Below are 70,802 nucleotides of genomic sequence, written 5' to 3'. Positions count from 1 at the left end.
AGCGAAGGCTGCAGCCAAAGCTGCACTTGAAGAGATGGATGCAGACTAGTGGCACAAAGACACCTTATTCCTTATTTATCCATGAACCTACCTTTTATAACCTGAGTCAAATAGTCTTGCTCTGCCATGTTTGGAATTTGGCACCTATATGACGAATGCTTTTAGTGATGAATGAGATTTGATATTGCTTTTAACTTTTGAAACTGTAATCTGTACAAGTAATTTCCAAGATCAAGAGGATAGGTTATATTCTCCTATGTGGAATTCTCGTTTTTTTAGCACCTTTTATCTTTGACAAATGGCAGTTGGTCTCGTTTATCTCAGTTAGATTCTTATCTCTTCTTGTTATATTGCCACAGATTGCTTTGATTGAACGAAGAATTACACTTCAAAATGGCCTGTTGATGTTATGCCTTGAAGATATCTCAAATTAAACAAAATATATTTCCCTCCTCCACTATTTACAGTTGACAGCAAATGAGTTGCAGTTAACCTGTCTCCTCGTCTACTGGCGGTACCTGTGCTTCTGTCTCAGAACTGGTACTAATTGGAGTGGATTCTATATAATGTTTATTTAACAAAATAATACAAAAGCTTTATTTTGACATAATACAATTGAGTAAATAGTGTGCGCTTTTAGATAGTTTAAATATCTAGATGAGATGATTACCCAGTTTAATATGGCATCATAGCAGGTTTAGGTCATGAGTTCGAGTCTAACTGCCATCTATTATCACAAGGTGTGTTGAGATAATATAATCAAGTACAAAAGAAGTATGTTTTCTCTGACTGCTTTAAGTTTTGGGGATGTCTCACAGCTACTACACTTGCACAAAAGAAAAGGTTTCCGAAAGTTACACTTCTTTTGATTAAAAAAAAAAAAAAAAAAGACCCACTAACCAGCAACTTCGATGGGCCTAAAGGCGACGTAATTAGATGGCAGTCTGATATTGGATGGGCCCCAATAATATTGCTAATGGATTACGGAATGAAAAATTGCACTTTTGTCCCTCGAATGAGCTAGTCTTTAATTTTTTTCCATTTAGCTGTTGAACTTATGCCTAGCGGGGCTTAATTTATGGATTATTATAATGCGAAAAAAAGTTATTTGTTACGAGGAGCAAAAATTGAAAACCAGCACAAAATAGGGTATAAGTGAATGCAACAGGGGGAAGCTCTGAGTGGATTCCAATCAAGGACGCCATCAAATATTGGGACATCACTTTTGTATCCATTTCTTTTTCGGGGAAATAACTCATATATACAGCCCATGCATCTAGTTTGCAGCCGATATCGCCTACTGTATCATTAGTGTATAAATAATATATTTGCTCTGTATAGCTATACTGCCAAAACATCTAGTCTGAAGGCCATGTAGCCTACCATATCATCGGTGTATAGATAATGTATTTGTAATGTAGCTATATATACACATTGTATATAATTTGTATATATAATGTATATGCTTTGTATAGTCATGTATAAACACACGAAACTAACTCAAATTACAGTGTATAGATTATTTGTTCTGTATATCTATGGATAAACATTACTATATACTACAGTGCCAAAAAGCTTCACCAAAGATTCGCCATCTTCTTCTTCCTCTCTCTCTCTCTCTCTCTCTTTTTTAAAAAAAAATTATAAAGAAAATCACCTTTTTCACAATTACAACAAAGGAAGACGGTAAAGACATAAATAGAAAAATTGAAGGAAAGAGGAAAGATATGGGAGATGGGGTAAGGACCTCACAACTGGGCTGTTTGCAGGAGGAAAAGTGTAAAATAATTGGGAAACTTACAGAAATGACTATATAATTAGAGCTGTTAAAATACACTTTCTAGTTGTATTATTAGCTAGGTTTTAGGTACTCCCATGTATGTTTGAGTGTATTTGAATACACTGCTCAGCCGTATACATATGTATATAAATGAAACAAACAACACATAAAATAAAAAATCCAATTCATTTGGCGATCAGCAGTCATAGTACAATCAAAATATGTATTCAGCCATATACATAGGTATATAAATACTCAGTTTTTGCAGTACGTAACCCAAATACATTCAAGTACATATATGGACTATTTTTCCAACCAAACGTGGGATAAGGTGGTACTAATTTTTATCCCAGGACTATTTTTCTCTATCCATCATACCAAAGGAGCCCTTAGAGTTAGCTATGCCATATAAATTTTCCAAAATAATTTGCATTGAAAACCCAAAAGAAACTTAGAGAGAGGCAACGGAGAAAAAACTAATGGGCCGTAATTGAGAAGTGGAGCGCGGGATTAGTGGGATATGTGGGTGATAAAGCAGGAATTGGGTTATACTTTGAGATCTAGATCACCAAACGGTATCAGACTGTAATTTTCCCTTCTTTTTTCATAAACTAGACGACACACCGAAAAGGTTGCCCGTAGTGGACGGTTGCGTTACTGAATTTGACTTCAAGTTCCGAGAATAAACTATGTATTTTGGCTAAATGTAATATACTTGGATGGTTTCGCCTCTAACTTATTTAGCCTTAGAAGATAATATACGTCAGCATTTAAGTTTTGTGCATTAACTGTATAATTTGTTTTACATCATCAAGTTCAGTGGACCTACAACAATAAATAATTATTTACAACAAATTTGATATGGTAACTGGAAAATAGTGAAATAACCTGCTATAGCCGGTAAATTGCATAGACGAAAGTATACAAAAAACATCTACCCGAAAAAGCGAAGATGAGGTAACAGAATTGCATGGGAGGCATTTAATGGCGGAGCTACCATTAATAGTTATAGTTACAAGTTTGATAGAACCCAGTATCTTTGGCTCAAGCTCTATATTTCGATTAAAATTTCATACAATACATACAAATAATCTATTCAGAACTCAGTAAGCAAAATAATTATAGTTCAAAATCTATAAACTAAAAACTCTGGATCCGCCTCTCAAGGCATTATCCATATTTCATTAATATAGCAATTCCCTAAATGGGATATTAAAACACAAACTTTTTTTTTCTCCATATTTCACAATAAGTACAAACCATAATAGATCAAACAAACAAGCATTCAAACATCACAATATTTAGTACACGACTAGTACAATTACCCCCACATGACTTTTAGCTAGCATCAGAAATGCAGCTAAATTATTTAATAGTAATCTATACAACATTAGATTATAATTAATTAAAGTGGATCTAATTTTAATTTTATCACACACTTCATAATTATGCAGGATTTAACAATATAGATCTTAATTCTTAATTAATTCATCTAAAAGCTCCACACATAATCACATTGTGTAGGTACATATCCAAAATATCTGCATGTTTTACAAACCCATGCTTCACTACAATCAGCATTGGTGTTGCAGTGTTTGCCACAAGTATAAATATCACTTAGAGTTAGCCTTTGTTGGAGTTCTTTTAATTCCTCAGGCATGTCTCTCATAGCCATGATCACTTGTGACCAAGTCAATACAACTGCACAACAATATATATATCAAAGTCAAGTTCGAGCAGTGTAGGAATCAGAAATATAACTAGCTAGGGTATTTATTTTAAAAAATTGCAAACTTGCACAGTGAGTGAATATACCTCTTAATTATGTAGACATAGCAGAGGAGTTGAACCTAGTTAGGCCAGGTTCTGAGGGAGTATTTGTCACGCATCGGAGTTCACTTAAGAAGTTTGTTTATTACAAACACTACTAGAAAAATAGGAATTAGGGATCGACAAACTTTATAGCTAAACAGAAAAATTCATCACTACTCAGCTTAATTAGCAACGGGTTAACTATAAATTTTCAAGAAATTAGGTTAGCTGCGAGCTATCTAGCGACGAAGTTCGCATCTACTCCCATTTTTTCGTAGTGAATACCATGAAAAATATTGACAATTTGCAAATTGCAACCAAAAAAAAAAAAAAGAAATAAGTGGGTTGATGAGAAAATGGATGCAACATTTTTGGGAGATGCTTATAATATTTATTATCAAAGGCAGAGTGCTTGATTCTTTAAAATGGTAGGGAAAAGAAGTTAGCTATACCCAGTGTTATAAATCATACCAATGTAAATACGTGACACATTTGTAAAGATCAGATGCATGTAAGGTACCGTCTTTTACATATATTATCACTTAACTAAGGTAAGTTAATGTAGATTGACGTAATCATCTGGCGTATGTTAATTTTCTCAAACATCTATCCTCTCAAACATATCTAAGACATACTAGTTAAGCAGATCTAGACATAATATTTTAATAGAATGACTGTCACATATCCAACTATGAATTTGAGAAATGAAGAGGAACTGAATCTATTAACGTGCACGAGAGAGAAAGAAACTAACCAATTACAAGGAGAACTTTGAAAACCAGACCCAAATTAAGTGATGAAGGTGCACCAGCCATTTTAACACTAATGATGATAAAAAGTTGCAGTGTTTTTATTTTTTTTTTTATTTTTTTTGGTTGCTCTACTTCTCTTATAGAGACCTTTATTTATAGGGCTTTGGAGAATGTTTTTTGTTGCAAAAAAGGTCCTTTGCTTAATTGCCTTTACTTTCTCATTTTTAGAATATATTTTTTGTGGCCCATCATATATTGGTGGTGTCCACAAATTCCTTAATAATTTGAACAGTTAAATCTAAATAGTCATCTACCCAATCACTTAAATTAAAAATTGTCGGTGGATGTATAATTCATGTATTTTTAAATTGTATATAGAGTCAGACCTCTATAACAATCATCTTTTAAACAACATTTCACTATAATAGTCATGTTTTTTGTGGAACCAATCATTCATGTTATGTTGTATTATATGCTCTCTATAACAATATTTTGCTATGGCAACCAAAAAGTATCTCTAGTAAGTATTATTATTAACCTGAAAAAAATTAGCAATAATGCTATAAGGACAAAACGATAACATGTAACGTTAGACGTAACATTTATACATTAACAGTTGTGTTTTTCGTTATCGTATCACTTAAAAGCTAATTATAGGAACTATCTATAGCAAGTATTAACCTGAAAATAAGATAACTAATCGATGCAGCAGGTGAAATTACAGTAAAGTATAATTTTTTTTTTTAACTTTATAAATAAGTATGTAGATATGTATGTATTTTTTACCTTATATACAATCACACCACGCAAAACACAAACATTGCACGAACATACTTTTAACTTGACTTGTCAGTGGATTCTAGATAATTTAGACAACTTATCTTTATATCAAGAAAAAGAAATGAGACATATGGCTGCTCACAAAAAATATGTGGGCCGTAATGACGAATTCAGAATTTTTCATAAGAAATTCATAATATTAAGGAGCTCAACATACACTATATTATATGTAAAAAAAAAAAAATTAAACTTATATATAGAATAATTTTTCGACAAAGGGTTTCTATGAACCCCTAACTTAGCTCCGCCTATGGTGGGTTGTTATCTTTGCGGCTAAAAGTTCAGCTCTAGGTTAAGTTATAAAATCTTAAATTACAATGAAATAGAAAATGATAAGTTAATAACTCATTAAGCAATAAATCCTCTTCGTGACCCTTTGGGACAAGCTAATATTTATCTAAGAAAAATATGCATAATAAGTTTAGAAATTGACTTCTTTTTTTTCCTGAAGCGAGAACTTTCTAAATTAAAACACTATAATTCGAGCGTTCTCATTAAAATAGCAGTAGAAAAAAAAAACCTATATATAAATGCAAACACACACCCCTCCTTGGCTTCCTCCAAAATTAGTCTCTCTCAAAAAATCATATTTTTCTGACTGATCCTTTCTACCCGACAATGACTAGATCGTTACGCCTTTCGTGCAGGTTGAAATTTACCCTACAAAAAATTTTGCTATCTTAGAATCATTACAGTTACGGCACGCCGTTCACGGAGCTTCCATAAATTAGGGTAATACATAGATATAATACTAGTTATATTCATGCAGTAAATTTAAACGTGTTTTTCATTCCGTTCAAATCAAACCAAAGTACATGTCAATTTTTGGTTTTTTCTTGATCACCAACCTGTCAAGTGGTCTTTGTTGCTTATTTTCATTATTATTGATATGTATATATATGGGGTCATTTTATCACCAAAACAGATGATGGGGGTCTTTCGAGTTTGATTGGTTTAAAAAAAAAAATAGAGATAACGTGGAATATCTTTGTCGTCGTTGGTAATAATTGACAAAAGAGAATAATCATTCATAGAAGAGTGAAGAACATGTCATTTTCCTAATAACAGTAGACTTAATATCAATTATTTAGAAGAGTAAAGAACATGTCGTTTTCCTAAAATCAAAAATAAAAAAATATTATTTTATACTACGAATATTTAAATAGATCACGTGCAAACTACATAAATAAATACACAATTTTTTTTTTTTTTTGTCCTTCAAATAAATTCTTCAATCCTCATATTTGTCGATCCTTATTCAAAATTTATCAGTTTTAGCCACCAATACTAGAGATAGATCAGGCTTTTATAGTCCAACTATCGGCTGATTTACGCAAATGTTCCTTTTAAAACCACCATTCAAATTTTATCTATACTTTTAAAAGTTATGCAAATATAACCCTTCCGACTGATAAAACATTAGATTGTCATCTGATGGATACAATATTTTAGATCGTAGTCTAACGCTTTTTCATAGGATTTCAATTTGTTCAAGCAAGATCTTTAGACCGTGATCTAACAGGTCCACAAGTTGCATGAAAAAAAATAAAAAAAATAAAAGATCATTTACTTAGCAACTATCCTAAAAAGACGCAACCGGCCAGCATTTCTGCGAACTATCCTAGTGTTCCATTGCTTTTCAGCTCAAATATTGTAGCAGAAAGCAAACAGCAAGAAGACTTTCATAATGGTAATGCCAATGAACTCTGTGAAAAAAAAATGCCAATGAACAAAAGAATAATGATTCATTGACTATTTCAACTAAACCATGGAGTTTCATAAAGTGATGAATCATATTATCCCATTTACAGATGTAGAAGGATTTCTTGAACAGTGTCCTACAAGTCCATATCCGTAAGCAAAACAATTACAGTTCAGGCCAATCTCACTAATTGCTTTACAAGAAATAATCACGTTTCTAAGAAATTACATATCTGTAACCACTCAATGCTGCTAACTCCAATGTTCTTCGTTCCAACGGACTGCACAAACTGTAAGAATTCTCTTGAGCATTTCCAATGCAAATAGCCGGTGAAAAAATGAAACCAGGATCAGCTTAATAACTAAATAGAAAATGTAATCACCGAGATGTAGGAACCACAGGTTGATTTACTCCTCGAGTCGGAAAATGGAAATAAAAAGTCTCTAATCCGACCATCGAGGACCAAAAATAATTCAATTGGTTGCCTGTAGAACTACCTTCCGGTACGTCCAGATAATCTGATAGGCAGTCCCACAGCCACAAAATAATGGTCAGAGAAGTGCAGGGAGGCTTCAAGGGCTGAAGAAAAACAAAATTTTAACTTGATGTAACAATCTCCTTTCCATGATCTTCTTCACGAATATGTCTCTCTAACCTTCTAAGCCAGATATCATAATCCATACGATAGGGCGTTCCACAAAGGCTGTCAACATAATCTGCAAATGCTTTCAAGACTGTAGAAATATCTCCAAGCTTAAGGTGGATTAACCTTCTTAACCAAGAGGTTTCCCTCCATTGCAATGCCCCTTCAACTGAATCCAGATCAGGCATATCACCACCAGATGAAAAGTAGAGCATGTAAACCAGACTCTCAGCATCAGAAGCCGAGCACAATTTTCCTTCTTGAAGAGCATACGTAGAGGAGAAATGGAGATTCATTGCAGGACGATCCCTCTCTTCTAAAATAGCATGTCCCCAACCAACAAGAACAAAATATGGCTGCCTCACACCAGATGTAACAAAAATAACATTCTCAGGTCTGATGTCACCATGCCGAATGCCAGCTGAGGCAGCTGCTGAAAGGGCAGATAGGCAGTCATGGCAACACCTAATGGCCTTATCTTTACCAAATTGGCCCTCTCTCACCATATCAGCAACTGTTATGCCCACTGAGCTAGTCACTAGAATAGGGGTCCTACACCATGGGTAATCACAATTACCACCATTTAGTCTCCTGCACTGGCCAGGGTGAATAATCCGACCAGATGCACTCAATTGAGGCAGATATTTGCTAGATAAACCATTTTGTTTCATAATTTTTAATATCTTAGTTTGCCTCTGAACTTGATACCATAGCTTCATATCCTCCCATGCAGGTTCCAGCTGAGAAGGATGCGAACCTACATACAGAAATAAAGCCTTACCTGGATCTTCAACAGGAGATGCGACATAATACTGAATCTCTCCGTCAGTAAGGACTTCATTGATCTGATAACCCTTCTGCCAATTTGAATCTTCTATCAGCAAGACGGAGCCTACTTCCAGCTTCATTGACTTCACAGATACCAACCTGACGGATTCTTCATGCACTTCTATAATTTCAGGTGAAGCACTATGCTGCTCCAGGAGAAATAAACCATTTCCATTCGACCTGCTATCCCACAATTGCCTTTCAATTCTTCTTGCTTGAAGACGCGAACTGTGGTCCGCAGCCAAATCTTCAACTGAGTTCTTTGACATTCCAGCGTACTGAGTGATTGAGTGGAAAGTAGCAAAAAGTACCTGTAAAGCACCAATATCTCCCCAATTAGCATTTCCAAGCTTGGTCCAGATTCTATCAACGGGGGAGATTGTAATTAAAGCATTATTTTGTATCCATTCAGCAGCACAACCATAAACGTCATTCACATCCAATTCCAACTTGGTTATATCTCCTTCAACTTTCATAACCCCACCATATTGTGAGTCAATTAGAAGTACAAAAACAGAATTCAAACTGAGAGGAATATTGTGTCTGCTGAGGCTTCTTGCAAGCAATACACGTATCGTAAAGAATAAAGCTTCACCTAAAACTGAGAGAGAAGGCTTACAGTCATCCTCTACTGTAGCACGGTTACCAATATCAGGCCTTAGAATAGCAAGTTGCAAAACATCATCCCACTTCCCTTGTGGATGCTTTGGGTTCTTTAGCATTACAGCTGTAGCACAAAGCCCTCCAACTCTCCCTTTAGCAATAGCTTTCTCAGCCTGGTAGAATCTCAAGTTTGAACTGTAGATACTAGAAACGTAGAAAGGCAGAGGTTCATCCTGACCCCAAAATGCTTCCCATAAACCCTTCATACTTGCATGTAGAAAATCTTCAAGGGCAAGATAAGCAGTTGCTTCGACAGCACCAGAAACTGAGTCATAGATCGCTCTAGGCATTCGAATCAGCTGCTGAAATGGAACTCCTTCCAAAGCAAAATCAAACTTTTGAAGATCTATCAATTCAAATGGAACATCAAAAGGAGGTTCCCCGTGTGGTGAATTTTCGGTTACCACTTCATACCATGTCTTAAGGTTTCTAATCAGGCTTTCGCTATCTACAAACCTACGGAGAAATTCTTTTCGATCTTGGGTCCTCCCATCTGAAGAAATACTGGACTTTTTTGTCCCAGATTCCACGGATTCTCGATCTGGAGATCCACCTGTCAATTTTAGTACATAATCAGAAGCTGGTTGTTACGTGTGTTCCAGGGTTTTACTGATAAGAATCTTTCTACAATACATGAAAGAAAACATTGCAGAAAAAACATATAAATTCGCGTAGTCTGCAAAACAAAGCCCTGCAAGAAGGGATCAATGGCGTTATTGAAAGTCATCATATTGTCACTTAAAGCAACAAAGCTATGCAGCAAGCAAGACGAGTATCGCCTTGTGGGGAAGAGATGCACTTCACACAAGCACAAGTGTTAGAAAATAAGGTGCAAAGTGATCACAGCGACAAGGGAAGGATTTCGCTATTTGAGTACTAGGACTCCTCTCCAAGAACGCTTTAGTGTTTTTTTTGCCATTATGTTCTTCTTCTTTTCGAGTTTGTAATGCCAAGATTAATTTGTTGCATTCAATTTCATACTTAATTGTGCTAGCAACTGTACTAAGAGAGGGGTAAAAGAGAGCTAAAATTCAGAACTAGTAGAATAAGAATAAGATGATATGCATACTACAAAAAGAAGAATATCCATTGAATGAAGGGGGAGAGAGTAAATCAAAATCTGCAACAAAATATTAGTAGAAGAAGAGGCATTACAAATTCAAGAAGAAGATGACCACAACAAAGAGTACTAGAGAGGAGTTATGGGAGACCAGACCTCAAGTCCGAATAGAAACTGAAAACACCAGGTGATTTCTTCACATCTATCTAAACCATAGTATGAAGAATTACTCAGTATCTTCGCTAGTTGAAAGTACCAGGTAGCGGATTGAATAGTCAAGGGGCACTCAAGCTGACCTAGATACAATAGTTATCAAAAACACACACACACCAGAAAAAGAGAACCGAGAGGAGTCTAGTATTCAAATAGCAAAAGCTCTATCTTTTCCGCCCCTTTTTCTTTCAAAGTCATTCAATGGTAAAACATGTTCAGTGAGCATTCATATATCTGCCTCAACTTGTTTGGATTTGGGACTGAGACCGTGAGACCTAATTGTTCTTGTCTTTGTTGTTGTCAGAACCAATGGTGGCATTTGTAATGGAATTTTTTTGAAATCTTGCAAAAGAATGCGTCCAAAAACGTGTTTGTTTAAGTTCCTTCCAGGAACTTTTGCAGAAGTTATTCATAAAAAGTTTAGGGTATTTTCAAAGAAAAGCTCAAAAACACTCAGAAATTTTAAAAGACGAGCACAACTACCCAAAACATAATTCCTTTGCACAAACTTCTCTTTACCAAAAAGAAATTTCAAAAAAGCTTTTCCCACAAGTTGTCCACGAATCTTCAGAAAGTTCCTTTTGGATCACTTTTCTACATCTCACCGTCTGAGGTGTGAACCTCTCAGAAGCACACCGCTTCACCCAAGAGGGGATAATCACTTTAAGAAACAAGCCAATGACTTTTAGTAACAACGCTAGGGGAACTTCTAAAAGATCTGCCTAGTCCAAAGGGAATCTCATCATTGAAAGGATTCTACCTCCATAAGCGTGAGACAAACCCCACCAAAATTTGTAATCTTCATTGTTTTTAATTGATAGATCCAGTGTTTGCCAAGAGTTTGTTAAAATAATTGCATGTTAGTGAAAAATGCAAAGAACCTCTAGAGGTACAAAACCCCTACTTTGTCCTTAGAACCAAATCATTGAGTGATTGAACTGAAATGAGTCCCAGCCTAAGCATAGCGGATAGTGAGGATCCACATATCCGACCCAATTAGTTTATAATTAAAGCATACTTGTTATTATTGTTTTACTGGCAGCAGGCGAGAGCCGAGAAGGGTAGAGAGAAGGATAAAACTATGATTAAAGAAGGCAATTTTCAGACAGTGTAGTGTACTGCCTTCCTTCACTCTGATACATATATCTCTGTATTTAATTGCTCCAATTCCTCTACCATAATAAATCTAACCAAAAATTGAATCATGAGGATTGTGCTTTCATTTGATAACTTTTTCCTAATGTATGCTAGAAAGACATGTAATTTTCTGCCTCCTCCATTCCCAATACAAGTAACAGATCCACGGAGGAAAGTCAATCAAAATGCCTCTAAGCCAAATTAGTTGGTTCTGGTATAAGAATTCTCTGTAATCATTACTCTCTAATTAGGAGATAACAACAACAACATACAAGTGCGATTCTACAAGTGGGGTCTGGGGAGGGTGGGGTGTAAGCAGACCTATCCCTCTACATTTGCGGGGTAGAAATGTTGTTTCCGATAGACCCCCAGCTCAAGAATTACGCTCTACTTAGGCCTTTCCAGAAAATAATTCAAGAGAGTTTTCCTTTTTCAAGCAAAGAGCCTGAATTCAACTTAACAAAATCAAGAGCTGCATACTTCTGAGATTAAGAACAAAAACTTAATTCCGGTCAAATAAACAACAACAACAACAACATAATCAGTGTAGTCCTACAAGTGGGGCCTAGAGAGGGTAGAGTGTACGCAGACCTTAACCCTGCCTTTGTGGGGGTAATGTCAAATATCACACCATAATTTCCATTTTTCTTTTTCTTTTGATAAGTGGATCAAATCATAATTTCTATACCATACCACTCTATAAAGCTACAAACTTCATCAATTATTACCCAACAAAGAGGTTCAGAAAAGCCCCAATTCAGAAATTAGCTTTATTCCTTCTACATTCAGTAAAACCCAATCACTAAACTTACAACTCACCAACCATTAACCATCACAAAAACTCACAAATATCCCAATTCAAAGATTAGCACTTATGACTTCCTCACAAAGAACCTACATTCAGTCAAAAACTTAAAACCCATATCACTAAAAATACAAGAGATCACCAACAGTTAACCATTAAAAAAAAAAAAACACCAATAAAAAAAAATGGAAATTGACTTGTATTCCCTCCACAAGAAGTCAAATTTCAGTCAAAAAAGAAAACCCAAAGTCAAAGAGTACACAAAAAAATAAATGGTTTCATAAGTACCTTCCATTATGGAGAAAAGAATGAAACTTCAACAGAACTGAAATACTCTTTAGATTATCAGACTATCACATATTCACATGTGAAGGCAAGCCTTCAAAAATTCTTTCATTTTTTTCAGTTTTATCTCTCTCTGATGATGCTTTTTGTGAGATAGTACAATAAAATAATTTATTTGTTTGTTTATTGGTCCCTTGTTTTATTTAAGATGCTTTTCAATCATTTTCATTTTTTTTAGTTTGTAAATTTGGTTTTTTGTTGTCAGTATTTTTTGTTTGTTTCTATACCACCCTCTTGACTATATTGTCAAGGCTCAAGTGGAGAAGGAATTTATAGTCAATCCTAAGTCAGTTTGTCAGTTTGGTCACAAATTGAAGAATAATTAATTGTTTGAGAATTGGGTCTTGAGTCTGCTTAGCCAGTTGTATACCCTGTATTGATTATACTTTTTTTTTAGCCGAGGTCTATCAGAAACAGTCTTTCTACCTCACAAAGATAGTGATAAGGTCTACGTATATCCTATCCTCTCCATACATCGCGTCGTGAAATTACACTGGGTGTGTTGTTGTTATTGTCGTCGTCTGCTTAGCTAGTGTCGGATTAATATATTTCGGAATGATCCACTTGGAAGATCTAAGGTTCCCGGACGATTGTCACTGATCTAACGCCGATCAAGTTCGACATATTTTAAATTTTATTTTATCACGTTTAATGATCATGATTTTATCCCTGAAGGGGAGAGGTGTTAGGAGTTCATTAGGACTAGATTATCCTGTAATTATCGCTCTTCTCGCCATTGTAGTACACATGATATATACAAAAACCTCTGACAAATCCAATGTTAATTGAGTCCTTATTATTATTTGCTGCTAATCAGCCCGGATCCGTTAATGAGAACTACTTTCTCTTTATTATTTTTGTTTGATTATTTATTTGGTTATTGTTTTTACATTATTTTTGTTACCTTTACATTATTAAATGATTAACTAGATTTGGTTAATCATATGTCTTATGGGGTTAATCTCAAATATTTGATTGCTGGCCTAACTAATTTTTAGGTTAAACGGTAACAAAGTGAAGAATGCAGATAGAACGCCTATACTCATTTAGAAACATCAAATTAAAAAGAAATCTGTATGTTGTCCAAACGGACCAATTAGTTTTTCCTTTTTTTTTTTTTAATGATTTTGAGACTATCAAACAGTCATCTAACTATTAAGTTATTGTCTTAAAATTAAATACTAAATAATTAAGATAGTTTATTTTCTAAATGTTTGAACATATAAAATCTATCTTTATTTAAAAATTAATAAATATAAATTTCAAAGAAAATATTTAATTAATATATTACCTTATTAACAAAATATATTAAGAAAATTATATGGCAGTTGAGATGGTGACAATTACTAGTGGTAGTTGCGTTTGTTGATTGAGAACAATATTGGTTGATAGTAGTAGTCGATGGTGATGGCAAATTGGCAATTGACAGTAGTGATTAATGTTGATTATTGATGGTGATATCAACTGATAATTGTGGTGGATGGTGACTAATGATAGTAATGACGGACTGATTTGTGGTGACATTGGTAGTAGTTATGAATAGTGAATGGTGATAGTTGATAATGGTGGGTGAAATCGATTAATTGTAAAAGTTGATGGAGTAACAGTGATCTGCTATATTTATAGAAATCATTAAATAGACATCTTAATAATATTAATTTATTTATATAAATCTTAATCATTTAGATATATTCAAATATTTAACCTTTAATTAATTAAAAATATATGTTTTTAATCCCTTCATGTTAAAATTATATTATATTTGACTATTTATAAAACTATAATACCATAAAATATAAATCAGCAATATAAAATTAACCCAACACACGAGTAATTCAGTGGGAAATAATTAATAATTGTAAAAAAACTATGATATCGACAAGCAAATAATCAGAAGTGCACAACATAATTGAATGCTTAATGTGCTCAGACTCAAGTCATATGGACTAAAATCAGAATTAATCAATGATTGAGAGACCAAAAATGTCATTAATCCACAATATAAATGTCAAATTGCAATAAATGCAAAGTTAAGATCACAAATTACAACTTAAAAGAAAAACAGAACAAGTATATAGCCTTTGGGCAAAAACAAGAAAGCACTCTGATTCTCTAACACTGACAAACAAATCCCTATCAAATCAATTCAAAGGGCTCTGTATTTATTCTTTCAATCATGGGTTCAGGTCAGAATTACAATTTTTTATTTCAAAAAAATTCGTTTAATTGTTTTTTTCATGGGAGTTTATTTCAACCATATTCCCATATTTCTGCTAAACTTGATCAGAATTTGTATGAAATAATTTTTTTGTTGTATATATAAAAAAAAAGATGACAATTTGAGACATGGGGTTTGGTTTTTTATGTATATACTTCTATTAATTGTATTTGTTAGATGCTGATATGGAGGATTATGGATATTCCCAAGTTTATGCTAAATTTGATCAGGATTTGTATGAAATAGTTTTTGGTGTATATTTACATTAAAAAGATGACAATTTAAGACATGGGGTTTGGTTCTTTATGTATATACTTCTATTAATTGTATTTGTTAGATGCTGATATGGAGGATTATGGATATTCCCAAGTTTATGCTAAATTTGATCAGGATTTGTATGAAATAGTTTTTGGTGTATATTTACATTAAAAAGATGACAATTTAAGACATGGGGTTTGGTTCTTTATGTATATACTTCTATTAATTGTATTTGTTAGATGCTGATATGGAGGATTATGGATATTCCCAAGTTTATGCTAAATTTGATCAGGATTTTTATGAAATAATGTTTTTGGTGTATATATACAATAAAAAGATGAAAATTTGACACATGGGTTTTGTTTCTTTATGTATATACTTCTATTAATTGTATTTGTTAGATGCTGATATGGAGGATTATGGATATTCCCAAGTTTCTGCTAAATTTGATCAGGATTTTTATGAAATAGTAATGTTTTTGGTGTATACATACAATAAAAAGATGAAAATTTGACACATGGGTTTTGGTTCTTTATGTATATTATTTGTATTTGTTAGATGCTGATATGGAGGATTATGGATATTCCCAAGTTTATGATAAATTTGATCAGGATTTTTATGAAATAGTAATGTTTTTGGTTTATACATACAATAAAAAGATGACAATTTGAGACATGGGTTTTGGTTCTTTATGTATATACTTCTATTAATTGTATTTGTTAGATGCTGATATGGAGGATTATGGATATTCCCAAGTTTCTGCTAAATTTGATCAGGATTTTTATGAAATAGTAATGTTTTTGGTGTATACATACAATAAAAAGATGAAAATTTGACACATGGGTTTTGGTTCTTTATGTATATTATTTGTATTTGTTAGATGCTGATATGGAGGATTATGGATATTCCCAAGTTTATGATAAATTTGATCAGGATTTTTATGAAATAGTAATGTTTTTGGTTTATACATACAATAAAAAGATGACAATTTGAGACATGGGTTTTGGTTCTTTATGTATATACTTCTATTAATTGTATTTGTTAGATGCTGATATGGAGGATTATGGATATTCCCAAGTTTCTGCTAAATTTGATCAGGATTTTTATGAAATAGTAATGTTTTTGGTGTATACATACAATAAAAAGATGAAAATTTGACACATGGGTTTTGGTTCTTTATGTATATACTTCTATTAATTGTATTTGTTAGATGCTGATATGGAGGATTATGGATATTCCCAAGTTTCTGCTAAATTTGATCAGGATTTTTATGAAATAGTAATGTTTTTGGTGTATACATACAATAAAAAGATGAAAATTTGACACATGGGTTTTGGTTCTTTATGTATATTATTTGTATTTGTTAGATGCTGATATGGAGGATTATGGATACTCCCAAGTTTCAGCTAAATTTGATCAGGATTTTTATGAAATAGTAATGTTTTTGGTGTATACATACAATAAAAAGATGAAAATTTGACACATGGGTTTTGGTTCTTTATGTATATTATTTGTATTTGTTAGATGCTGATATGGAGGATTATGGATACTCCCAAGTTTCAGCTAAATTTGATCAGGATTTTTATGAAATAGTAATGTTTTTGGTTTATACATACAATAAAAAGATGAAAATTTGACACATGGGTTTTGGTTCTTTATGTATATACTTCTATTAATTGTATTTGTTAGATGCTGATATGGAGGATTATGGATTTGAGTATTCGGATGAGGAGCCGGAAGAGCAGGATGTTGACATTGAGAATCAGTATTACAATTCAAAAGGTAATTTTGAAATTTGTGTTTGTATTTATACTGATTAATCAGCTACAACATCCCAAATTAGTTTTTTCCGCCATATGAATTATCTGTCTCCACAGTATACCTGTTTGAGTTTTTAGCCACAATTGTCCCTTATCTATGGGAGTAGGTCTAATTTGGCTCTTTGAATATAACCTTGAGCATCTTTAGTCCCTTAAATTTGCTAAAGTGGAGCACTTTTGGTCCAACTAACAGAATGGGCTTAAAAACTAACGGTGACTACCAAAAAGGCACGGCAAAAACCGACCGACCGACTTTTGACGGAAAACTCGATCGATCTTTTAATTTTTTTAAATAAAACCGACTGAGCTCGATCATTATTGGTATAATTTCATGCGTGATCAGCTATTTTGTGACATTGATCAATAGTTTATATATAGTTTGCAAGCTCATAATCATGTTCTACCTTGTCAAACAGCCTAATGTTGTCGGTTGAGTCACTGGTTATCCATGGCCACTACAGATAATCTTCTGAAAATATGGTACATGTGAAACAGATTAGCTTAAAGTTGAATTAGAGTGCACACACATCTTTCCATTAACTGTTTAAACTTTGATTTTGGTTAACTCTTACATAGATTCAATTAGGTTGTCCGGGACCATGGATAGTATTTATTGTTCTGGTACTCAAAATTCTTTTTCCCCATACTTTGCCTTTTATCACGTTTCCTATAACCTGTCTTCCTCAATGCTTTATCTCCATAGTCATTTAATAATTGAAGTGTGATGAAGACCTTTCAGTTTCTCGTCTCCGTTCCTACTCTACAACAACATACCCAGTGTGATCCCGCAAGTGAGGTATGGGGAGGGTAGGGTGTACGCAGACCTTACCCCTACCTTTGGTGGGGTAGAGGCTGTTTCTGATAGACCCTCGGCTCAAGAAAAATGTTTTCCAGTCCCCGTCCCTACTCTGTTCTTACTTAACACCATTATTTCCTATCTTGCCAAATAAAATGATTTCTACTTCCTGAAATTATTTTCCCCAACTTTGCTTAAATATAGAAGCAGGAAGGTCACTTCCTATCAACTTTTTTCTTAGTTTCTCTACTTAACAGTCTTGCTGTATAGTAAAATAAGGAAAACAAGAGAGAACTTCTTATTGAATCGAGTGGTTAACATTATGTACAAGGATTCTTATGTATAAGAGTTTGAGCTACACGTAATAATGAAAGTTTTCTAATTTCTCGGGATTCCAAATCTGCAATATAATCATTAAGACTTTCCTGCACAATATTCTTAATGATTCTCCTGACTTGATCATTCTCTTAACTTTTGACAAGCCTCCTAAATCTCTGGATCGTGAAGCAACTTGAGTTTGCTTTTCGTAAAACTTCAGAGAAAGGAAAAGGAATTATTCTCTTTCCTTTATTTGGTTCAGGAATGAAGTTATGAAATTTTATCTTTAACTCTTTTTATTCAATTAAAGAAGTTGGTCCAACAAAGTTACCAGTTCCAAAAACAAAAAAGAAAAGAAGTTGGTCCAACAAAATATGGCATTCTTCTGCATTAATTCCTCTTTCTCCTTGCAAACCTAATGCTGAAAATGATAATTATGCAACTTTGCTTTCCTTTCCCTTGCTTTCTCTTGGTTCCAGCAGAGGTTTGAAACAAATTTCATCAGAAAAATGTTTTCTAAAACTCTTGGTGAAAAAATTGAGATGTACTGGTAACATCATAACAAGGATGAAAATTTCATTACTGTACCTGTGATTGGGGCAGAGTTTTCTATAGGGGGGTGGCTAACTCAGTAACTTTTGATTATTTAAATTGAAGCTTTTCTTCATGTTGTACATTATTTAGTCATTTCCAGTATGACATACATTATAGTGACTATACTCTTATTCCTGCTTTCTAAATCTAGAGCTTCTTCTCTATTGCCCTGATTTTTCAGGTTTGGTTGAGACGGATCCGGAGGGTGCGCTTGAGGGATTTGCCGAGGTGGTACGTATGGAACCTGAGAAGGCAGAATGGTAATTTACAACCTTATGCATCTAACATTCATTCCAATGGTGGTACTAATTTTCTTTTAGAAATCAGTGTTGTTGGTTGCTTTCCCATACATAAAGTATGTTTCATGCACAATCTGGTTAATAGAAGGAAAAGTTTGTAGGCCGATCTAATCTATTGGTTGCTTAACATTCTAGGCCCAAGAAAAAATCATAGCTTTTCAACTGAGCTCACTACCTGGAAAGCATAAGTTGTTGGCTGGATTGTAATAGTTTCTCTAACGCTTGCTGCCCAAGCTATTTATAGTGGGACGCGACATGCCAAAAGAACTATCAGACACAAAACGAAAAGCCTAAGAGACCACAAAGAAGCTGGCCTAGATAATCTTCCAACCGAAAGTATCCAAGCAAATAAAGGACTTGATTATCAAAAAAAAAAAAAAAACTGACTTGATTACCGACAATGAAGTGCTGAAACAACAGTCAACTTTGTAAACAAAGTACTCTATGCTAGTGCCACTTAACACATTTTCTTGGCATAGCATTTATATCAAACAGTTAGATTATCCAATACATTCCCATTAATCGCGCATATTTCTTCCATAGGGTGTATTTTGAATAAAGCCAAAATGGATTTTGCGAATTGACAATTGAGTCACCTATTACAGGTGCACCGAAAAGGATTTGGTAGTCCTTGTAACAACTTTTAATTGCTTATTAGATCTCTTCCATGCTACCCATTTGCCTATCTTCAATTTCGGATTTACTCTGGATATTCTACTATTTTATGAACTAATCAAATAGAGCACCCATTGAGTAAAAGTTTGTCTAATTTTGTTACTGATGTCTTTTTTGTCTTTTAGTAACTCGAAACTTATTAAGCAAATCAACTAGAAAAGAGAGGCTGAAAACTAGTTAAACAATTCACTATTGTTACCATGTGTATGGACATCTTTCGGATAAACCACACCGAGCCTATTGAGTTCCCACATCGGTTGTGGGATGGGTATCTGGTCTCTTTATATGGTCTTAGGCAATCCTCAACTCATGAGCTAGCTTGTGGGGTTGAGTGAGAGACCCAAGGTCTATTTTATTTTCATGGTATAAAGCCGGACCCTCCCAATTCATGGTTTACTCGTGGGCCCCCTCTTATATTGTCCACGCTCCATGTCTGGTACTGGGTGTGCGGGGGTGGTGAGTTACCACATTGGTTGAGTGGTATCTGGTCTCCTTATATGATCTTGGGCAATTCAAGTATTCAACTCATGAGCTAACTTTTGGAATTGAGTTAGACTCAAGCTCCATTTTCCTATCAAAGCCTTTGGTCTGTGACATAGGATGGGGATGTTAGTAATGATTTGTATATAAGACATGACATAGCATTTCTCCCAGGGGCGGATCTACTAAGGAGGGTGGGGATGCCCTGCCACCCTCACACCTCGATCGAAACTCTCTCTCTCTCTATATATATATATATATGCGAGTATACATAGGATATAGATAAATATATAAAGTGGCACCCTGACTAACAAATGGCTGTTTGGTGCCAGTGGTCAAGGGCTGAAAGTTCTGCCCGCAGCGCCCGAGATCGATTACTCCATTTGTTTTTCAATAAACCGTTCTGCTTTCTAAAAAGTTTACAGGAGATTCGTTCTCCTTTTTCCTTACTTTATTTTCCTTGTTTCTTCTTTTCTTTCTTTTTATTTATTTGCTGTTGTCTATTGACTTTTTAAGTTTTATTAGTCCTTGCTTCTGTTTATAGTTTATAGTGTTTATTTAAGTTTTTATTTTGAGTCTCTAATTTGCATCTAAAGTGAGTTCTAATTCTAGTTTATTATTCTTGAGTTAGACGATAGCTCCGGAATATAAAAACTCGTCGAGGATAATTATAAATGAATAATATATTTTCATTGATATTAGTAATACTATTGAATTTTTATGCTTTGTTTAAAAACGTCATAACTATTAATTATTTCATTTAAACGATTTGTCTATATAAAGCGAAAATATGAATAATTTGAACTGTCGAAGCTCGAAATAAATAAAGTTGAAACCCAAAATAGTGTGGAAATCAGTTTGTCTATATACACGGAAAGACAAATAACTCGAACCGAAACTCAAAATAAATCGATTTGAAGTCCAAAATAGCGTGGCAATCGGGTTGTCTATAAAAATCGAAAGACTGAATAACCCAAACTGAAGCTAAAAATAATTTAAGTCGAAGCCCAAAATAGTGTGGCACCCGGAACCTCAAATTCCTGGATCCGCCTCTGATTTCTCCTAACAATCTTCTAGGTCTTGGCTCCTTGTTTTAGCATTATAATCCATTTGATCTGTATCAATGTATTTCTCTTCTTTAATTTGACTTTTCTTTAGGATATTGCATCATCTTCATCAGTCCTGTTTTCAACATTGAACTGGTTTTTACACTATTGATTTCAGTTGGACCATGGTTTATGATCTTCCTTTTGTGTCTTGATCAGGGGTTTTAAAGCTCTTAAGCAGACAGTCAAAATTCATTATCGTGTAGGGAGGTATAAGGAGATGATGGACGCTTACAGGGAAATGCTTACTTATATTAAATCAGCAGTAACACGAAATTACAGCGAGAAGTGTATAAACAACATCATGGATTTTGTATCTGGCTCCGCTGGTCAGAACTTTGGGTTGTTGCGGGAGTTCTACGAAACCACACTGAAAGCCCTTGAAGAGGCTAAAAATGAAGTAAGATAATACATGATTTGATTACAACATGTATCTGCTTCCTTTCCAGGGTGAAGAATATTTGCTAAAGAAATACTTTTTATTGTGCAGAGGTTGTGGTTTAAGACAAATCTTAAGCTTTGCAATATCTGGTTTGACTTGGGAGAGTATGGTAAAATGAACAAGGTATAGTGTCGTTTGGATATACATCCTTAGTTTCTCATGGATTATAGAGACTGTCATGGTTGACTCTTTTCTATATGCCTTTTATTTTATCCACGGAAGATTTTGAAGGAGCTTCACAGGTCTTGTCAAAAACCTGATGGCACTGATGATCAAAAGAAAGGGACTCAGCTCCTGGAGGTTTATGCTATTGAAATTCAAATGTACACTGAGACAAAGAATAACAAAAAGCTGAAGGTAAGTCATTTTGAGTAATGCTACTGCCTCCTCACTTTTATTTGATGATCCTAGGGAGATACCTATGGAATAACTTATCACAAACATATCATGAAGTACCAGTTAATATGCCACTTGTATTATTAAAGATTCTAGATGAACATAACAATTATCAACTTGTTAGATGTGCGTTTCACTTTATCTGATAATGTAATTTGCAAAGTGGGTTAACCCCTTTTCATTATAACAGCTTCTTTACGCTAGCCAGCTTCATCTCTTCTCTTCAATTATCATCTGCATTATTGGATTGGTGGTTTTAGTTTCTCTTGCCAACTGCTTTTTCCAAATCAATATTTTTTGGCTATAGGCGATAAGTACGTTATGATATCATTAAAATCATAAGCAATAGGTATCTTATGGTTGTACCTATTTATTTTGTTGATCCAATTATATCTTATAATACTGAATATCAAACATGTATCATGACATCCTTGTAAACACATGATTTTTACAATTCCGAATTTTTGTGGGTCATATTAGGTGATGATTTTAATATTGTTCTTGGAGATAATTATACATTTATTTAAAAAGAGCTTTAAGTCAATTTCATCTTTTTATGCTAAATTGTTGTGTCATACTATCATAACTTGATTTTCTTGTCTTGTGAAGTTAAGTGAGGTGTCTAGATTATTTTTAATAATTATTTATATAAGCAGTGGATTATTGTTCACGGTGATGAATGGCCCAATTTTACAACTATGATAATTGGTAAGTTAGAAATATAACTTGTTTCAGCTCTTAAATTTATTTTCCTTTGACATCTCTGGTAAAATGCTTAATGATAGGAATTGTATGGGAAGGCTCTTACAATCAAATCAGCTATCCCCCATCCTAGAATAATGGGAATAATTCGTGAGTGCGGTGGGAAAATGCATATGGCACAAAGACAGTGGGCAGAGGCAGCTACTGACTTTTTTGAAGCTTTTAAGAACTATGATGAAGCTGGTAATCACCGGCGCATCCAGTGCCTGAAGTAAGTTAAAAGCTACTTTATAGTTGTTTCTCTTATTCTGTTCAGATCATTACAAGACCTGTCCATTGGTGACTAGAGCTCTTGCAATAAAATAAATTTGTTAATTGGTTGAATAACTAATAGTAATAGTTTGGTAGACCTCTCTCATACTACAGAGAATATACCTCGGAAAAGTAATTTTATGCTTGGTAATAGTTTTGTAGGCCTCTCTAGGAACTTTAATATTTATCAACTTAAAAACGTATAAAAGGAGAGCTCCTTGCACCTGAGTTTGAGGATATGAGTCTGCTCTGAGATTTCAGCATTTTCACACTCAAAAGTTTTTTTTTTTTTCTTCCACCATCTTCACTATGTTGTCTCACTTGTTAAAATTCATCTTTTTAACATTGCAGATACTTAGTACTGGCCAACATGCTTATGGAATCACAAGTGAATCCATTTGATGGGCAGGAGGCAAAACCGTATGTAAACCTCTATTCGTTATGTAGTTTATTATGCTTATTTTGTTTCACTATTCTGACTTAGCAAGATCGTATTCTAGGTACAAAAATGACCCAGAGATCTTGGCCATGACAAATTTGATTGCTGCATATCAACGAAATGAGATATTGGAATTTGAGAAAATCCTTAAGGTGAGGATTAGTAAGGCCCTTTAATTGGTTTATCATATCTAGAAAGGGTAACACATGGAAAAATGGGTTTTTGCAGAGCAATAGAAGAACTATCATGGATGATCCATTCATTAGAAATTATATAGAGGACTTGTTGAAGAATATAAGGACTCAAGTGTTGCTGAAACTCATTAAACCATATACACGGATCAGGATTCCTTTCATATCGAAGGTACGAGTAATTCTCATGCCATTTACAATATTTAAATTATAGTTCTCCGCTCTCTTCAGTGAATGAAATTAGTATTTCGTGTTCTTTTCGTTTCCCCTGTCGAACTTTTGGAGTCAAGTCTTTAGTCGGTTGTTTCCTGCTTATATGTATCTGAGAAATCCTCTGTTGAACTGAAAGTTGTCATGTTCATCTGCATTCAGGAGCTCAACGTACCAGAAGATGATGTCGAAACGTTATTGGTGTCGTTGATATTGGATAACCGGATACAAGGTCATATCGACCAAGTAAACAAATTGTTGGAGCATAGCGACAGGTTCTTCCCCTCCCCCCCTTGAGTTTAAGTTCTATGCACTGCGGTGTAAAAAGTCATATCACATATACAATAATTACATATAAATCTCTATGATAATCATTTATCTGTAACCTGATAAAACATAATTAACTTGCTGTCATATGTTAAACTACTCCGTCAGTGTATTTAACTTAAACCTCTTTACAACTTTTTCTTTCTCTCATATTTTGACTTTCAACTTTAATTTTTTGATCTACTTTATTGAATATTTGCTACTGCAGGTCAAAGGGGATGAAGAAGTATACAGCTATAGATAAATGGAACAAACAATTTCACTCTCTTTATCAAACCATTAGCGATAGAGTGGGCTAAAATCTGAGTTCCATTGAAGTAAGAGTAGTGTTTTTTTGTTGCTAGCAATGCATGATTAGCAGCAAGTTACAAATAGAAAGAAGGACAAGAAGAAAGAGTACTAATTTTCTCCTGTCTATTTATGTTTTCGACTTTACAAATTTAGCTCTTTGTATTTCCATCCTCCTATTCAATTTTTAGGTTGAACTCAGAGAAATTTTAAGAATAATGAGTACTTGCTTTGATGCCATCTTTTCCAAGTTGTGAGATGAGCTTATAGAAATTGATTTTTTTGCCAAGTTGTGTGGTATCACTATTTTTTAACTCCGCTATACAAGCGGTAAAAATTTACTCCCACCCGGTATTTAGATCAAACCAATGAATGCAAGCATGTCATCCGCAACACACATTTCTCACTTAACGGTGATTGCTGGAAGTGTATTGTCACTTTTAAGTTTTAACTGTTAAGGTTAGATTGCATAGTTTGGTGTAAACACCGGATACGGGTAAATGTTCACCAGTATATGCTTCGCCAATCATGGCTGATCAAAAAGTCAGATAAGGAAAGGTTGTGGTAGGTCGACGTGAATATAGCAATATAGACCTCATTTACCTTAAAACATGAATGTAAAGAAAATGCCCTCATTTGGATTCAATAAAATATCAAAATTAAGAATGAGAAATCAAATTTTGGGGCTATTTTTCAAAAATTAAAGGGAACTCATTTTAAAGAGCATCTTGTCTTTGAAACTAATGATAGAATACTTTAAGATGTTCGTTAAAAAACTTTTATGACTCGATTATCTAAAATTAGCTATCACATTCTTCATTTTGAGAAAATATGTAATTTGAAAAGTCAATACCTTAGTTATCATCTTCCGAGAGTCAGGAGCCTAAAGGGCATAAAAATACACGGCATAAACCAAAAGGGGGCTGCCTTTCATTTATATACCAAAACGGGTATAACGTGGACTCCTCCACGTTATACCCCAATTTTTTTTTTTGCATTGTCAGAGAATCACAACAAAAATAAAAAATAAATAAATATTTAATGGTATAACGTGGACTGATCCACGTTATACAAATAATTTTGTAACGTGGATCAGTTCACGTTTTACAAATATATGTTGTAAAACGTGGACTGATCCACATTTTACAACATATATCTGTAAAACGTGGCACTGTCCACGACTCATAAAATTGTTGCCCTAATTTTTCTCCTTTCTCCTCCGCCTCTTCCTCCATCCTTTTGAAGTTACAGAATTTCTTCTTCGTCTCCGTCTCCTTCTCCTTCTCCTCCATTTATTTTCTTTTTAAACCCTGCGTTACAGTCTAATTTTTGGAGCAACTTCTTCATCAAAATTTTTTGTAGCTATCTAAATTAAGGTATTTTTTATTTTTTCTAACTCATATAATATTGTATATTTATAGTAGATGTAGGATATCTGTTTGTCTTATATATCTTGATTGTTATTTTTTATTTGTGTTATTTTAATACCTATAAGATATCTGTTTGTCTTATTTGTGTTATTTTAATTTGAACTTAAGATATGATTGTTAGAAGCATTATTATATAAAAGGTCCGATTTGTTTAGTAGCACTTTTGAAAAAATTTGTTGTTATGTTATTATTTTTGTGGATTGTTATATAAAAGATGTGAATAACTAATTGTTTTTCATTGTACCTTTAATGTGATATTTATATAGCCAGAAAAGTGAAACTTAATTGATGTCTCACTAGCCCAAAAAAAAAGATACATAAAATGTCATGATAATGCTTTATTATATGGGACCAAAGTCTATGTGGGTGGACAATTATTTTGTCTATACCTTATAGGTATTAATGTGGTCCACTATCAGTGGTTTCTAAATAAGGCGTATGGAAGTTGGCTTTATCTAGCCAGTGCATATTTGTTCTGCTAAAATTGGAATAATATTTTTTTTAATAGTAAGTTACTCCAAATAGCTTGATCTGGACTTCAATTTTTTTTTCTAAGGTATGGAGCTTCCACGAGTATCCCTACATCCGGGGCCAGAAGTGTACGATGTGTTAACACTCCAGGAGAAGCATCAATCACAAGCTGTGTGGGATGGTGCCTTGAGAGGACCGACCGGATGCCGGTTTCCACGCCGGGCGGATACCGAATTTTGGAAGCATGTGAGGCGTCATCCTTTTCATTCTTGACTACTTTGGCCTGTGTGGATTTAGGGGAGTAGTAGAGGTAGGATGTGTATCATATGATTGGACAGTCATCACTGCACTTATAGAGAGATGGCGTCCTGAGACGCACACCTTTCATCTGCGTACGGGTGAGGCGACCATCACATTACAAGATATTGAGCTCATGTTTGGCATGGTTGTTGATGGTAATCCCTTGAATGATGTTAATTCTAGAAATATAAGTATTGTTGGGTGGCAACAATTAATCCATGAGTTTACTGGTTTTGCACCCGGTCTGGATTGTTTTAATGGTGTTAGTAGGTTAGAAGTAAATAAATTAATTGAATATATTAGAGGCTTTAATAAAAAGTTCCTCAATAGTGACCTTGAGAAGCTAATGTGGTTGGCGGCTACAGAGCACCAGAAGAAGAAGTATAAAATGAGGATGGAACAAATCAAAAGAATGTCACCTCCAGCGCATCTGTGGTTAAAAGTTCTTCCGGAGGAGAAATGGACATTACATAAGGACAACGGTTATAGGTGGGGGGCTATGACAACGAATGTCTCCGAGTATTACAACGGTTTATTGAAGAAATCTCGTGGATTGCCTGTTACTGCCATGGTCCGTTATACGTTTAAAAATCTTGTTGATCGGTTTGTTGAGAGAAGCACCCTTGCTGATTTGTTGATTGCGGATAAAAAGTTTTGGTCGTGCACTGTTGAAAAGAAGTTTAATGAATACTGGGAGAGGTCCCTAAGGCATACTGACATGCAGCAATACAATGTAGCTGAAGGGGTCTTTGAGATTCTAACATTTGCACACAAAGGTAAGGGCGAAAATATCCATAAAGTCTCTGCCGAAGGGAAAAAGTGTTCGTGTGGGAAGTGGAGAAACTACCATATGCCATGTTCACATGCAATTAAATTTTGTGATATCTGCGGAATTCAACCAAAGACCTATGTTAGCAAGTACTACAGTTGCAGGTTTTACAAGCAAACGTACAGTGGAAAATTTTCACCTTTGGGTGATAAGGCATATTGGTTACCTTCTCCCTTCAGTTTAATTGCAAACACTGAATACGAGCGAACTTCAGGAGTGCGGACTACAACTAGAAGGAGGAATGAAATGGATATAGCTCCTGCTCGCATGGCTAGAAAGTGTAGTGCGTGCAAGCAAACAGGTCATAACAAGAATCGCTGCCCCGACAGAAATCAGTAGTTGTTGTTGCTTGTTGGTTTTTATGTTTTTTCTTAAGTTGTACGATCGTTGTTTCCTTATGTAATCTTCCAAGTTGTACGATCGTTGTTTCCTTATGTAATCTTCCAAGAATATATAATACGTCTTGTGTCGTTTAATAGTTAGTATGTAATTTAACATTTACTGCTCAGTTAATGTGTGACGTTTATTTAACTTATATTTTATTTTTTATTTATGTTCGCATATATAACACATATTTAATTATTGCATGTGTTAAAATATTTATTTCAGTTAATCACTAAAATTAACTATATGCTTTAAAAATTAAAAAAATCAATAATTTTTTTTATTAAAAACACAGCCGAATATGATTTAAATAGAGGCAACGTCTTACAAACTATTTTGTAAAACGGTGGGGAGAAAAATATATATTAATGGTATAACGTGGACTGATCCACGTTATACAAAATTATTTGTATAACGTGGATCAGTCCACGTTATACCATTAAATATATATATTTTTTTTTATTTTTGCCGTGGTTTTCTGACAATGCAAAAAAAATAATTGGGGTATAACGTGGACTCCTCCACGTTATACCCGTTTTGGTATATAATTAAAAGGCAGCTCCCTTTTGGTTTATACTGTGTATTTTTATGCCCTTTAGGCTCCGGACTCCATCTTTCGACTTAGTTGACACATTGAGATGTCAATAGAGATAGTAGAAATCATTTGGGTTCAATAAAATATCAAAATTAAGAATAAGAAATCAAATTTTAGGGCTATTTTTCAAATATTGAAGGGAACTACATGTTAAAGAACATCTCGTCTTTGAAACTCATGGTAGAATACTTTAAGTTGTTCTTTAAAAACACTTTTATGACTCTATTATCTACAATTAGCTATCACATTCTTCATTTTGAGAAAATATGTATTTTGAAAAGTTAGTACTTTAGTTATCCGACTCAGTCGACACATTTAGATGCCAATAGAGATAGTAGAAAAGTGAGTCCAAAGTGTTTGAGTCTCGTAGATTATTATTTTTTAAGAGCAATTCGGCATAAGCTATGCACAAAATCTGGAAATACATCAACAAAGAAAATAGAATTAATGAAGGTTACAAGTTACAACTGACACGTATGACAAATGTGAACATATACATTGCAAAATCTGGAAATGCATTCAACAAAATAGAATAATTAATGTGACAGTGTGACCGGTGTGAACATATATATTTACAAAATCTCAAAATTCATCAAATGAACGAATTCATTCAACGGAAAATAGAATTAATAATAAAATTAATGTGACAGTGTGACTGGTATGAACATATATATTTTCAAAATCTCAAATTCATTAAATCAAACTAATCCTAAGTTCCTAACATCCCTATAAACTTGAAGTTCCTTCTCCATTTGCAGAACGTCACAAACAACCCAAAAATGGTAGGAATTTATATCATGAAAGCTAAGACCACAAAAGAAAGCAGTACTCCTAATGTTACTGCCATACCATTGGATGTTGATTGTTACAAACTCATTAATGAGTGTTGTAATCGTATGTGGCTTTGTCCCAACTCGAATGGTTTTGGTAAAGATACGCCAATAGTTGGATAAGTTATTGGAACCTAAATTGTTACTACCTTGTACTTCTTCTTGTTTAAGCTATATAAGCAACAAGAAATGTGACATTTTACTCTTGTAATGTGTACTTTTATCTTATAAAATCTTCCCTTCCATTTTATTTATCACTCTCTCTTTAAAAATCAGTAATTAGTTCCATTAAAAACTTTTATTTTTCTTGACTACTGTTAAAAGGTAAAAGCGACAAAAAAATTGGACAAAAAAGGATTATAGAAGAAATGTACTTAAAAAAGACACACAAAAAATTAGAAGAACATATGAATACTTGCTTTGATGCAAACTTTTCCTAGTTGTGAGATGAGCTTATAGAAATTGATTTTGCCAAGTTGTTTGATGTCACTAAAATTTTTTATCCTCACCCGATATTTAGATCAAACAAACGAATGCAATCATGTCTTTCACAACACATTTTTTCACTTAACCGTGATTAAGTGATATGTATTTTCCACTTTAATTTTTTAACTGCTAAGATTTGATAGTATAGTTTAGTGTAAATACCGCATACAGGTATATATTTACCTATATAAGCTTCGCAAATCATGTCTAATCTAAAAGTCAGATAACCGAAGAAGATTATGGTAGGTGGACGTGAACATGGTAATAGTCTAATTTGATTAATATGGGTACATAAATTTTGATGGTTATATTTATAAGGGGAAAAAATGATTGAATAAGTAATATTCACAAATAATTGAACATTTGAAACATGGAATCACTTTGAAGATTAATGGTCCAGTTACCAGTTAATCCACTTGCCATTATATGCTCATTATTTCCCCAATCAACCTACTTTTGGCTAAAAAAAAGAAAAGCAAACGATGCCAAAGTTAATTGTCTAATCCCACCGATAGATGAAACGAAATAAAGTTCTTGTCAAATGGTCTCTTTACCAACTTGCAAAATCCAAACACTTATTTGGAAGAGATTAGATGCTTCAAATTAGTCTTATAAATTATTCTTTTTCTTTTTTAAATTGAAAAGGTCTAAATTTGTCTTTACCGTATTTAAAAAGGCTTAATTTTACCTTTAGATATATTTTGAGTTTATTTGTGTTTTTGTGTTAGCAACGCATCTTGCCGTTATCATTGGCATTAACAGGGCTCCAACTTGAAATAAGTACTCCAAGTGTCAAAGCACTTCGAGAAAAAATGTTTAAATTTATCTCTTTACTTTTGACTATGAAATAAAATTACCTTATGTTATACTTTATATTGGAGCTCCATTAGGATCAAGCGCAAAAACAAAGCTTTTTCCTAATGGCTGATTAAGATCATACTCGAAGTATAATATGTGGCAAAATTATTCAATTTCTGACAGTATAGGTGCAATATTGATTCTTAATAGAGTTATAATCCCTTTTCTTTTTTGATTTCTCATCTAGTGTTCGACATCCACTTTGAAACCCGACTAATTCGAATTCATGTTGGGAAGTCTTACTTAAGGGATGCAATGCTCCCTACTAAATACGACTTCATTCTCAAAGCTCAAATCCAACATCACTAGTTAAGAATATAGAAGTTCTTATCGACCAACACAATACTCCTTAAATAACAACTTAACATATCCTGAAATACCTCAAACCCCAAACATAATACTAAAATTCCACCATCTACAATTACCAAAAAAAGAAGAAAAAAAATCCACCATCTACAAGGAAATTAAAATACAACATACCTCCACATTTGCACGTGGCATATTTGTCCACAAAGAGTCGAGCAACGTGCATTCGATATGGCACTACAACAAACTTTGCATAAATACAAAATCTCGTATTTTTTCCTTTTAGTATTTCAATAAGTTAGTCTAAAAAATAATGATTAGATAATTTAAAAGGAAAATTTAGACTATTCGCTTCTAGTACTCTGAACCACCGATCCAATTTGATGTTGAAAATGGGACAATTAATAGGAGGTGGACATGAATTAATTGATATTTAAAAAAAAGTAATATTCGAAGTTAAGTTTTAAAAAAAAAAAAAAAATGGTCAAGAACACACTTCAAGTATCACATTTTTTTTTAGTTTTCTACCTAAACTATTATTAGGTGAAAACTCTTGCAAAAAATTTATTTCAGGTTTAGGTGCCGTTTGGCCATAAAAATTATTCACTTTTTTCCGGAATTTTTTTTCACTTTTTTCCGGAATCAGCGTTTGGCCATGAAAATTCCGAATACAACTTGAAGTTGTATTTCGGAATACCAAAAACTCAAAAAACTTGTTTTTAAAAAAAAAAACACTTTTTTCACTTTTTTACAACTACATTTCACCAAAAACTATAATTTCAAAAACTATGGCTAAACAAAACTCCAACTCCAAAATTTCAAAAAAAAAGTGAAATTCTTTTTGGTATCTGTGGACAAACGGGGCCTTAAAGTTGAAAAAATGGGTCAGTTTGCTAGACAATCACTTATTTGAAATAATCTCAATTATTAGTTCAAATTTTTGCAACCAAGTTTTTTAAAAGAAAAGAAAAATGCAAGATAATAAAAAGCTGGCAGGGCCAACGGCTAGTTTTTGAAGAGGATGGTCCAACGGTCAATAAACGAGCCCAAAAGTGTCGGCAAATTTGAAATTCGAGAACAGTGTTTGGTATGGCCCAGAACCCGATATTCGGACCTTTGAATTAGCAATATTAAATAAAATACCTACTTTTCTTTATTAAAAAAGGAAATAATATGCTAAAATTATACTAAGAAAGAAGACAAATGCTCTTCATAATCAATCAATAATACTAATAAAAAAAAAGGATGATGTAATTATTAATACTTATTCCTAATAAAGATATAATTTGTTTTGTGGAATTAATCCAGGCAGCTTTTGTATGAGTCAACAACCAAGGACTTAATTAATATCATCCTTATCCTTATAGATTAGTTATACATTACTTTAGTATTCTTTCTTAATGATAAAATAATTTTGCCTGTCACTGTAACTAATTGGAATTATATATATTTAGGATCTTTTTCATCAAGAAAAGAAATTGAAATTTTTATGCATTCATGGACTTGTACCTCTAATTAAATATATATGGTTTATTTATTTAATTTAGAAATATCCTTTGAGCTTGGGTAGTCATGTTGAGGAATGCTCCATCTACAGAAGCTCATTCTAAACAGGTATACAATATTAACATCATTCAAGTTGAGATGCGCACAAATTAATTTGAATACTATTGATAATTCAAGGATATAATTTAAAATATTATAATTCAGCATATCCACAAGATGAGTGTTGTAGAGACATAAATACTAAGATGCATGTGTGATTATATAAAGATTAAATAAAATAAAAATGACCATATTCACCAAAAGGTGCTAAATAGCATGCGATAAAACATGTGACGGTCGTTTGAGATGGTTTGAATTAGTGTTTTGAAAGGCGTTTTCCGGGCGAGCCCTGGGGGGGGGGGGGGGGCGTACCAAAAATGCCCCAAGGCGATGGGTAGGGGCGAAAGTCCCAAAAAGCGTACGCCCAGGCGTTTGAGGCGAGTTTTTTTTCTGTTGGGGCGTAAGCCCAGAAAACTTCTTCAAACTAAAACGAAATTTGTTAAATAAGTTCTTAGTATAATGCCCAAATTCTCAAAAGTCAACATGTAATCACTCAAATGTTTTAAAAAGGAACTGAAACATTAGATTTAAAAGTCAAGACCTTTTTTTATTACTAGAATGCCTAATATATGTTCTTTTCCAATTATTTATCTTGTCTTCTACTATCTCAAAAAAGTAACGAGCAGTCACTTGTACTTGTAAGTAGCGTATAATAGATTGTTCTAATTAGTTTTTTTCATGGGGGTGGAGCATATATATATATATATATATATATATATATATATATATATATATATATATATATATATATATATATATATATATATCACTTATTTATAGTTTTCTTCAAATTTTTACGTTATTTCACCTATTTAAAAGTATTTATTATAATTATATCATTTTATAAAATACTAAAAATTAAAATCTCATGGGGCTTACGCCTCACTGAGGCAGACGTAAAACGCCCCGCTTTACGGCCTCGCCTTTTAAAACACTGGTTTGAATGTGTTCTGTGTCAACCTAATGATGCACCAGTTTTAGGTGTTTTAACTATGGTAAGTGAAGAAATTAGCATGGAACGAGGTAGCTCTAAAATCACACGAAGAGAAGCTGTCTTGAATTACCTACAAATCCTTTGTATCAATGCAGACTAGCTACAACAACAACAACAACAACATACCTAGTGAAATCTCACAATGTGAGGTCTGGAGAGGGTAAAGTGTACGCAGACCATACCCCTATCTCGGAAGACAGGGAGGCTGTTTCCGAAAGACCCTCGGCTAACGCTAGGATATCCACTAGTTGAGAATATGTATTATTTAGCACGATAATCATACATAATGAGTTCACATAAAAGCTGGAGATTCATATAGTCAATCAGTGACGGATCCAGAATTTTTATTCGGGGGTCCGAAAAAAACAATAAAAGGTAAATATAAAAAACAATATTGTTGATAAGAGTCGAAACTAGAATGTTAGAGACAATTTTGAACACCTTGGACCGCTCGAGCTAATCTTTTGCATTTGTTCGAAGTATTCAAAAGTTAATAAATGTACATAAACATAGAAAATTTACCTTATATATACACTGTAATTTTTTGCCGAGAGTGTTATGAACCCTCGACTCCCTCTAAATCCAACCCTGTAGCCAACCCCACTTGTTTGGATTGAGAAATTATTGTTGTTATGTTTAACTTAAAATATTTACAACAACTACAGGCCCAGTATATTTAACATTGAATTTTTTTCTTAATAGATAAAATTTTAAAAAGTACAAGCTACCCAATTATTTGTTCATAGGTGGACCAACAGGCACTTTTGTCAACGGGGTGTGATATAATGACCATGCCAACTACTTTAGATATCCCTATCGAATTGGCAAATAATTGGCATTGGCATAGCAATTTATCGGATAATTTTAAATTTAAAAATCTTTTTTTCTTTTTTTATGACATGGGAACCCGCGGCCGCTATTCTTCGGGTGCGCACAGGATAAACCCAGCTCCTGTGCAATAGCTCGCAAACCACACAGAATAGGTAACCCGCACTACGCAAGCCTCGTGCGACGAGCTCGACCCAGAAATCAAATTTCCTGTTGTCGTAGGCAGGGTATTCATAATCAGCAATTAAAAACCTCTTTATAATCTAGGGTATTCATAAAAGGATTATCTGTGATTACTAAGATGATTTATAGGCTTTTACATAAATTCTAGTTCATGTGATGTGTTCCTCTATACAAAGAAGGTGGGAGTATTTTATTTTATAAATCCCAATTATTAAGGGGTTAAATTTAATATTCGAATCTTTAGGAAAAACAAAATGAGACACAGCAATAAAACATGCTTACGGAAATATAAATTTATAAAATCTAATACAACCACTTTCAACAATTATATTTATACCATAAAAATATAAAAAAGAAAATGTGGATCTATTATCACTGAAACTAAAAGCACTTTTTACAAAAGTAATTTAACTAGAAATATTTTACAAAACAATTAAAGTTATTCATAAGCTCAGATTAATCTTTTAGAAATTTCGGACGATCACATACTAATGTCGTTACTACATTAATTTGAGTATTAAGGATAATAGAGTTCTCGAAAGGATCAAGTTCTACCTTCTCGTATAAAGTTTTACGCTTTTATCTCAAGCTTCATTCCCTCTTTCAAGATTTTTTTCTTCCTGGAGATTTCTTCGGCCAAGAAATGTTGAAGTTGCATAGATTATTTGTATTGTATCTACTAGGTATTCATGTATAAATTTCAGGAATGTAGACCTAGCTGACCATCAGGTGAAACACGATCTATCTAGAAATTTTGGACCAGAATCCACTTTCACCATATCAACAACAACAACAAGCCCAGTGCAATCCCACCATGTGGGGTCTGGGGAGGGTAGAGTGTACGCAGACCTAACTCCCACCTTGAAAGGTAAGACGGCTGTTTCCGAAAGACCCTCGACTCAAGAGAGGAAAACTTCATAAACCCCACTTCATAACTAAAAGAGCTAAATTAAATATCAGATTTTACCCTTTATATTTTCTTATTGAGATTAGTGGTATAGTTTATTGAAGTGGTACAAGAATCAAATTTCATCAAAGATACCTCCATTTTCTTTCTTTTTTTCTGTTTTTTTTTTTCTCTTATTCACAAGCCTACCCTCTGAAATAAAAACAAAAACAATTATTTTCTCATTTTTTCCTTATATTCTATAGTTTCCTCTCTGGACTCTGTTGGTGTAACGTACATGTATACACACATACCTATACACATCAATCAAAACCCAATTTATTAGAGAGTAGGCATCGTTTTCTGGATATTTGTGGGTGTTGTTCCAAGTTAGGGAAAAGGAAAGCCAATAGACCCCTTACTCTTCTAATCAATCCCCACGCCCATTTTACCCACTTGTTTTCCTTTCGTCTCTCTCAATCTGCACAAAGGTGAATTTTTCCCATCTGGGGTTTCTTTATCTTTCTTGAATTCTGTTTATAGCACTGTCTTGATGACTGTTTTTCTTCAATCTTGATTTTTGGTACCTGATTCTTGACTTGGGACTAATAAAGATTTGATTTTTAGAATTGGGGTTGCCATTTCTTAACTTGGGACTAATAAAGATTTGATTTTTAAGAATTGGGGTTGCCATTTCTTGACTTGGGACTAATAAAGATTTGATTTTTAGAATTGGGGTTGCCATTTCTTGACTAGGGACTAATAAAGATTTGATTTTTAAAATTGGGGTTGCCATTTCTTGAAGTTTTGAGTCAGATCGATGCTTAATCTGATGTTAATTGTTAAAGGGGACTTTTTTTGTGTGTGTAAAGTTCTTTTCTTTCATGGTTGGACTTGTGTTTGGGGTTTAAATGTTAAGGTGTAGGATCTCTTTACTTGACTGATTAGGTTTTCACTTATTTTGGTGCATTGGTGTATGTGTAAATAGCAAGATTGGGTGTTTGATTTGATTTAAAGTGGGTTACGAAAGTGTCTTATCAAGTCTTTGACTTTGGTTGTGATAAGCAATTTGTCATTTTCCCCTTTGTTGAAATCACCAAAGTGCAAGATCCTTTTGAGTCTAGTGTTTGAAATATGTAACAACTATTTTCCCCTCTTCATCTTTCTAGGGTTTTAGTTTGTCTTGTGGAGTACCATATTTGAAATTGAATTTCGAGAAAGGTTGGTTGATTATTTGCTGTATCTAGTATGCTATTTTGATTTCAATCTTGTGTCAACATGGTTAGGCAGACAACCTTGTTCATAAATGATTTTGGCACTGATTAATTTTGTTATGGTTATACTGAAAGTTGTTCATCTTGATTACTGGTTCGACGGTGTTCAACTTTTGGCTAGGATGCCAAACATATCTTTCTCTGGACGTGTTGTTAGATCTTTTAGCATCTGTTATTCTGTTGTTTGCTTATTGGAAATAATTATTCTTTAATCTTAATGCTTGTAATTATCTAGTGAAACGTGTACTAGAAATGTTTGTGAAAGTTATTTAAACTAAAGCACCTTCTTTGAGGGCAGTTATAAGAAATGACATTTTGCTGCCGTTAAGGGATGTCAATTGTCAAGGGCCAAACATTCTAAGTAGCTTGTTTTTGTTACTTTTACCTTATCAAACAAAAAAGTAGCTCGGTTTTTCGCAATGCCTATCCACTTTGGAATTTACCAGATTGGGGAATATGTGATCGACTGTGAATTCGTCCATTCTCGATATCAATGGCTTACTTGAAATCTTGTAACTAATTGATTTAGCGACAGTTCGAGCAACATTTGGGTCACGGAGTGAATATTTTTTGCCGGAATGCACTCCATTCCACCTTTCGTCTTTGGATGCTCAGATTCTTTTACTAATCTTTCTTTGTAGCACTGTAGCTTCAGTACTATCATTTTCTGGTTGGCTTTCAGGATCAAGTAGTTTTAGTCTTTTTGATCACTCTTTTATGAAGTGAGGATGAGGATACTTCAGCATCTAACATTTCTCTTTAAATTGTTGGATTTTCTAATCATAGATCTGGACAACGTCTTTATGTTCGACTTTATGCTGAAACTAGTCAAACTAAGATATCTGATGATGTTGATGTCCTGATTCTGTAAGGGAATTTTCTGACTCTATGTAGTGGAACGATATTAAAGTCAAGAATTTGATTGAGCTTCTTAACTAAAAGGGGCCCTAGAGTCAATGCTACCGGGTAGATGGTGTAAGTTGGAAAACAAGAGCTGTATGTGTGATTGCAAGTATATTGTTTCATCTTGAGTGTCCAAGACTTTATTAGACATTTGTCTAACTGTATGGACATATAAAGAGGAGGATTATGTGGACTTGTACTTCTGTTGACAATTTTGTGGTTTCTCTGATATGTTTTCTGCGTCTGGTGGATTGATTAACACAATTTTATTGAAGATAGAACAGCTCTTTACTTGCTTGTTTCTTGTGATTGTTTGGACAAATCTTGAAGAATTGTATTCTGACGATCTTTTTCTGGCCCTTTTGCAGGATTCTTTCATAAGCTTGATTATCTTCAACATCTGAACTACCAGCTAAAACTGCGTGCTGCACTGATAACTCATCAGCGAAGTTGCCAACTGCTCTTAGGTCTACTTATATTTGGATATGGTATTTTCCTCAAATTCAATGTGTTGCTATTACTCGGTTTCTTAATGTCATTTTTATTTTTCTCCTTTTCCATTCCGTGTGCTGAAGTAATTTAGTATGTTACGTCCTCTAACCTATGTAGCACCTTTTGCCATTTGTAGTCAATACTGTCCTAAATTTTGGTTTTTGGCATAGGCAACTAATGAAAATCTCCCACCAAATGTGATAAAACAATTGGCCAAGGAATTGAAAAATCTTGACGAGACTCCTCCTGAAGGCATCAAAGTAGGTGTAAACGATGATGATTTTTCAACCATATTTGCTGATATTGAGGGCCCAGGTATGTTACGTTTGTTGTCTATATTTCAGTTCTTGAGACACACACTTATTCTAATTGCTCTATCTACCATGCAGCTGGGACTCCTTATGAGAACGGGGTTTTCCGCATGAAGTTGATTTTGACACACGATTTCCCCCATTCCCCACCCAAAGGTTTGTCTTCACATTGCAACGTTTCAAGTTTTACCAGTGTGACATGCTTTGTAGCCTTATACTTATATAGTTCAACTTTGTGTTAGTTTTTGTTTCAATCAGTTGGCTCTGTATTAATCACAATTCAAGAGCCTAAGTCGTATTTTGTACCTTTTGTGGGGAAAAAAAGGAGCCTAATCTACATTTTCTCCCTTATTATTCTTTTGTTTTAGGAACTTTTTTTTCACTTTCTTTTCATTTAAATAGGTCAACTTGTTGGCTGAGTACATAATTTTTTGATTGTTATATGGCTGAGTACATTATTTATATATGTATATTTTTTTTCTAGGTTATTTTCTGACCAAGATTTTTCATCCCAACATTGCTTCGAATGGTGAGATTTGTGTCAATGCTTTGAAAAAAGATTGGAGTCCTAGTTTGGGCCTACGACATGTTCTCATGGTAAGTTTCTGCTTTTTCTAAGTGAAAATCGAGTCTGCCTGTGGAGGACTTTGGAAATATAGGTGTGAAGTGACCTTTTCCTTTCTCTGATTTGTTACTTTTGTGGTCACACTTTTGGTAACAGGTGGTAAGATGCTTACTAATCGAGCCATTCCCAGAATCTGCTTTAAATGAGCAAGCTGGCAAGATGCTGCTTGATAATTATGACGAGTATGCTAGACATGCAAGGTGAGTTAGCGTGTTCTAACTTCACTTACTCATGTCACCTTCACTTCTATGATGTTGTACATTTTTATTTGGTTACTGTCATGCTTGATTAACCTGCATCTAAGTGCCATTTTATTTATGGTGAGAACATGGATTTGTCACACTTTTAAGTTGCTAACTTCTATGAATTTCATAGAAATGCCTACAGTTAATTTTGAAATGGTTGAAACTGGAGATGAAAATAGGAGATCCAAGTGAACCAACTCATTCTCACTCTCTTTGTATATATAAAATGTGACAATGAGGATGAAGTGCCATAAAAAGTCTTGGAGGCACAAACCTAAAATTCCTGCTCATAAATCCAATGGCTAGCCTGTTTGAGCAAGCTTCTCCAAGGCCAAAGTGTTTTTTCTTTGAAAAAAAGTGTTTTTTTTTCAAATTCAAGGTGTTTGGCCAAAGCTTTTAGGAGATGAAAATGTGTTTTTGAGTAGAAGCAGAAGTTGCTTTTGAGAAGCTGAAAAGAGTAGCTTCTCCCCAAAACAGTACTTTTTTGAAGAAGACTTTTGAGAAAACACACTTAGCTTACACTTTTTTAAAATCTTGGCCAAACATTAATTGTTGCTCAAAAGTGTTTTTCAAGCTGATTATCCAAACACAAACTGTTTCTTACCAAAAAGTACTTTTTTTGAAAAGCACTTTTGAAAAAAACATTTTTCAAATAAGCTGATTTTAGAAGCTTGACCAAACAGGCTCTAAGACGAATACAGACTTAGACCACTCTGGCTGACGTCATGGGGAATATATTGTTTTTAGCTATTGCCCTGCTCTGTGTCCGCCCTCCTTTTGTAGATGAATAAAAACTAAAAAGAAGAAGAAAGCTTCCTTTGTAGTTTAAAGTAACGTTTAGCTGTTTGAATGCACTTCTTGACTGTCTAATGCTCCTCCGTGTTTAACCATGCAGGCTTTATACCAGTATTCATGCTAAACCAAAGACTAAGTTAAAAACAGGAGCTATTTCCGAATCAACCACAGCCCTAAATGTTGGCCAGACACACACTTCATTGTGTACCCTTGATCAGAAGACTGTGACATCTGGAGTTACACCTCTCCAACCGCCTTCTCCGTTAGCCCCTACAGCTAACATTGTAAAAGGAGGAAACAGTCTGGACCAGCCACTAACTGCAGACACAGCGGTTAGTGGGTCAGCAGCACCACCATCACTGACCATGAAGAAGGAAGCTGGATTGGTGGCGAAACTCCCTGCAGACAAAAAGAAGATTGATGCGAGGAAGAAAAGCTTGAAGAGATTATAACTTGTTTTTAATTGATTATGTGACTAAATCATTTACTCTGTTGCTTTTGTTTGATAGATGGGAAAAACAGTCCTGCAGAATTGAATTTGTATTATGCCCTGATAAATGAAATTGGATTATTTCAGTTGTTTCTTTCTAGTTTTATGGTTCATTATCAGTCTGTAGTGTGCAATGAACGTAGTTGCAACTCCATCAAGAAACTGTAACTTATAATAATATTCAATGTGGTAGCCTCGTGGTCGAAGTTGCGTCCTTGTTAAAATGGGCTATTTGGAATATGAAATTGGATTGATAATTTTGTTATAACTAAAAGAGAACATCAACATGTAAAAAGATTATACCGAGGTTCCCTCTGGTGTGAAGCCAAATGTGTACTGTGATTTGTTATTTCATTGGTAGAATTATTTTTGGTAGTTTACTAGTCTTAATTGTTGGCAGTCACTTGGCTCTTCTTCCCTTGAGAATTGTCAAACTCCCACAGGTTCATTCATGTATCTGATGTTTGATGATCAAAGAAAAAGGAAACTACCTGAAAAGTGAAAACATATGGAGTACTTCTTTAACACAAAGTATAAAATGTCATTGCGGCAAGATTGAGTACCTATGACCTCCGTTCCAGTTCTCTTTCATAATGGAGATGGTATTAGGGTGTGAGTTAAAGGTTTACCAAGAAGGGGAATCTTGAAGCAACGGTAAAGTCTAACAGTGAAATTAGCCCTTGAAGGGACGCGGCCCTTCTACCGATCCTGCGTGAACGTGGGATGCTTCATGAATCGGGTTACCTTTTTACTGAAGTATGACAAATAATAATTATGTCTCTGTCCCAAGCAAGTTAGGCTTGGGTGTATGTGAAGTACTTCTTTAACACAAAGTATAAAATGTCATTGCGGCAAGATTGAGTACCTATGACTTCTGTTCCAGTTCTCATTCATAATGGAGATGGTATTAGGGTGAGTTAAAGGTTTACCAAGATGGGGAATCTTGAAGCAACGGTAAAGTCTAACAGCGAAATTAGCCCTTGATGATTGTGTTAGGATAGATTGCATGCATTACAGCCCCTTGGGACGCGGCCCTTCTACCAATCCTGCGTGAACGTGGGATGCTTCATGAATCGGGTTGCCTTTTTACTGAAATATGACAAATAATAATTATGTCTCTGTCCCAAGCAAGTTAGGCTTGGCTGTATGTGAACTCCACCTGTGTGAGCTTGCTCGCAGCTACGCAACCTCACATTTGCCGACCCAAGACGAGTAAAGGAGCAGAGTAAGGCATAGGACTGGTCAATGCAGGATGATGGAGGAGAGTAAGGCATAGGACTCGTCAATGCAGGATGATTTTCACGCTCTTTAAACTACAATTAAGCCAAAGAAAGATTCATTTACCCATCATGTGTGGCAAAGATTCATTTATCCATCATGTGTGGCCTCTTTAAGGACAAAATTGAAAAAGGAAACCACACACCCCCAACCTATTGAGCGAAGTCTATATGCACAATATAGCTACCAAAAGCTGCAACTTTTAACATCAAAATTCAAAGCAACCAAGAAATTTAGCCAGTTACTAAGAACCCAAAAAAAGTTAGTCATGTAATTCATGGAAAGAAGAGCACAAGAGGGTTAATGAAACTGCATCCATCAATTAAGAGGATCACAGAAAGTACACAACAGTCAAAGAATATCGAGAAAAGGAAGAAAAAAACAAAGGAGAGATACTCCACCACCATTACAATAATAAATTACATTCATTCAAGGTCCAATACATCCAGATGGTAAGACGAAAAACATTATACTAGGCAGATCCTATCCAATGAAATATTTTTGGATTTTTTCACATTTTTAACAAGTCTAAACTTTAACAAGAGATGGTGCAATCACTTGGCCATCATGACCTTAACAAACTCCTCATAGTTAATTTGACCATCACCATCGACATCTGCTTCCCTAATCATCTCATCAACTTCTTCATCGGTAAGCTTCTCCCCAAGGTTAGTCATCACATGGCGAAGCTCAGCAGCGGAGATGAAGCCATTTTGATCCTTGTCGAAGACTCTGAATGCCTCTTTCAGCTCCTCCTCGGAATCGGTATCCTTCATCTTCCTGGCCATGAGGTTTAGAAACTCTGGGAAGTCAATGGTTCCATTACCATCTGCATCCACCTCGTTTATCATGTCCTGGAGTTCAGCTTCGGTGGGGTTCTGTCCCAGCGATCTCATCACAGTTCCAAGCTCCTTAGTTGTGATGCAACCTACACAGAACTTAGCAATTTAGCTAACTGTAGGAAAAGACCTAACCAACCACACTTTCTGACCATAACATTGGATTTGGTCAGTGAGCTACTCTCCAATCCACACAAACGGTAGAAAACAGTAAATGCACTACTTTCCAACTTATGCCCAGAAAATAACAAACTAAACAGGCCAATATTAAGCACCTTATAAGCCATATTTGTAAGAACTAAAAATCAGTCTTATTTGGCACAAAACAAAGAGATAATGTCTGCTGTCGTTTAACACCCTTGTCAACCCCCATATCATCTTCCTCAATCAAGATTTGACAGGTCACAATTGAAAAGAGTCAATGTTGCGGATGATACAAGACAAGCGGGATTAAATGCCATAACACGTTCAAAAGCTAACAATAACTAACATATACATCATTCTAGTGTGTTTGATATGAAGGAAAACATATTTTTGGAAACTAATTTTCAGGATGAAATTATTTTCTGGCGTTAGAATACTAAAAAATATCTCCAAGGAAAACATTTTCCATCAATAAAAGAAAAACGAACCCTCCCTCATGAAAGGAAAATATGTTCAATATGTCAACTCAATACTTCCCTTCCAACCAAACACACAAACTCATTCATCTAATTGTTCATCAACCAATCAGTTCAAACAAAATACTATAGATTTAGAAAAAGATTTTGGTTAGCATTTAAAACGAGCTGAATCCACTTATAAAGGCCAAATCTATCATCAAAATAAGATTATCATTTCAGCTTATATGTATAATCCAATTCCATTTACTCAGCTTCTCCAAAATAGATCTTAACTTTTTTCTTTTTTTCTCCGAATAAATTTGCGCGCACCTCAACTATTTCCATAAGGTACTACTGCCACCAGCAGAGCATCAGACCTCATGGTTCCAGAATAGCTGTTATTAATAAACTAAATAGAACAATTCATTATTCACCAAAGTAACATCAAACTACACAGAGGCGGACCTACATGGATAGGTGGGAGTGCACTTATGCAAGTGCACTCCAACCCTTCAGAAAAAATTATGTATATATATGTGTATATACCTTGAGAAATTAGTATATATTTAATTGTGCACTCTAACAAACGAAAGTGTCTTTGGGGCACGTTGATTGCAACTGCTGCTTTCCTTACATGTCACCCCGGATCGAACCCGAAAGTCACTTTTAATTATTTTTTTGAGCCTATTTTTAGGAAAACAATAAGCGTTAAATGAGCTCACCTAGACTCGAACCTGCACTGTCACCACATGTTGCATAGCCTTAGCCACTGAGCTACCTCTTTCATTTTCTTCACTATGTTAAATTTTATTTATTACACATATTTGACCTAAATATTTGTATTTTCGCCACGGCTATACTATTAGTGACCATCCGACACAGTATTATCCCTCAGTCGTCACTAAAAATTTTGTTAGCGTTTATGTCAAGATAGTAGTGCCCCCGGCGTCTTAAAATCCTGATTCCGCCTCTGAAACTACATGGTTTCCATGTTCTCTAGTTTTTTTTTTTTTTTTTCAACTTTTCCATAAGCTAGGAAAACTATTCTTCCGAATTTACCAAGCAAATATTCTCATACAAAAATCTGTCACCTTAAAATCCCCAACACCACAAGGACTAACACCTAAAAAGTCAACCAATTAAAACAAATCAAACGTCAGATCTGAAACAAACAGATTCCACACACGGCTATGAGCTTCAAACACAAAACATCTATGTCATACAGTTCGGATTTCAAGAGTCAAATAAGAAAATATTCAGTACACCCTTTGAATTATTTTAAATTGTTAATTATTATGACTGGTAGTTGCTAAATAAAGAAGTTTGACCGTAAAAAACGTTGTATGTCTGTATTCACCGTAAAAAATAAAGAAGTTTGACTCTCAAAACATGTAAATTGAGACAGAGTACACATTTAAAAGAAAATCTGACCATCTCCATCCTTGTCGAACAAACTGAAAGCCTCCTTAAACTCAGAGATCTGGTCATCAGTCAACTGATCCGCCATTTTTCTACACAGAAGATTGTTGTAGAATTTCAGACACAAGTATCGGTTATTTGATACGTAGTTTTTTCAGTTCTCTTCGATTTCGTAACTATGAGATAGTTGGTGCTTTTATACCAAAAACTAGAGTTATCATGGTAAATATAATATAAGTAATTAAAAAAAAAATGGAAAGAAAGAATTTGGAAAAAAGTGAAGAATAAATAACCAAATTAGTAAAGACTTGTCTCTCTCCTTGCATTCGATACGGATAGTGATTGGTATGTCTATTTCGATATGTCCGTTTTCCCCGCTTTACCCCTCAAGTTTTGTTTAAATAATGGAGGAATTTTTATTAGTATAGAAATGTTAAACTTATAAAGAGCAAAAATTAAATGAAATTCCTCCATCATAAATTGATAATATAGTTCACCAAGTGAATCAACTTGTCTTTTGGTAATGTGTTCTAACATTTTGGAAACTGCCTTTCTTACTTTAATATCTATAGAGCAATTATAATATAAACAATATTATGCGAGAGTAAATATTGGGCAGCAAAAATTTAACATATTCACAAAATGAGTGCGTTGAAAAAATGTACATGCTAAGAAGGATATCCGGTTATATAAAGACAAGATTAAATACGACTACGTTTGTCAAAAGGTGCAAGTGAGCACACATTAAAGATAAATGAGAGAATATCGTTTAAGAAAATTTCTTCATGTCCTGCATCGACCTTGAGATGTGCCTATCACTTCATTCCAATGATAGAAAAACTAATGGGATTCAAATATGACAACCAATTGTAAGTCAGATGTTAACCATTATACTATTCTACATAGAACTTACTCCTTGTGTTCAATTTTATGTGTCTTACTTTTCTTTGTAGTCTATTTCAAAGGAAACGTTGTTTTCTATATTTAGTAGCTCTTTAATTTCAATATCCCACGTGACATTTTTAGGACCACAAGATCCAAAAAAATATTTTGATACATTTATATACATCTCTAGTTTAAGACCATCATAATATTCAAAAATCTCTCTTGCTTTCTTAAACTTTGTATTTTGTTAAACTAGAACACATAAAATAAAATGGAGAAAGTACTAGTATATATTATGATTATGGAAGATAATAAGATGTGGTTCCATCTTTTGTTTAGTGATTTTTTTTATAGAAAAATGGTGTTATATCAACCTAAGAAAGGAAATTCTTTGCTCCATTTTACTTACATAGAGAGGACATTATTCTTCTACTAAAATATAAATTTACAAGCTAATGGGTAACAGATATGTGCCAAAAGTATACCTTCAACCAATTTGATACATTTCATTTGATAAGTGCCGGAGATAGAGGATCTTTCGGTATGAAAGCAAATGTTATTTCAACTTCTTAGAGCCTGTTTGGATGGGTTTATGCCTATAAGTTGTTTGCAGCTTATAAGCTAAAAAAAATAAGTTGGGTAGTCTAACTTATTTTTTTGAGCTTATAAGTTGTTTTCAGCTTATAAGCTGCTTTAGATAAATTAAGTCAAATGGGCCCAATTATTTTTTTGAGCTTATTTTAAGCACAAAATGACTTTAAGCTGGCCAGCCAAACACTCAAAAAGCTGAAAACAGCTTATAAGCAACTTATAAGTCAATCCAAACGGGCTCTTAGTCTGGTTATCTCTATCTCTTTTATGCTAATATCATATCAAATATGCCTCTGGTCTTATCTAAATAGAATAATGATCACTACCTCTTTTATAAAAGTAAAATAAAAATAAAAAGTATTGAGGATTCAATAGTCATTTAAGTCCACACATGCAAACTGTTCTAATCTCTTCAAAAACTGAATACCAATATCAAAGGGGTAAAATAGTAACTCAAAGCAAGTCAAACATAAAGAAACAAAACAGGTGTACAAAACGAGTGTCATGTGGTTCCACCATTAGATCCTCAAATGATCTCAAAACACCACTCATTTGATGCCACGTGTGCTAGCTCTATTAATTTTTCCCCTTAAAAATGAGTCATCAATTTCAAACTTTTTAAGAATATAAAAAAGGAAAAGAATAAAAGAAAGACCATTTTTCTCTCTCTTCCATTAGAGATTACGCGGTTACGCGTTTCATACACGGAATGGCTTACGTTGGCTAAAACAGTGTCTGCCACATAGGATTATGTCGTTTTCGCTCTTTTGTACAAAAAAAAAAAAAAAAAAAAGTTCTCTTTGCTTCCACAAAATTATTCATATTTATTGATTCTCCTGTGCCTTTTAACCCTTTTTATTATTATTATTATTTATTTTTTTGTTGTAGTGGAATATTTCTTTTGGTAATTAGTTAAGAGAGACAACTGATTCTATTTTTAGGCATTTAATTATAGAATTTGAGAAAAATAATAAAACACTCAAGTATCACCGAGGAGTGTGACATAGTAGATGATGTTATAATACTTTCTTATTTAAGCTTTTTTTTTATTCAGAATTCTAAAAACGAATAATTTCACCTTCACATTAGAAAGTGTTTTATGTGGTTAGACTCAATATTGATCTTAACAAGGCAAATATAAATTAGTTAGGCTACTAAGTTTTTCGAAAATAAATGAGGAAGGAGAAAAGCATTCAACCAAAATTTGATTTGGGGATTAAATCCTAAACATGATGGGTTGATCACTAATTCATAACAAGGACCTTGCATTTGTTCTTTGAAGGAAAGAAATGAGATGCTCCTTAGTCGGGTCCAGAGCCTAAAGGGTATAAAAATACACGGTATAAATCAGAAGGGATAGCCTTTTTAGTTACAGACCAAAACGGGTATAACGTGTACCAGTCCACGTTATACCCCAATTTTTTTTTCCAATTGTCAAACTGATCACGGAAAAATTTTCAAAAAAAATTAAAAGGTATAACGTGGATCAGTCCACGTTATACTTTTCATTAATTTTTTCCCCAGCGTTTTACAAATAGTTTGTAAGACGTTGCCTCTATTTAAATCATATTCGGCTGTGTTTTTAATAAAAAAAAATTATTGATTTTTTTAATTTTTAAAGCATATAGTTAATTTCAGTGATTAACTCAAATAAATATTTTAACACATGCAATAATTAAATATGTGTTATGTATGCGAACAGAAATAAAAAATAAAATATAAGTTAAATAAACGTCACACATTAACTGAGTAGTAAATGTTAAATTACATACTAACTATTAAACGGCACAAGACATGTTATATATTCCTGGAAGATTACATAAGGAAACAACGATCATACAACGTAAGAAAAAACATAAAAACCAACGAGCAACAACAACTACTGATTTCTGTCGAGGCAGCGATTCTTGTTATGACGTGTTTGCTTGCACGTACTACACTTTCTAGCCATGCGAGCATGAGCTATATCCATTTCATTCCTCCTTCTAGTTGTAGTCCGCGCTCCTGAACCCGAAGTAAGTTTTCGTTTGAAAAAACTTAGTGTTTGACTATAAGGTTATTTTAGTCAACTTTATATGTCGAGAAAATTAGTCAGCTTTATTTTCAAAAATTGAAACCACAGAAGTGAAATTGACATTCACAACTACATTACCCCGGGATTTTTACGTTGAAATCTATTACGTATCATCATATTATAAGTAAATAAAACTGAAAATTTCACGCCAATTTGGGGGAAAATTGAAATTGAATGGGATAAAAGGTGTTTTTTTAAAAATCGGCTCGGCTAGCGGTTTGTCCGCATAGATCTCGGAAAAATACCCAAAATCAAAAAAACAATCGCGTAACTCGGACGTCCGAGCACAAAGTTATGACCATCTAAAGTTTGACCACTTTACAACTAGTTTTTCAAACAAAACTTACTTCGGGCACCTTTTCAACCCCTAAAATGATGATCCGAACGTCTACGTATCCTTGATGTATTGAGCCTACATTATTGTACGCAGAAAAAAATATCAGGTTCTATATAAAATATTGACGTTTCGGAGTCTTGACACACGACTAATCATTGGTCAAAGTATGGAAAAAAACACTAAGTTTTTTCGAATAAAACTTACTTTGGGCACCTTTTTTTTAGTGGTCGCTATAGCCCAGTATTTTACTGCGCTATGCAAAAAAAAAAACTTTAGCGCAGTAAAATACTGCGCTAAAGCACTTAACGGCTCCGTCTCCGTAAAATACTAAAGGTATTTTTGTAACATTTTTTTTGTTGGAGTATTTTGGTTCAAAATGATTTTTTGGGGGCATTTTGGTTCCGGACTCCTATTTTGTAAAACGTTGGGGAGAAAAATATATATTAATGGTATAACATGGATCAGTCCACGTTATACCTTTTAATTTTTTTAATTTTTTTTCCGTGATCAGTCTGACAATTGGAAAAAAAAAATTTGGGATATAACGTGGACTGATACATATTATACCCGTTTTGGTCTGTAACTAAAAAGGCTACCCTTTTGGTTTATACCGTGTATTTTTATGCCCTTTAGCTCCGGACTCCTCCTTAGTCGGTGTTTATATCAAATGTGCTTGGATTATTCAAATTTATTAATTTATGCGTTGTTTTATCAAATTAAGAGTTATTTTGAGTATAGTATCAAGAAATCCACAAAGAAAAGTCGTGAAAAAGACCCCTTACTCTTATAAATCATCTTTGTCAGCCACTCAGCCTTATAGTAGTAGATTTCACTTTCAAACTCGATGTGTATAGGGATTAACAGATGTGACAAACATTGCCAAAACAATTACGTAAACTTACTAAAATGTCATCCTTGTCATTTCATTAGGATTTAACTAAGACAAGATATAATCCAAATGTTGACAAAACCCAAAACAAAATACAAGATACACGTAGTTTTCAATAATTTATAATAAGGAGAAGATACTTTTGTTGCTGCTAAGGATTTAGAGCGAAGGACTTATGCCTATAAGCTGCAAACAGCTTATAAAGTTAAAAAAAATAAGTTGGGTAGTCTAACTTATTTTTTTTGGCTTATAAGCTGTTTTCAGCTTATAAGCTGCTTTAGATAAGCTAAGTCAAATGGGCCAAATTATTTTTTTGAGCTTATTTTAAGCACAAAATGACTTTAAGCTGACCAATCAAACACTCAAAAAAGTTGAAAACAACTTGTAAGCAACTTATAAGCCAATCCAAACGGGCTCTTAGGTGGTTTAGATTATGCAAACGCTCTAAATTATTCAAGAAAATGGTTACTACATAACCATTCGTTCACTAATAAGTAAGGGTAACGTGTGATATAATAAAAATAATTATAGATATAATAATTAGGGAAAACATAAATTCCCCCAAAATTGATCGCTTTCGCCAATTACCATCTTTAATTATTGAGGGTTCTATTACACCCCTATTATTATCCAAAACACATCATTTTGCTATTTCTCAAGCTCAAATTGAAAATAAGATCCATATTTGCGTTTGAATTTTGAAGAATAAGGCCCTGTATTATTCAACAGCGACATAACTGTCATCTTCAACACTCTAAACCTCCAACGGCCAAATTTTTATCTCCCAAACTCAAATTAAGCACCCTCAAGCCTTAAACCATTTTAAATGAAATTCAAGCAATAACTAATTGCACTACCAAGTTGAAATTCCACCTCTATCGGGAAATATATAAGTATGGTAGATTTGATAATTATTTTATATAATAAAAGTATCTTATGTTTAATGGAGTATTTCTTTTTGCAACCTGCCCTGATCAATAGTGCACATTTGACCCTTCTAATGAACAATAACCAAAAAGTTGACATAGATTATCACGGTATGAAACATTAAGATCTTTTGACATTTACATTTGCAAAGTTAGATATGGGGAAAGAACACATCCCATTATGTGACTAAAGGGATCAAAATTTGCAGGTTTCTAATCTTACAAAATAGAAAGAAAGAAAGAAAGAAGGAAATAAGGAGGACTAGTACTTCTTTATTATACAGATAACACAGGCGAGCAAAGCCAAAAGTGAGAAGGGGTAACGTGTAAGGGGAAGAGTAAATGGGTTCAAAACAGTAAACAAGGTGTGGAAATTGTTTAAAATGGGTTATATAAATTAGGTTTATTTTGAGTCATTTTTTTGCGCAGATTGTCCTTCAAACGTGGGGGTCTTTAATTTTTGTCCCTCAAAACTCGTAAGCTACCGAAGGTAGGGATAATCGTCCAAGTTTTATTGTGAAAGAAAAAAGTCGCCTTGCCACAGCAGACGAGTTGCTTCCTCTGTCGGCGCTGGGGAGCCTTGGTGTCTTAACATACTAAGGTGGTTTTTTCTAAAGAGGCATTGTCCCTTCTATCTATCAACAATTGAATTATGAAACTTTCTCCGCCTTCCTCTTGTAATTGACCCTTTCTTTTATGCTATGCCTATCCATCCGTCAGATTGACATCCAGTCAGGTGAGCGATATCAGCTCCTTTTCTGTGAGATTGGTTTACTTGACCTAATGGTGCAGTAGAACTTGAAGAAGAGGAATAAATATCAGGTCTATAATTTTGACAAAAAGAGGACCGCTATTGGGAAATATCTTCTTGCTGGTCTTTAATTTTTGCCATTTGCCTAAAAAAGTGTTCGAATATACCTCGAGGTTCTGGATTCGAACTCCGGCTTAGTAAAAAAAAATAAAAAAATAATCGCAAGGCTAGGTTCGCGAAACTTAGGCCTTATAAGGCCTAACTTTTGTAGTTCTAAGTTATGCCTAAGGCCTAATTTAGTTATGCTGCAGTTTCAAATTGGGCCTTATAAGGCATAACTTTTATAGTTCTAAGTTATGCCGGACAAGGAATAAAGTAACTAGAAACTATGCCTTACATTTTATTTTTTTTTACTTTGCTGGGATTCTAGAAAAGCCCGAATAGGCTTAATTTTGTCACGAAATCTGCCAAGCTTTTTTTTTTACTGAGCCAGAGTTCGAACCTAGAACCTCGGAATATTTTAGACGAAAGGCAAAAGCTAAAAACCCGCAATTTGAGGGACAAAAATTAAAGACCAGTGCCTTTGAAGGACAATCCGCGCCAAAAAAAAAAAAAAAAAGAGTTCTAAAAGGGTTTCCAGATATAGGAAAAAAAACAATTTGGGCCTGATATGATAATAGTCCATGCAGATTTCAAACGAGCAGGCCCAAACTCCATCTATCGGGTCATGCAGAGCCCAAAGATAGACTTACCCTATTTAATGATCATTTCCGCCCTACTTTCAAAATTACGGCTGGCCACACTATAAACTTCAAAAACACAGCGTTTCTCCTCTTTAAAACTCCTACTAGGTTTGTTCTCTTATTTGTCTGTAAGAAACCCTAATCCATTTTTTCCAGTTATTTTTAGTGTTAAAAACAGGAACTATTAATTAGTTTGCAATGGTTGTATACTTGTATCTATTCTCAATGCTTAAGGAAAGGTGCAAAAGCTATTTGTATATATATTATGTGATTTTTTTTTTGTTACACATATTTTATAAGTTAGGATTCATTCTTATTGGCTTTAATGCAGGGAGGTTTCAAAGTTGTTCAGTGGAATATAAACCCTAAACCCTAAACCCTAAATTACAAATATGACAAAATTTGCTCATTCATTTTTTACTTTTGTCCTGGTGTTTTGTACTCTTTGACAACTAGGGTCAAATAGCTGGAACTTGAATTTTTTAGAAATTCTCAACTTTAAGCATTACGTATGTGTACTAAATTTAACCCTAACGTCCTAATGGGTCATTGATAAATGAACATGCTGGTGTATTGGATAACTCTATAACTAATTTTTTTAACAATCATTAGGGAATGAATCATAGAAGAAATGGTTTATGAAACTGTAAAATTTAAATGATATCTTTTGGTACTAGAAAAAGGCTGTGGAAAGTTGTTTCTCCACCCTCCTCGTTCGTCTTTCCTTGTGAATGAACTGGACCAGTCCTGAAGGAAACTAAAGGTTACTTGGAATGGTCGATTGTCTTGTTTCCCACCCCCACATAAGCTAGAGGTAGTCGACTATTTAGAATAATATTGAGACAAGTTCTTATGTAGCTTAGTTGTTGTGTCACATTTATATATTGTATCAAGCATCAACTGAAAGATTAATCTTGAAGTGTAATTTGATAAACACTATGTTCCCTGATCAAAATCTAATCATGTCATTCACACTTTTACCCTTTTCATCAATTCACTGATACGTGTTGTTCTGCCCCTTTTCAGGAATGGCATTCTTTAGCAAAGCTGGGAACATTCTTAGGCAGGCTGTTAGCAAGCAGCACATCAATCATGAAATATCTGCATCCAAGCCTTCAATTTTTCAACTTATTAGATGCATGTCTTCTTCAAAACTTTTTGTGGGAGGTGCATGTAGTTTCTCTCATGCTAAGCACAGTATTTGTAACATTTCTTCTCATGTCTGCTGAATTCCTCTAGTTTGACAATGTAGGAATCTCATGGAACACGAATGACAACACTCTTCAAGAAGCTTTCAGCAAGTATGGAGAAGTCGTTGAAGGTTTGTCTAATTTAAAGCTATATGTAATTTTTGACTATAGAAGTCAGCCGTCATGCTTGTATAATGTTTACAAATTTTATTTAGAGTCCTTGCAGTTAAATCTGGACTGTTGCAGCCGTGCTTTCTCATGATCACGTGCATTTGCATGCTTGTGCATTGTTTTCATTATTATGCAGATGGTTATTGCACATAATAAAGAGTGTCTGGGCAGAGTTTGAGTAATTTCGAGGAAATTTTTTGACAGTATGGAGTACTTTTTTTAGTAGATGTTCCCTCAACATGAATTTCCAGATCATTTTGTTTCCAAACTCCAGAGGAGGGCCTTAGTGATGGAGTGGCATTTGGTGTATTGCTGGTTGGACTTATCAAAAAAGTAACGTATTGCTGATTGGAATTAGTAAATGAAGTCGCTTCGACCTATGGAAGAATTACTTCTCCATTTTTTTATTTTTTTTTTACTATTTGAAGCTGTATTATAATTCCGTGTATTCATGAGTTACAAATACTTGCTCATTCATATTTGGTCATGTGAACATATCTGTATACGAAGTCATGTGTGTTGGGACACTAATTTCTAGGTGGAATTACTTAAGAAGTTTCAATTTGTTGCAGCAAGAGTCATTTATGATCGCGAGTCTGGAAGGTCTAGGGGATTTGGCTTTGTTACTTTCAATAGTGATGAGGATGCCAGCGCTGCTATCCAGGCTTTGGACCAACAGGTATGTTGGCTTCTCTTTTCTCTGCTGGTGCAGGAATAAAAAGCCATGTGTTTCCTTTGTGTTTGGTTTCGCATGATGGGAACAACTTCAAAGGAATGTTCTTTTATGGTATCTGGCATCGTTTTATCCAGAAACTTGTGTGTTTAAATATGCATGATAGGTTTGTTTGTGGGGACTGAAGAGGGTTATGTTTGCACGTGCCTGTATGCATCCATGCATTTCTGTTTGCTGGTTAGATCATGACAACTAGTTTTTATGCATCTTTCAGGAGCTTGATGGTCGGACGATTAGGGTAAATGTAGCTAATGACAGGACTAGAGGATATGGTGGTGGTGGTGGTGGAGGGTTTGGTGGTGGTTATGGCGGTGGTTATGGTGGTGGCGGTGGTGGTTATGGTGGTGGGGGTAATTATGGAGCCTCTGGTTATGGAGGGGGAGGTAATTATGGAGCTCCTGCTGCTGGTTATGGTGGCAGCGCAGGTGGTGGTGATGCTAATGTTGCTGGTAATTACGGAAGTGGAGAAAACAGTTTCGGCTTTGGGACAGGTGTTGGTAACAACTTTTCAAGTGGTGGCGGCTTTGCCAGCAGTGGAAACACTGATGCTGCAAGCAACAGTTTCACTAGCAGCTTTGGCAGCAGTGATCAACTTGGCACTGACAGTACCAGCAACCAAGCTGAAAGTGGTGATCTTAATAGCCCTGTTGGTGCAGGTGAAGATTACAGGGATGACAATGGGGAGCCCAATGATTATGCCAACAGAGCCTAAAGGTTGTCTTCAAAACCTTCGCTTCCCGATGCTATTGATAAAGGAGAAGAAATCGATGGAAGATGACCTCTCTTCCTTCGATTGTTTAGCAGTTCATCTCTAGCTATATTTCTGACTTCCGTTTTTGTCATGGACTTGAGAATTTTATTCGCATTTTGCTTTTATTTTACCTCGATTTGGATGGTTTATTTTGACAGTATAAGAGCCAAACATTGTGTTAACTAATTTGAAGTATTCCACACCTTTAGGTGCTGAAACTAATTTTATAAACAAATAGTAGTTATATGTTTGGATAAAAGTGTTGAAACTAATTAACTATCGGTTGGTGTGTTTCGTCAGAAGTGTTGAAGCACTTTTTGGGGGGTAAAATCATTGAAATGCCCTTAAAAGGGAATGCAATTAACTGCATGTCATATAGAGACAAGTATTCGATTTTTCTACTGTAGCAAAAAAAAGCCAGTCGAGATTCAGAATATCTATTTACTGGTGTTAACCAAGGACACCATTAATGTAGTCAAATGGTCATTTAAGTGAACAAGTCAGATCACAGATGTATTTGTTCAGAATGTTAGTCAGAAAGCGTCTTCTTATTTCATTTGTTATTCTTATTTTATTGTGTTTCACCCTTAATCTTTCCAGGAGAAAGTTCTCAAGTCATCCTTAAATATTACACTTGTCTTACATTTGTTCCGTTTTATCGATGATCAGTCCATGAAAGCCCTATCATTATTTTCTGTTTCCATATGCCCTCTCTAAGGGGGGTAGCAGGTAGTCCAGTTGGCTCTAACATTTGTCAATTGCCACGGTAGAACTCTGTAGACAAACAAAAGATTCAATTTATCCCTAAATTATCAAACTGGTTTATAATAATTTGAGGTATGCTCCTGAATAATTTTAAAAGGTTCACATCGACTCTTAAACAAGTGAAAAGGTCCAGATGTATCCCTGCATGGCATCAACCATATTAGCCCAATCGGATCAATTCTTCCACGATTAAAAACTGTTAGTAGGAAGGAGTAAGGACATATTTGAGATAAAATATAAGGTGAGGAGGACATATTTGAAATTGTCAAAAATATCCCAAATAGTGGATATCCAAAATATCCCAAAATATCTCAAAATATCTCATGTCTTGTTTCTCTATAAATAGGATGCACAGATGCAATGTTGAAAGAGCAGAAGTAATATAAACTGATATCTCTCTACATATTCTCTCTACATATTTCTTCCGTATATTTACTTTATAGTTATTATTTTATAACACGTTATCAGCACGAGACTCTGTCATCTCGAGCAAATACTTTACAAGCCTCGAAGGTATTGATTTCTTTGTTTTCCATTACTAATGGCAAATCTTTCTAGACGTGAATTTGTAGCCTTAGATATATCCGGCAATAGCTATATGTCTTGGATTCTTGATGCCGAGATTCACCTTAATGCGATGGGTCTGGAAGACACCATCAAAGATAAAAACGAGGCATCAAATCAAAACCGTGCTAAGGCAATGATATTCCTCCGCCATCATCTTGATGAGAATTTAAAAATGGAATATGTCACGGTTAAAGATCCTCTTACGCTGTGGAATGATCTGAAAGATAGATATGATCACCTGAAGATGGTCATACTTCCACAAGCACGTTTTGATTGGCTCCATTTAAGGTTCCAAGATTTTAAATCTGTTAAGGCATACAATTCTACTATGTTTAAAATTATTTCTCAATTGAAATTATGTGGTGAAAATATTACTGATCTTGATATGTTGGAGAAAACATTCTCCACTTTTCCTGCCTCGAGTATGCTCCTGCAGCAGCAATACCGAGAGATGAAGTTCAAAAAATATTCTGATCTAATCTCACATCTTCTAGTGGCTGAACAACATAATGAATTACTGATGAAAAATCATGAAAGCCGACCCACTGGTACTGCCCCATTCCCTGAAGTGAATGAGGCAAATTTTCGCCATTCTAGGCGTGGAAGAGGTCGTGGCCCCAGTCGTGGTCATGGTCGTGGTCGAGGAAGGAATTTTAATCATGATTCTCGTTTTGCACCATATAATACCCTTCAGCACCAACAGTGTAAAAGGAAGGATGAAAAGCATGAAGTTGTGCAAAAGAAAAATTCAGAAAATAATTGCTTCCGATGTGGAGGAAGAGGGCACTGGTCACGTACCTGTCGTACGCCAAAGCACCTTGTTGAGCTATATCAAGCCTCCCTCAAAAGGGCAGAAAAGGATGCCGAAGCAAATTTTATTTCTGAAGATAATGTTGAGCCCATGCATCTAGATGTGGCAGATTTCTTTGAACTCCCTGAAGGGAAAATAAATCATCTGATCGGTGATGGATCTGTATTAACTTAGATATTTCATACATGTCATTTGTATTATCTAATGTGGTTATGTTTCCATATATATATAATAAAGTGTGTGAAATACTTTGTCTAATCAAAATATCTACTTCGATGTTTACTTTGCCTATTCTTTCGTTTTGAAGAATATATGGAAAATCCTCAAATATTATTTGGATCAATGACAAATCATGAAGATATTTGTGTGATTGATAGTGGAACAACGCATGCTATATTCAAAGATGAGAAATACTTTTCTCAATTGCGTAGAAAAAGGGGAAATATTAATACAATTTCTGGCAATTCGAAATTAATTGAAGGCTCCGGAAGAGCTACTATATTTCTACCTAAGGGGACGAAACTTGTTATAGAAGATGCACTATTCTCTTCTAGATCCCTAAGAAACTTGTTGAGTTTCAAAGATATCCGCCGTAATGGGTATCACGTTGAGACATTAAATGAAACAAATGATGAATATCTTATCATTACAAAGAATGTCTCCGGCCAGAAATGTGTTTTGGAGAAATTACCAACTTTGTCTTCTGGCCTGTACTATGCAGAAATTAGTACAATGGAAGCACACTCAATCGTAAACCAGAAGTTTAACGATTCAGGAACTTTTGTGCTTTGGCATGACCGAATGGGTCATCCTGGATCAATAATGATGAGACGAATTATTGAAAATTCAAAAGGGCATCCACTTAAGAACCTGAAGATTCTTGAAAGTAGTGAGTTTTCATGTGTCGCTTGTCATCAGGGCAAATTGATAACCAGGCCATCACCAATGAAAGTTGACATTGAATCCCCTGCTTTTCTAGATCGTATACATGGGGATATATGTGGACCTATTCACCCATCTTGTGGGTCATTCAGATATTTTATGGTTCTAATAGATGCGTCTTCGAGATGGTCTCATGTGTGCCTCATATCGTCTCGCAACCTGGCGTTTGCGAAATTATTGGCACAAATAATACGCTTAAGGGCACACTTCCCAGATTATCCTATAAAGGCTATACGTCTTGATAATGCTGGAGAATTTACATCCCAAGCTTTTGATGATTATTGTTTATCAGTTGGGATAAAGGTTGAACATCCTGTAGCACATGTTCATACCCAAAATGGCCTTGCTGAGTCATTTATTAAGCGTGTGCAATTGATAGCAAGACCATTACTTATGAAAACACGGTTGCCTACAACCGTCTGGGGTCATGCTATTTTACATGCAGCATCTCTTGTTCGTCTTAGACCGACTCATTATAATAAATACTCCCCGTCACAATTAGTGTTTGGTCATGAACCAAATATTGCTCATCTCCGAATCTTTGGCTGTGCTGTATATGTGCCTGTAGCACCACCACAACGCACTAAGATGGGCCCCCAAAGAAGGTTAGGAATATATGTTGGGTTTGAATCACCCTCCATTATTCGCTATCTTGAGCCATTGACGGGAGATTTATTCACTGCCCGATTTGCAGATTGTCGATTTGATGAAACAAATTTTCCACAATTAGGGGGAGAGAGAAAAGAAATCAAAAGAGAAATTGCGTGGAGAGTTCCATCACTATCTCATTTTGATCCACGTACCCCTATATGTGAGCAGGAGATCCAGAAGATCATCCACTTACAGAAAATAGCAAATCAAATGCCAGATGGATTTACTGATTTGAAAAGAATAACTAAGTCGCATATCCCTGCAGAGAATGTGCCTATTCGAATTGATGTTCCAAAGGGACAATCTACTAGTGTCATAGCCTCTGAATCTCATCCACGCCTGAAGCGTGGTAGGCCATTGGGCTCCAAGGATAAAAATCCAAGAAAAAGAAATACAAACAATGATCAGAATGACACTATGAAAGGATCTCATGAAGAGATTCAAGATCTGATTAATTCTGATATTCCTGAAGAAATCAGCAAACCCGAGACTTTAGTGAGTGAAGAACTATATCGTTCGAAAATTGTGGTGAATAGTGTTTTTGCATATAATGTTGCACTAAATATTATAAAGGGCAGTGAGGATCAGGAACCTCAATCTGTCGGAGAATGTCGACGAAGATATGATTGGCCAAAATGGCAAGAAGCAATTCAATCAGAATTGAATTCACTTGCTAAACGTGAGGTTTTTGGACCTGTAGTCCAAACGCCTAATGGTGTAAAACCAGTTGGTCACAAATGGGTCTTTATACGGAAAAGAAATGAGAGAAATGAAATTGTGCGATACAAAGCACGCCTTGTTGCACAAGGATTCTCTCAAAGACCCGGCGTCGACTATGAAGAAACATATTCACCAGTTATGGATGCTATAACATTTCGATACCTCATGGGTTTAGCTGTCTATGAAACCCTTGAAATACATCTTATGGATGTGGTTACAGCTTATCTTTATGGTTCACTTGATAATGAAATTTATATGAAAATTCCTGAAGGATATAAAATGCCTGAAGCATTTGGTTTAAAGTCTCGGGAAATGTATTCAATCAGATTACAAAGATCATTATATGGTTTAAAACAATCAGGGCGTATGTGGTATAATCGCCTAAGTGAGTACTTGATAAATGAAGGATATATAAATGATGCCATTTGTCCATGTGTTTTTATTAAGAAAACAAAATCAGGGTTCATTATACTTGCTGTTTATGTTGATGACATAAACCTCATTGGAACTCCAGAAGAGCTCCAAAAGGCGATTGAATATTTGAAGAAAGAATTTGAGATGAAAGATCTCGGAAAGACAAAACTCTGTCTTGGTCTGCAAATTGAACATTTCGCAAAAGGGATCTTTATCCATCAATCTGCCTATACTGAGAAAGTTTTAAATCGGTTTTACATGGACAATTCGCATCCTTTAAGTACTCCTATGGTTGTTCGCTCACTTGAAGTGAGCAAAGATCCGTTCCGACCTCAGGAAGAAAACGAAGAGCTACTTGGTCCTGAAGTACCATATCTTAGTGCAATAGGTGCACTTATGTATCTTGCTAATGCTACAAGACCTGACATAGCATTTTCTGTTAATTTGCTAGCAAGATATAGCTCTTCTCCTACACGGAGGCATTGGAACGGGATTAAGCATATATTGCGATATCTGAAGGGAACTAGCGATATGGGTCTGTTTTATACTAACAAAGGTAGTACAGATCTTGTTGGTTATGCAGATGCAGGTTATTTATCTGATCCACATAAAGCTCGATCTCAAACGGGCTATCTGTTTACATGCGGAGGTACTGCTATATCATGGCGATCGACCAAGCAGTCCATTGTTGCTACTTCTTCAAATCATGCTGAGATAATCGCTATTCATGAAGCAAGTAGAGAATGTGTGTGGTTGAGATCAGTGATACATTTCATCAGAGAAAGATGTGGCTTGAAGTGTGATACAAAAATACCCACAGTATTATATGAAGATAATGCTGCATGCATAGCTCAATTAAAAGGAGGTTTCATAAAAGGAGATAGAACAAAGCACATTTCACCAAAGTTATTTTTCACACATGATCTCCAGAAGAATGGTGATATTGATGTGCAACAAATCCGTTCAAGTGACAATCCTGCAGATTTGTTCACTAAATCTTTGCCAACTTCAACTCTTGAGAAGATGATATTCAAGATTGGAATGCGAAGACTCCGACATCTGAATCTTGGTCTTCGTCAGGGGGAGTGAAATACGTGTTGTACTCTTTTTCCCTTAACCAAGTTTTGTCCCATTGGGTTTTCTTGGTAAGGTTTTTAATGAGGCAACTCTCAAAGCGTATTATTAGATATGCGCACTCTTTTTCCTTCATTAGGACTTTTTCCCACAGGGTTTTTTTTCTAATAAGGTTTTAACGAGACACATCATCTATTAATGGATATCCAAGGGGGAGTGTCAAAAATATCCCAAATAGTGGATATCCAAAATATCCCAAAATATCTCAAAATATCTCATGTCTTGTTTCTCTATAAATAGGATGCACAGATGCAATGTTGAAAGAGCAGAAGTAATATAAACTGATATCTCTCTACATATTCTCTCTACATATTTCTTCCGTATATTTACTTTATAGTTATTATTTTATAACAGAAATAAAATATAAGGTGAGGACTTTTTATGAACCGACAGGTAAAAGGAGGACAAATGCAAAATAAATCACAGACGTTGGGGGTACATTTGACATTCTTTTTATTATATTCAACTAAACATAGGGTCTAGGGAGAGTCATTATACCTATTAAAAAGTTGATGGTTAATACAACTGCTTATTATAGTGAGTAGAGACTTCGGTTAGGTGTAGCTTTATGATTAATGTTGTAATAATTATGCGCTTGTAAAGCTCAAATTAGTATAAAATATAAAATGTTTTAGGCAAGCTGGAAGAGGCAAAATGTGGTGTCTAATATCTTACTATGAAGTCACAATTTCAAAATTTCTATGGCATAGAACCCTCCTTGGATGGAAAATAGCAACGTACTCAAGACTTGTTAGTTTTTCTTCACCAATTAGTCAGATTTACTAATTCTTTTTAGAAGAAAATTATTTCCGACTTAATAGATTTTCTTCACCAATCAGTCACGCTTATTAGTTCTTAAAAAAATTATTTCAGACTTTTTTTGGCATCTTTATTTATTTAAAAAATCTATAGAAATCAAATAAAAGCTTAAAATGTACATGTTTGATAAGATAGAGGCAACATCTTAAGGAACCACCACCGAGATTGTGGTGGGATGGATAAACTCCCTCCGCCCTTAATTTGAGGTCTCGAACTCAAGCCTGAAAATGAAAAAACTCAAGATGACTTCGCCTTTATAAACCCGCAGTGCGAATCTTGATTAGTCGAATCAGTAGTTTCGGATACCATATGATTATAAAGGAAAAAAAAAATCTTAAGGAACCATCATTAAGTGGTGTGGTCAGATGGATGAGATCGTTTCATTCTTACCCAGTGGTCTCGTGTTCGAACCGAACACTGGAGTGAAAAAACTCTTGTAGAGACGGTTCCGTTTATGTACCCTATGCAACACAAATCTCTATTAATCAGATCAATAAGTTTTGGATACCAAAATAATTATGCCAAAGAAACCTACCAGTCAACAAAATTAAATTCTATGGGTTTTCATGATGGAAATTTGGTAGATGCTTTATTGACCCTTTGGTCTTGGCCTCCAATTTGGACCAAGAAATAAATAATGTTAGTACATAGGTTGAGAGATTGACGGGTTAATGAATTTGATAGTAAAATACACGTTAAAGAAAATGGGACCATCAATTTGGAAAGAACCACAAAGTATATTTATATCAAAGTTGACTTGGAAAAAAAATCCAGCATGATTCGGTCTTCCAAACACACTAAAATCAAAGGAAAAAGCCAAATCACTAACTAATGCTTTCAAATCATAAACAGTAATTTAACGTAGTGCTTAGGGTACTTATTCTTTTCCTTTTTGCAAGCACCCAAAATAAAAGTGATGGAATCGTTTTAAATACGTCTGAATAATTTGGTTGAAGTTTGAAAAAATGGTATTCAACTTAAAATTGATAATTACTATTTAGAAGATGAAAGTGTATTTGACTATGTATTTGATACGAAAAAGAGTTGAAGATCTAAGGGGAAAAAGTGACTACATTTTACCTGAAATACTTTTCTAACACATAATTTACTTGTATTTTGACTTTTAAGATATATATAAATAGGAGAACATGTACAAGTAAATAGAGGTAAATTCAAGATTTTTAAGCTATGGTCTCTGTATATAATTTTCTATTTATCAAATTCTGAATAAATTATTTATTCATGTTAAATAAATAATTTAATATAAACTTAGGATTTGAGGTGAAATAATTAAGTTCTGGCGAACCAATAACTATATCGGTGAATTATTTGAGCAGTTTATGACATACTGCAATATTTATCTATATCTATAAATAATATCTTAAAATATAGTAAATTATTTTTCCTTTTTTTTTGAAGGGGAGAAGGGCTCTTTAGAAGTTAACTGACGTGACAAAAGCTAATAATTGGTCCTTCTTGGTAACACATAGCAAATTTTGTTTTCACTACGAACCAATTATAGTCAAACTCATTTCTTGTACCGCAATCTAATGATCCTTTCCTCTTAAATCCATAAAAGAACAGATAATTTTTTTTATAAAGTACTCTTTCTATCCTATTATTAGTTTCAGGTATATGTGAAAGAAAATTCAAAATGTTGAGAAATTCGATTTCTACATTATGCCTTTAATCTTTGCAATATAAATAATATGTCCTTTATAAACTTTATTTAATTTTATAATTTTTTTATAAGAGATTTTCATTTTTTACACATAAGAGATTTGAAAAAATCATTTTCTTCTATCAAATTATAAGAGCGCAAGAGATCCTATTTTCACAATATAATATGTCTTTTTAAAGCCTTTGGGAGAAATGAATTTTTGGTCATTTACAATCTTTTTTAGTTTTATGACCTTTTTACAAGAGATCTTCATTGTTTACACATAAGAGATCTGAAAAAAAAAACACATAAGAGATCTGAAAAATATATTTTCTTCTATTTAAATTGTAAGAGGCCAAGAGATCCTATTTCCTCCTTTTTAAACCATCAAGGTGACATAGTTTTATCCATATTAAGATGAACAGAGTTCAAACGAAGTAAAATTAATTATTAAAATTGTATACATATTCATTTCGTTTAGAATTGAGTCTTGAGTCTTGATTGTATTTTATTTAATTTTCACTTTAACCATTCTTTGGTCAAGATTCACTGATTCAATTAATTTAAATTCACATTGATAATGACTATGCTTATTATCGGACATACACTCGAGATTCATTTAAGTGACGATATGCAATTGTTATTCAAATAATACAACACCTTTTTATTAAGATTAACCATCCGATATTGTTTTATCAGCATACTAAGAAAAAAAAAAATAGGTCCACACACGTGCAATGCACGTGCGAGGGAAAAAAAAACGGCATACTAATAGAATAAATTGCTCTTTATTTAAAAGTTTTCCATTCTTGAGACTCGAATTTTGTATGTCTGATTATGGGTAAAGAAATTTCAATCTTATTGCCAAACTTCATCAAAATAATACTACATACATAATAAAATGATATGTGACAACCATTCAAACAAGGTGCAAATCTCGTGGCGACATTCTAACACTATCATGCAAATCTCGTGGCGACAGTCTAACACTATAATAGTAAAGGTAATACTTTATTAATTAACAGTTACTGTGAATAATTTCCTTTAAAATTACTTGATGATGTAAGGAATTATGTACACCTCCGACAGTGTACATAGAACTCATCAGATTTACATGATCGTGTTAGACTGTCGCCTCGAGATTTACATGATAGTGTTATATTGTCACCACGAAATTTGCACCTTGTTTGAATAATGGTCCTTACATATCGTTTTATGTACACTATAATAGAAAAGGTAATACTTTATTAATTAAAAAAAATTGTGGATAATTATCTTTAAAATTACCCGATGTGTAAGAAATTATGTACATCAGCAGTGTACAAAACTTAAACTCAAAAAATAAAGCATAGGAATATGGAGTAGTTACTCCTTCTGTCCCAATTCATAGGATACACTTTCATTTTTAGTCATTCCAAAAAAGAATGATACATTTGCTTATTTGATAACAAATTAACTTTAAACATTACCTTTTACGCTTAACGAGATTAATTTATAACTACACATATATCTTTAGCTTATTTTAGATCATAAGATTAAAAATCTTCCATTATTTTATAAACTCTGTAGCTAATTATAAATTTTATGTCCAGTCAAACTATACCGCATAAATTGAGACGGAGGGAGTAATAAATAGAGAAAGGTAAGGTAAGTGGAAAGTAGAAGAGATTCCCTAAACGCACCCACCACCAAGCTCTTCTCATTCCCAAAACCGATCCTTTAACTCCCCCACTTTCCCCTTTTTTTTCTTCTTCTTCCTCCTCTTGTCCAAACAAATCCCTACAAAAATCTAAGCAAAACCCAACAATTTTCTTGCTTGTGAGTATAACCATGGCAACCCATAGTTCATTCTTGAAATCATGGAGTTTTTTGGGAGTTGTAGTTGTTCTAGCTGTGTGTGTAAAGGGAAATTCAGAAGGGGATGCTTTGTATGCACTTCGTAGGAGCTTATCTGACCCGGAAAACGTGCTCCAGAGCTGGGATCCGAATCTTGTTAATCCCTGTACTTGGTTTCATGTTACATGTAATGGTGATAGTCATGTTACTCGTGTGTAAGTCCTAAAAATTTAATCTTTTTTTTTTTTTCTTGTTTTTGTGTTAAGTGCTTGTTTGGGGTGTTGTTACTTTTGGGAAATTGGTTGATTTGTATGTATGTGTACACACAGTTACAATTATTTGTTTTAAAGAATTAATAAGCAAATCTTTTTAACCCTTGTACCTGGTTTCATGTCACTTGTAATGGAGATAATCACGTCACTCGTGTGTAGGTGTAAAAAATTTCATCTTTTTATTTGTTTTTGGGTTAAATCTTGTTTGGGTGTTGTTATTTGTGGGAAATTGGTTGATTTGTATGTTTGTGTTTGTATTATGTATGTGTACACACAGTTACAATTATTTGTTTTAAATAATTGACCTAAATAACCGAATCTTGTTAATCCTTGTACCTGGTTTCATGTCACTTGTAATGGAGATAATCATGTCACTCGTGTGTAAGTCCTAAAAATTTAATTTTTTTAATTTGATTTTGGGTTAAATACTTGTTTGGGGTGTTGTTATTTTTGGGAATTGATTTGTATGTTTGTGTTTGTATTTATGTATGTATACACACACTTTCATTTTCTTTTTGTTGTTCTGGTTTGGGTGTTCTGTTAATTTTGGGAAAATTAGTCGATTTATGTGATTGTCTTTGTATTATGTATGTGTACACACAGTTAAGAATTTTTTGGCATATTATTCTTATTGTGGTTAGAGATTTGTATGACAGTTTAGTTTAGTGATAAGCCTGAGATTTAGAGTTCGAGAATCATTAAAAGAAAAAATTATGAGTATTGGTGTAAGGTCTGCATACACGCCACCCTTCCCAGACCCCACTTGTGGGAATACACTGGGTACGTTGTCGTTATTGTTGTATGAGTATTGGAATGAAATGGATTATGGGTCCAAATATAGCAGGATTTATATATAGAGAGGATTTGTTGTTATTGGTTAGTCGATTTGTGAGTTTGAAGTTTGTTTTATTTGTGTTATTCATTCTGGGCTTATTGAGATAGTAAAAAATTTAAGCTTTCACTTGACTTTCTAGCTGACAAGTCTTAGTTTTGAAATTAGTAGCAAGCTTATTCCTTTTTCCAAGGGAAACAAGTGTCGGTATTACTTTGGTTTAACATACTCGAGGTTCCTTGTCTTAATGTGTACTCTATGATCTATATGCTAAAGGTGGAGACATGTGGTTTATTAGTGATCTTTGTCGTTGTTATGTTTCTGATCTCACGTGGTTGCACTTTTTGTAATATTTAGGAGATTTTGTCCGTTTTAAAGTGTGGCAAACATTTAAACTTACTCCCTCCGTCTCAATTTGTTTGTCTTAGTTACTATTTACAGTGAAAGAAGATATTTTTTTACCATAATTTTTTCAAATACTTTCTAAATATTTTGAATTGTTAACTAATGCGACTTATAGTACGTTTTAGTCCCTACTTTTTATGTAGTTTCTAAAAAAGTTAAATTCTATTTCAAAAAAATTGAAGATTCTATATCTGAATTCACACTGAAAATTAGTGAATTCACACCGAAAATTAGTTAGTTTGGCTCTCGTACTCCGAATCAAGCCACATAAATTGAAGCGGAGGGAGTAGTTGATTGGTGACGGTGTTTCTATAAGGTATTACTGACGTTTTGTGAAATGTTGGAGCAAGCATGATCATTTATTGGCAAAATTTTAGATGTTTATGAATGATTGTATAGAGTTGCATTTCTTGTATATATGTGATCTTGGAACACTTGATGTTACTGGGTGGATTTTTATATTGATTGGGCTCCTTATTGATACATAACACTTAACAGATGATTTATGAAATGAGAATGAGATGCAAACTAATATATTGAGATGCAAAAACCCTTCTTATATCCTCATTACCATGATGTCTTCCACATATTTAAAAAGCTTGAGGTACTCAGTTTGACGTTCCTTGTGTACGAAGAATCATATCAATTTCAAACCGGAAGTTATTCTATCCTGAGACGAGCAGTAGCTATAACAAATAATTCCTTTCTAATAGTTGTGACATGCGTTGTTTGGCCATGAGAATTATTCACTTTTTCCGGAACAATTTTTCACTTTATTTCAAAGTCAGCGTTTGGTTATAAAAATTTCCAAATCCAACTTGGAGCTGGATTCCAAATCTGGAAAGTTCCAAACTTGTTTTCCAACTCCATCTTCATAAATTCCAAATAAAGACCCGCAAGGGTGGCTCAGTTGGTTGAGCACGGGGCTTTCATAATGGAGGTCTCAGGTTCAAAACCCCCTGCCTACGACAGCAGGGGATTTGCCTTCTGGGTCAAGCTCGTCGCACCGGCTTGTCTAGTGCGGGTTACCTCTCTTATGTGATTTGCGAGCTATGGCACAGGAGCTGGGTTTACCCTGTGCGCACCCGTAGGGTAGCGGCTGCGGGTTCCCATGTCATCAAAAAAAAAAAAATCCAAATAAAGTGCTCTCTTCTGTGCTTTGCAAAAAGTATAACCAAACACAACTCCAACTTCATAAATTCCAAATAAAGTGAAAAATGTTTGAAATCTATGGCCAAAACGCCTACTAAAATTTCTGAAATAAACTTGTTTTGTCTAAGATCAAACTTTCATGTCTCCTCCTATGTATTCTCTGCTGGTTAATGGAATAAATTTTCTTTTATCTCTCCCTCCCTCTCTCTTATACGTGTCCCCCCCTCTTCCACAAAGAAAAGTCTGAAATATATCAGGGTGTTAATGTTTCTGCAGGGACCTCGGCAACTCAAATTTATCTGGTCATTTGGTACCTGAGCTTGGAAAGCTTGAACATCTACAGTATTTGTGAGTAATTATTTAAACTCTTAAATTGACTTGCCATTTCTTGTCAATGGCTATTGGTTTTCAAGGAGTCATAACCATAATTTAATTGTTTGTTGCTTCAGGGAGCTTTACAAAAATAATATTCAGGGAACCATCCCTAAAGAGCTCGGTAACTTGAAGAACCTTATTAGTCTGGATCTGTACAACAACAAAATTTCAGGGACAATTCCTACTTCACTGGGAAAGTTGAAAAAACTCGTTTTCCTGTAAGTTATCCTTTGCGATGTTTCCCAAATTTTTCCAGTCATACTTTTTACATATCAGGGGGAAATGAAAAAGAAGGCTACTATTCTGCTTCTTGGGCAGCCCACAGAGTTCCCTTTTCTTTTTTGACACAAATATTCAGTTTCAGTTTGGCCTTAAATTAGTTAGTGAGGTCCTGAGTGAACCCCCCTCCCTTCCTTATTGTAAATACCCAAGCACATATGCTTGTAGTGAATTGATTATTGCACAATCCTCTTATGTTGATTGAAAGTTTCTTATCTAATCTATCAGGCGTATGAATGATAATAAGCTAACAGGACCAATCCCAAGAGAACTTGCTAGTGTTTCTAGCCTGAAAGTTGTGTAAGTACATATTCTTTGCTTGTGTTATTATCATCATTCTTATGCGAAATAGATTTTAACTTTCTGCATTCTTTCTTCTAGGGATGTCTCAAATAACGATTTGTGTGGCACAATTCCCACTTCTGGTCCATTTGAGCATATTCCACTGAACAAGTAAGATTTCCTTTTATATCCTATACAAGTATTGTCTTCGAAATCGAACTTTAGGAGTATTGACAATGGTGCAAATAGTAATTGTGTCTCTGTATGCTTTATGCTATCAAGTACACCTTTAAAAAGGATTCCCAATCAAAATAAAGTATACCTCTAAAAACAGCTATCATCTTGATTTCCATTCATCCAAGTTAAATTTGAACTTCATATTTTGGACTTGTGGAAGGATTAGGTGAATGATATTGGAAACGGTGACTTCTAATTTTTATTTTTTTGAAATAAGAAAACTTATTTGAAAAGGATTTGGATATGTGACCTTCTATCTCAGAACAGTTATATTGATTTGTTGGGAGGCCTGAAATAACACCTAATTGAAGAGAGTATATACTAACCAAAAAGAGTTTCAAGATTTCCAGTTATTTCAATTAACATTATGGTTGGTACCAATTCAAGCTATACACAAGATACCTTTGACTCCCATTTACTTCAAACCCAAAGGTAGCCCAATTGTATTTTTAGATATGCTAATTATATCTGCAACTCAAATCAATTAAGATGCTTTGTGGTTTGTTTCTCACTTTTTGTTTATCCTTTGGCTCCTTAATTCCCTCATTTCCATAGTTATTTGTATTAGATTTTATTATTATTTGGGGAAAGATGTGTTAAGAGTAAAAAAGGGGGAAAATGAGGTGCTGGAAAAATAAATAAAGCAAGACAAGCAGATGAATAAACTTTTGCAGTATATGTTTGAGGAAGCAATTGTGCTCTCGAATATAGTAAAGGAGACTACGTGTTCCCGGTGCTGCCCATGTGTCATATGTGGAGCCTTATCTGTGTACCCTTTAGGCTATGTATATTCTTTTTTATGACCGAGATACCCATCTAGGGCCAAACCTTAGGACCAACCGCAGCCTTCGAAACTTGGAGATAATGGGCCCGCCTGTCTACCCTTCTCTTATGTTGATCGGACTTTTCGAAAATGTTGTCGCATCCATGTTGGATCCTCCAAAAGTGCACTATTTTGGAGGATCCAAGACACACCCTCACGCATTTTTGAAGAGTCCGAGCACCATAGCGCTTCTCCACTTAAATACCAGGCTTAGTTTGCATGGTGTAGGCTCAAACTTGTGACCTTAGTCACAAGTCCCTCATCTTTGCCACCTGAACTAAGTACTCGGGGCTTGCGCTATGGATAGTCTTATACCAGTTGTTCTTCCTGTTGCGCTATGATTCCTCTATAAGATTACAGTATCCTAGTTGATTGTTTCTGATGAGTTCACTAAACTTCTAATTTGCAGCTTCGAGCACAATCCTCGACTTGAAGGTCCAGAGTTGTTGGGACTCGCCAGCTACGACACCAACTGCTCTTAGAAACTTGATGAATAGGTTCACTAGAACTGCCACTTTTTGTGGAAGTTAACATATTCCCCTCCCCTGAATGTTGGTTATTGTTGTACTTACTGTGTGTCCAAGTTGTTGCAACTCTAAGCAAAGATATGATGATGTATGTAAGTTATTAGTAAGTTAATGAATGTGCGTAAAGCGGTCGCTATATATACTGCTACCAACTGTTAAAAGTATTTCATATTTCAATGTCTAATGAAATGGTTCAGTGGGTTTAGAAAGGTCTATTTGCTACTGTTACACTGCTAGAGGTTGTTTGGTGAGCCGGAACCAAAATGACCCAAAAAAAAAACATTTTGAACCAAAATACCTCAACAAAAAAAAATGTTACAAAACTACCTCTAGCGCAGTATTTTACTGCGCTAAAGCACTTAACCGTAACGGCCCCGTTAAGTGCTTTAGCGCAGTATTTTATTGCGCTAAAGGAATTTTTCTATCACCTATAGCGCTGTAAAATACTGCGTTATAGGACACCATCATTTTTCAAAAACAGTCTCTTATTACATTTTCACTCCTATTTACATAGTTTAGCCGTATATTAATCATGCTTTGAGACTCTGG

The 70,802-nt window shown here is 34.4% G+C and overlaps 8 protein-coding genes across 11 annotated transcripts in view; 5 read left to right on the top strand and 3 right to left on the bottom strand.

The window, feature by feature from the left end:
• The window catches only part of LOC132607312 (proteasome subunit alpha type-3), a 6,549-nt gene extending 6,292 nt beyond the window's left edge, over window positions 1-257 (top strand). The window contains exon 9 of the mRNA XM_060321235.1: window positions 1-257. This exon is cut by the window's left edge and continues 23 nt beyond it. Within this exon, the coding sequence (XP_060177218.1) occupies window positions 1-49 (49 nt within the window). The 3' untranslated portion in view covers window positions 50-257.
• Window positions 258-2,914: 2,657 nt separating this feature from the next.
• LOC132607313 (fruit-specific protein-like) lies at window positions 2,915-4,505 on the bottom strand. Its single transcript, XM_060321236.1, has 2 exons — window positions 4,347-4,505; window positions 2,915-3,481 (listed from the first exon to the last, which is right to left on the bottom strand). The coding sequence occupies exons 1-2, from the start codon at window positions 4,405-4,407 to the stop codon at window positions 3,273-3,275; spliced, it is 270 nt and encodes an 89-aa protein (XP_060177219.1). The 5' UTR covers window positions 4,408-4,505; the 3' UTR covers window positions 2,915-3,272.
• A 2,434-nt stretch (window positions 4,506-6,939) lies between these two features.
• LOC132607311 (uncharacterized) lies at window positions 6,940-12,766 on the bottom strand. Its single transcript, XM_060321234.1, has 2 exons — window positions 12,524-12,766; window positions 6,940-9,573 (listed from the first exon to the last, which is right to left on the bottom strand). Exons 1-2 carry the CDS (start codon window positions 12,528-12,530, stop codon window positions 7,484-7,486), a joined length of 2,097 nt encoding a protein of 698 aa, XP_060177217.1. The 5' UTR covers window positions 12,531-12,766; the 3' UTR covers window positions 6,940-7,483.
• Window positions 12,767-14,611: 1,845 nt separating this feature from the next.
• Window positions 14,612-24,740, top strand: LOC132607310 (COP9 signalosome complex subunit 2-like). 3 transcript variants are annotated; one of them, XM_060321232.1, is made up of 12 exons: window positions 14,612-14,766; window positions 16,746-16,838; window positions 18,766-18,844; window positions 21,304-21,544; window positions 21,635-21,709; window positions 21,809-21,943; window positions 22,768-22,955; window positions 23,348-23,416; window positions 23,497-23,587; window positions 23,664-23,798; window positions 23,999-24,111; window positions 24,372-24,740. In XM_060321232.1, exons 1-12 carry the CDS (start codon window positions 14,757-14,759, stop codon window positions 24,460-24,462), a joined length of 1,320 nt encoding a protein of 439 aa, XP_060177215.1. In that variant the 5' UTR covers window positions 14,612-14,756; the 3' UTR covers window positions 24,463-24,740. The 3 variants fall into 3 exon arrangements, with proteins under 3 accessions (XP_060177215.1, XP_060177214.1, XP_060177216.1); XM_060321231.1 differs by lacking the exon at window positions 14,612-14,766 and adding an exon at window positions 14,803-14,872; XM_060321233.1 differs by lacking the exon at window positions 14,612-14,766 and adding an exon at window positions 14,897-16,648.
• A 10,972-nt stretch (window positions 24,741-35,712) lies between these two features.
• Window positions 35,713-40,657, top strand: LOC132607308 (ubiquitin-conjugating enzyme E2 22). The gene is made up of 7 exons (XM_060321229.1): window positions 35,713-35,927; window positions 37,982-38,101; window positions 38,276-38,420; window positions 38,495-38,572; window positions 38,901-39,013; window positions 39,138-39,241; window positions 40,182-40,657. Exons 2-7 carry the CDS (start codon window positions 38,099-38,101, stop codon window positions 40,531-40,533), a joined length of 795 nt encoding a protein of 264 aa, XP_060177212.1. The 5' UTR covers window positions 35,713-35,927; window positions 37,982-38,098; the 3' UTR covers window positions 40,534-40,657.
• Window positions 40,658-42,255: 1,598 nt separating this feature from the next.
• On the bottom strand, window positions 42,256-44,922 carry LOC132607309 (calmodulin-7). Its single transcript, XM_060321230.1, has 2 exons — window positions 44,722-44,922; window positions 42,256-42,777 (listed from the first exon to the last, which is right to left on the bottom strand). The coding sequence occupies exons 1-2, from the start codon at window positions 44,795-44,797 to the stop codon at window positions 42,404-42,406; spliced, it is 450 nt and encodes a 149-aa protein (XP_060177213.1). The 5' UTR covers window positions 44,798-44,922; the 3' UTR covers window positions 42,256-42,403.
• Window positions 44,923-51,927: 7,005 nt separating this feature from the next.
• On the top strand, window positions 51,928-54,936 carry LOC132607307 (glycine-rich RNA-binding protein 2, mitochondrial-like). 2 transcript variants are annotated; one of them, XM_060321227.1, is made up of 5 exons: window positions 51,928-52,013; window positions 52,932-53,072; window positions 53,158-53,226; window positions 53,839-53,945; window positions 54,214-54,936. In XM_060321227.1, exons 2-5 carry the CDS (start codon window positions 52,934-52,936, stop codon window positions 54,709-54,711), a joined length of 813 nt encoding a protein of 270 aa, XP_060177210.1. In that variant the 5' UTR covers window positions 51,928-52,013; window positions 52,932-52,933; the 3' UTR covers window positions 54,712-54,936. The 2 variants fall into 2 exon arrangements, with proteins under 2 accessions (XP_060177210.1, XP_060177211.1); XM_060321228.1 differs by having other exon boundaries at window positions 51,948-52,033.
• Window positions 54,937-64,890: 9,954 nt separating this feature from the next.
• LOC132607306 (leucine-rich repeat protein 1-like) lies at window positions 64,891-70,462 on the top strand. The gene is made up of 6 exons (XM_060321226.1): window positions 64,891-65,284; window positions 68,007-68,078; window positions 68,180-68,323; window positions 68,613-68,684; window positions 68,766-68,837; window positions 70,136-70,462. The coding sequence occupies exons 1-6, from the start codon at window positions 65,064-65,066 to the stop codon at window positions 70,206-70,208; spliced, it is 654 nt and encodes a 217-aa protein (XP_060177209.1). The 5' UTR covers window positions 64,891-65,063; the 3' UTR covers window positions 70,209-70,462.
• The last annotated feature ends 340 nt before the right edge of the window (window positions 70,463-70,802 follow it).

Source organism: Lycium barbarum, chromosome 8 (genome assembly GCF_019175385.1).
Source record: "Lycium barbarum isolate Lr01 chromosome 8, ASM1917538v2, whole genome shotgun sequence".
Lineage (NCBI taxonomy): Eukaryota > Viridiplantae > Streptophyta > Magnoliopsida > Solanales > Solanaceae > Lycium > Lycium barbarum.
The sequence above is the reverse complement of the archived record's forward strand: the minus strand, read 5'-3'. Positions and strand labels throughout refer to the sequence as shown.

Coding starts and splice junctions, on each gene's coding strand:
- LOC132607313 (XM_060321236.1), bottom strand. CDS start 4,407: ATGGCTGGTGCACCTTCATCACTTAATTTGGGTCTGGTTTTCAAAGTT. Junction 3,482..4,346: donor CAAAGTTCTCCTTGTAATTG/GTTAGTTTCTTT, acceptor ATTGTTGTGCAG/TTGTATTGACTTGGTCACAA.
- LOC132607310 (XM_060321231.1), top strand. CDS start 14,818: ATGGGAGTTTATTTCAACCATATTCCCATATTTCTGCTAAACTTGATC. Junction 21,710..21,808: donor AGTATGGTAAAATGAACAAG/GTATAGTGTCGT, acceptor TATCCACGGAAG/ATTTTGAAGGAGCTTCACAG. Junction 23,799..23,998: donor GGATTCCTTTCATATCGAAG/GTACGAGTAATT, acceptor ATCTGCATTCAG/GAGCTCAACGTACCAGAAGA.
- LOC132607308 (XM_060321229.1), top strand. Junction 38,573..38,900: donor CCCCCATTCCCCACCCAAAG/GTTTGTCTTCAC, acceptor TTTTTTTTCTAG/GTTATTTTCTGACCAAGATT. Junction 39,014..39,137: donor GCCTACGACATGTTCTCATG/GTAAGTTTCTGC, acceptor TTTTGGTAACAG/GTGGTAAGATGCTTACTAAT.
- LOC132607307 (XM_060321227.1), top strand. CDS start 52,934: ATGGCATTCTTTAGCAAAGCTGGGAACATTCTTAGGCAGGCTGTTAGC. Junction 53,227..53,838: donor GTATGGAGAAGTCGTTGAAG/GTTTGTCTAATT, acceptor AATTTGTTGCAG/CAAGAGTCATTTATGATCGC. Junction 53,946..54,213: donor TCCAGGCTTTGGACCAACAG/GTATGTTGGCTT, acceptor TGCATCTTTCAG/GAGCTTGATGGTCGGACGAT.
- LOC132607309 (XM_060321230.1), bottom strand. CDS start 44,797: ATGGCGGATCAGTTGACTGATGACCAGATCTCTGAGTTTAAGGAGGCT. Junction 42,778..44,721: donor GTTCGACAAGGATGGAGATG/GTCAGATTTTCT, acceptor AGTTCTGTGTAG/GTTGCATCACAACTAAGGAG.
- LOC132607306 (XM_060321226.1), top strand. CDS start 65,064: ATGGCAACCCATAGTTCATTCTTGAAATCATGGAGTTTTTTGGGAGTT. Junction 65,285..68,006: donor GATAGTCATGTTACTCGTGT/GTAAGTCCTAAA, acceptor ATGTTTCTGCAG/GGACCTCGGCAACTCAAATT. Junction 68,685..68,765: donor GTTTCTAGCCTGAAAGTTGT/GTAAGTACATAT, acceptor TCTTTCTTCTAG/GGATGTCTCAAATAACGATT.